At 44.1% G+C, this 70461-nt stretch overlaps 2 protein-coding genes across 5 annotated transcripts in view; both read right to left on the bottom strand.

The window, feature by feature from the left end:
* The window catches only part of GPRC5D (G protein-coupled receptor class C group 5 member D), an 11311-nt gene extending 10402 nt beyond the window's left edge, over nucleotides 1-909 (bottom strand). For both annotated transcript variants that reach the window (XM_060658332.3, XM_060658331.3), the window contains exon 1: nucleotides 1-909. This exon is cut by the window's left edge and continues 3401 nt beyond it. The gene's annotated coding sequence lies outside the window, so the exon portion shown is untranslated.
* A 16242-nt stretch (nucleotides 910-17151) lies between these two features.
* HEBP1 (heme binding protein 1) lies at nucleotides 17152-42566 on the bottom strand. Of its 3 annotated transcripts, XM_060658330.3 has the most exons (6): nucleotides 42367-42554; nucleotides 41340-41588; nucleotides 33809-33947; nucleotides 31841-32021; nucleotides 31082-31189; nucleotides 17152-17743 (listed from the first exon to the last, which is right to left on the bottom strand). In XM_060658330.3, the coding sequence occupies exons 3-6, from the start codon at nucleotides 33849-33851 to the stop codon at nucleotides 17572-17574; spliced, it is 504 nt and encodes a 167-aa protein (XP_060514313.1). In that variant the 5' UTR covers nucleotides 33852-33947; nucleotides 41340-41588; nucleotides 42367-42554; the 3' UTR covers nucleotides 17152-17571. The 3 variants fall into 3 exon arrangements, with proteins under 3 accessions (XP_060514313.1, XP_060514309.1, XP_060514312.1); XM_060658326.3 differs by lacking the exon at nucleotides 41340-41588 and having other exon boundaries at nucleotides 42367-42566; XM_060658329.3 differs by lacking the exons at nucleotides 31082-31189; nucleotides 41340-41588 and having other exon boundaries at nucleotides 42367-42559.
* Nucleotides 42567-70461: the final 27895 nt, after the last annotated feature.

A 70461-nucleotide genomic window follows, 5' to 3' on the forward strand; every position in this document is an offset into this window, starting at 1 on the left:
ACCTGGCCATCCTAGGTGATGGGTGGATTGTTCAGCTGGGAGAGTCTAATGATAGAATTCCTGACCTTGTGAAGGCAGGTCTTAGCAGTGTGGTTTTCCAGCAGAAGCTTTTTAATGGAAACTACCAGCAAACAAGTCAGGACCTTAACAAACCCCAGACAAATTCATTCTGAAGTGGTGCTCTATCTTTAGAGACTCTTCAACTTTAACTAGCCATTTCCCCCCCCTTTGAGAGAAGAATATTCCAGGGAAGAGAGTCCTCTCCTTTACTTGCTTTAGGCATAATTGTGGTTTGTCAGAAACTGTAAAAGCTAATCTAAAGTTTACTTTAAGGGTAAAGAGATTTTTCCAGATGATGAAATGGGACATCCATGAGAATTCACTCAGAGGGCCTCGTGAGTAGTTACATTGCTGTCTGTAGGACAGCAGAGGATTTCCCATTTAATTCTTCCAAGAGAACTGTTCTGGTGACCCTTCCCCTCCCCCCCCCCCCCAGCTAGTTACTCATGGCCACTCCTCACTGTGGTGATGTTTCCATTTCCAGCATGCTTGTCTTCTAAGAAGATTCTTCCTGAGCTCCTGATGGCTTGAGGCAGGTGAATTAATGGGTTAATGACCTCAAAGCCCTTTGAGCATCTTAGATAAAAGAGCTTGTCTCAGGTACTAATTATTGCCATTCTAAAATCTGGGGTCATGGAATTAACCCATCTGCTGCCAGGCCTTAAGGAAACGAGGGCCTTCTGTGCCTACACACGTCCACATTACTCACATCTCCTTTCTTTTGGCTTTTATGCAGCAACGACATCTCACCAAACAGTTCAAATGTGGCTTTGATGAATCAGAGTATATTGATTATAACAAGTCCAATAAAAATGAAGACAAAACAGTCAAGAGGCCAAACGCCTTTTGCCAAACACCGATTTGTGTTGTCTCTTTCTTCCAGAAACAGACCTGGAGGGAATGTTAGAGGTCACCTAGTCTCACCCTCTCATTAATAATTAATAAGCAGGAAGCCAATAGTATAACATGAGAAATTGCATAGCAAGGAGGCAGAGGCCCAGAGAGATGAAGGGAGGTACCGAAGGTATGGAATGTTAGAGGGGATGGCCAGGGCCATCTGATTGCTGGCACATTCCTGCTGCCATATTGGCTATCTCCCTGACACTTCCACCTCGGGAGGACAGGCCTCGGAAGAGAGGAGCACTCAGACATGACACATGGGTCATGACCGGAAAGAAAGAAACATAAAAAAATAGATTACGAGAGTACGTCAGATGCTCGGCATCCTGCAGCACACCCCGCAGCCGGGCGAGGACTGGCCATGTGGCGCGGGGTGCTGGCCAGGACTGGGTTACCTGCTCATTTTGCTCACTGGCATCTCCAGGACCAGCTTCATGGTGGTGCCACCAGGGACTCCCATTCAGAAGGATCCCATGCTTCAAATTTAGCGCCTTGTGGTCACCATCTCGAAATTCTTAATTTTGTCTTTGAATCTGTGTGATGAACGTGAAGTCAGATGAGACAATGGAGCAGGCCCTGAGAGCTTGGAGCCTGGGGTCAGGCGTGATCCTGCCTCCCATTGTCTCTCTGCTTCCCTGAGACAGGCTCTTTGTCGCCTACTCCCTACCACCACTTGGCGCCCTGGGTCACTTGGCTTCCCCATTTCTGGTCCTGCCCCATGACTGCTGGCACACTCCATCAGGGGTCACCTCTCCCCTTGGATTGAGGTGGTGGGCTCTTGGAAAGGGGGGACTGACTTTCCACATTTTCATTTTGCAGTGCCACATTTTCATTTTGCACTGAGCCCTGCAAATTATGTAGCAGGCTTTGGGCATCTCATTAAACTTTCCCACATATGGTCAATTTAATGCATATAATATCGGGATGTTACCACTGTACAGTTTAATTGTATATTAATAGGATGTGCAGTTAGTTGCGAGGAACCTACAATGTTTTATCTGGGTCAGCAAAGTGTCAAGACTCAACTGAGTCTCATTTATGAATGAGCAGGGTAGTTTTTGGAAAGGAAATTATCCGACTTTTTTTTCTACTGTAACATTTTAGTTGAACTAGTATACATCGCTTTCATATTGGGTTGTTTTATCCTCATTAGAAGAAAAGAGATGATGTGCAAAATATAGAGGTATGTCAAGTTTAACTGCTGGATCTGGAAGCGTAAACACAACAACATTGAGAAAAATGTTGACTAAGCATTATAAAAAGGAAAAAGTAGAGGCAGGACCTTAAATATGAAAATCCCCTAAATGTGATTTAATTAAATAAGCAAAGCTTAGCAAAAACCACAGACTTGACACATAATTTTTAATGAAATTTACAGTCTGCTGACTTACCGGGGTTCAGCTTCCAATTTTTGGACTATGGTGGTGCCAAAGAGTAGAAACTGAGCTTCAAATTTGAATTTGATCTTTTTCCGGGCTAACTATGTGCTGAGCAATCTTCTCTCCTGATGTTGGGTGGTGGCAGCCGACAGCTCCCGGTCAGCCACAAGATCATGAGGCTAAACACCTCCCTACACTTATAATCACTCTGCACCCATACAAGCATTCTGTTTTTCAGCATAGTATTCAATAAATTCTATGAAATAGCCAACACTTTATTATAAAACAGGCTTTGTATTAGATGATTTTGCCCAACTTTATGCGAATGGAAATTTCTGAGCACATGAAAAGGTTTTTTTAAATGTTTATTTAGTTTTGAGAGGGAGACACACAGAATGTGAGCAGGGAAGGGGCGGCGGGGCGGGGTGGGGGGGCGGGTGCGGACATAGAATCCGAAGCAGGCTCCAGGCTCCGAGCTGATGCGGGGCTCGAACCCACAAACCGTGAGATCATGACCTGAGCTGAAGTTGGACGCTTAACTGACTGAGCCACCCAGGCGCCCCTGAGCACACTTAAGGCAAATTAAGCTAAGATATGATGCTTGGGAGGTTAGGTGTATTGAATGCATTTTAAACGTACTCTATGTTCAACTTAAGATGGATTTATCAGGATGTAACCCTGTTGTAAATTGAGGAAGATCTTTATACCATAATATCTCATCAAATCTGTCTTATTGCAGAGCACAGAGAAGCTATGTTTTAGCATAATTATAGTCTGCTATAAGTTTTGTGATTTAACTTGATAACATCACTGATCTAAGTTGCCAACACTTTTGGTTATATCAGATACGAGTGACAAGACAATTTTTATGGAAGATTTTTTAAGTTGTTTACATTTAATTTTACTTACAACTAGATTAAATATAATCTCTGAGTTGGAACAATATGTTGATTCAATGTTTATTTAATCTGGAAACATTGCAAAGAAATTACAAGCTTGGACAACAAATATGAGCAGAAACAATATCAGAGTTATTAAAAACTGATTAGCAATCATGGTTTATTCATCCTGAATCTTTGGCACCTAAATTTCTTGAACCTCATGGATTCATTGAAACCAAGTGAGATGCCAGTGAGCAAAGCCTGTAGAAATATTTTGTTCAGATGTTGGAGATGACCACATCTACTTACTATACATGATAGAATTTCTGGTCGCCATAAGATACAATATTAAGCAGAGCATGATACATAAACTCAGAAATAAGATTTAGATTTCTTGAACTGGGAAAATATCTCCTTTCGCAAGTCCTTTTGGACGTGATACTCGGATAGTAAAAGTGCATATTAGGCTGATTTGGGGGCATCCTTAATTAACAATTTTGGAAGAAAACTATAACATGTCAAACACATTCAAGGATTCCAAAAGACAGGGCAGTTTTAAAAGATGGCTGTCATTATTGGACATTCCTCCAGTCAAGAAACAGGGTCGAATTCCCCACCACTTGAGGGGAGATCTCACTTGGCTGACTCTCTTGTAACCAATAAAATATGGTGGAAGTGATGATGTGTGAATTCTGAGGCTGGGTCAAAATGAGACTTGTAGCTTCTGCTTTGGTCCCTTGGAATACTTGATCCCCAGATGATTTCTCCTGAGACACAGCTACACAGCTCTGATGCTCTGAGAATCCCGAGCCACTAAGAGACCACAGGTAGGTTCGCTGGTCAACAGCACCAGCTCCGTCTTCCAGCCATCCACACCAAAGCACCAGACATGGGAATGGAAAAGCCATCTGGGAAATGGATCCTGTTGTTCCAGGTGTTCCACTGACACTACACTGAACAGAACTTATGTACATGTCTATATGTAAGAATTGTTTGCATCGCTATGAGTTTTCTATAGCTTAATGTTTATTTCTACAGAGTTCTAAAAAAGCCAAGTCAGTACTGGGTGACGAAATCCACTTTGAAGGCAAAGGTGACATTGGCAATTACTACTGAGTGGATTTGCAGAATCAAGTCTGAGTTAGCAAGTTTAGAGAGATCAACGCTAAAAGAGCTGGGTTGGTCTTTTTTTTTTTCCCCCCTGACTTGCCAATGTGCTACTCTCCTGTTTTTCACTTCCAGAGGTGAATACCTACCTACTTACCCACTGAGTGGTCAAATGACCAAAAAAATGAGCATCTGCAAGACGGCACGGTACTCAGCAAGATAGCAAATGTTGGCTTAGCTGATATTGGAAATAATGAATCCCTATGGAAAATTTGTGGACAATACCAGTGCCTGCCCACATGAGAAATGTAACTTTCATAAACTGTTGGATCCTGAGAGAAGGCTCTGTATAACACATTGACAAAGATGTCCCAGTGACAAATACGCTTTTTGTGTAGAAGTGCATATAATATTTTTCAAGGTTGTAGTTGTCCTGGTCTGAAACACATACCAATTTCACATCTAACCTCTAAATCTTTGTTCCTGTCATCAAGCTTTGAAGTGCGTTGAAACTTCATTCAGTGCTCCAAATGAAAACTGACATGTTTTACTTGGGTGGGTAAGTGGGGGTGTAGTCTAGTTAATGCCTCAGGCCCACATCCCCATATGATCAGAGCGACCAGCACTCCATTGAAACGATGTTCATTCCAGTCTTTAAATTTTCCTTAAAAATGTAATAATTCCAGCTGCTGTATGTTCCCGACATTATTGCAACACATAGAAGGGAACATTATAAAAATTTTTTTTTAATGTTTATTTATTTTTGAGAGAGACAGAGATAGATTGCAAGTGGGTTAGGGCAGAGAGAGAGGGAGGCACAGAATCGGAAGCAGGCTCCAGGCTCCGAGCTGTCAGCACGGAGCCCAACGCGGGGCTCGAACTCACGATCTGTGAGATCATGACCTGAGCCGAAGTCGGCCACTCGACCGACTGAGCCACCCAGGCACCCCTAGAAGGGAACATTATAAAATCAGCTTGAATGAAATAAAATGAGAGATACTGTTACACTTCATTTTTCTCTCAAAGTCCCAATCATTCCTTTGTAGAGGAAAATCTGAAGCTTGCAGGGAAAACATTGAATAAAAGATACATTTGCTTTTCACTGAATCTGAGTCAGTAACTCTGAATCAATAATTGAATTAATCTTCGTGAACAGAAAAGAGAATAAGTAATTTCATTTCATTCTGATACTGAAGAATGATTAAGAGGTATTATGTTTGTTATTTAGATTGAGATTTTAATAAATTTCCAGTTCTACATAGAGAGTATTACTATATTACCAATCACAACAACACATTTGGGTGAATTTTTAGGGTTTTCAACTTTTACTGGATTGAAAAAGGCAAAGAACCAGGTTCAACGTATTAGATGTATATCCTCAGGTATACACTTTGTCCAGCAGCTGGAATTATTACATTTGTCTTCAGGTATTCCACTGGAATGAATTTACAAACAGGCAAGCACATCTGTTCACTAAAGAAAAATCATGTCTAAATTTTTGTTTATTTTCAATTTTGGATTTTTATCTTCTGTGTAAATATCAATAGAATCGTATGCAATGTTAACTCTGCTCTGTTTTTATTTACCATTGGTAGTAATGGGAAATATCATTTCATATTTTCATATCATTTGTTTCATCAGTGTGTGGGGGTGTGCATGTGCTGTTACTGGGTTGAAATGTAAGATGTATTTCTGACTGTGGGCTGGGGTTAACAAAAAGTTTGAAAAATCCTAGTTTCATCAAATGGGCACTGGCCTGGAATCCGACTTGGGTTTGGATACCAGCTATGAACTAGCTCTCTGATCCTAGACAATTTTCTTGATTTCTCTGAACTTACATAAATGTTTCCTCTTTCCTGTGGGTATATTTACTTAAAGAAGAAAACATCAGTGATTTCTGTGATAATTTGGTGTGGGCTGGGTTAAAGAGTCTTGAAAGCAAAATGATGATACAAACTCTATGAAAGTTTAAAGAAGACCGTTGAACCTAGGAATACTATTAATTTTAAAGGACTTTTGTAACTTAATTGTCAACATGCAAACTATGATGTTAAATTCAAATGTTAGGTCTACAGAGGAAGGTAGTCCATTTATTTACTTCTAGAGCCTGTCTCTAGAAGTGTATTATCGGCATTAATTCATTCATTTGCTCATTTGTTGTTCTTTTTTTAAAGTTTATTTATTTTATTTTTGAGAGAGAGAGAGGGAGAGAGAGAGAGAGAAAATCCCAAGCAGGCTCTGTGCTGTCAGTGCAGAGTTCCATGTGGGGAACCCAAGAACCGTGAGATCATGACCTGAGCTGAAACCAAGAGTCAGACACTTAACTGACTGAGACACCAGGTGCCCACTCATTCATTCTTCTAATGACTGTTTCTGAGCATCTGTTTTTGCTTGAGCTGTCACAGCTAATGAGACCTAGGGCCCATTGCTGTATTCAAGTTGCTTATAGACTGAGGTGGGTGGAGAGTGAGCGGATAATGGAAACATTAGGCATTCAGTAAATAATCTGTGGGTACACCCGATGGGGGAATCAGAGAAGACCTTTCAGAGGAAGACATGTGTAAGCCAAGCTAAGCTACGTGAAACGAGGAATCAGAGGGCTCCACATGGAGGAAACAGCCTGCATGCACAGTGGCTGAGGCCAGGAATGACAAGTAGGTGAGTGGGGGGTGGGGCATGAACAGGTGAGAGAGGAGGAGGGGCCCAGAGCCTCGTATTTTAAAGAATATAGATGCTATTCCGAGGGTAATTTTATTTATGGCATTTAAGCTTTCTATTGCATTACACTTAATAGGATTCATTTGTTCCCATACCCACACATGGCTATGGAACATCTGTAACTACTTGTGTCAAATGCCGTGGACATAGAGATGAAGAAGACAGACAAGTTTCTGGCCTCAATGAGCCTGCAGTTTGGTGGGAGAACAGGCAGTAAGACAGTAAATAAAATATATAAATATACATTATTTACTGGTTGTGGAAAGTACTATAAAAGAGACTGTACTAGCGAAAAATGGGAGTGGGGAGTGCCTCTGTTAGGGTGGCTTAGGAGGGTCTCTCAGCGAAGGGGACACTGAAGCAGAGATGGGATGGGACGGGACAGGAAAGAGCCAGCCAGGACCATGCAGAAAGAGGAAGAGCAATCCAGGCAGAGAGGTAAGATGAGCAGGAGCACGAGGCTGCCAAAGAGTGGAGTGTTTGGGAAATTGAAAGAAGGCCACTGTGTCTGCAGCAAGGGATGAGAGTGGGACAGGAGGTGAGCATCAGACGGTGCAGGCGCTTGGGACCCAGGGAACGGAGCCCGGTGCAACAGAAACCACTAAAGGGCGGTTAGCAGGTTAGTGATGCGATCCAGCTTGGGCATCAGACTGACCCGCTTAGGAACTGGGGGCAGGAGCGTGGATCGGAGAGGATCAGGACAGGAAGCAGGAGGCCACCTCCAGCCCAGGCGGGCCGTGATGGTGGCTGTCGGTTTCCTAGGGCTGGTGGGGGAGGTAGGTGGGAGCCAGTGGGATTCGAGGGACACTTTGGAAGAGGAATCTGACTTGCTGGTGGTTGAGAGACAGAGAATAAAGGAAAACTGGGCCCCTGAAACCCCCAACCTGCTTCACCGGTCCCCCTTCCACATCTCAGTTTATAGCAAATCCATCTTTCTAGTTCCTCAAATCAAAACCTTGGCATCATCTTGACTTTTCTCTTTCTTTCACGCCCCATATGCAATTTAATGGGAAATCCTATTGGTTCTGCCTTGAAAATACATACAGGCTCTGATCGCTTCTCACCACTTCGGTGTCACCCGTTGACCCAAGTCACCATCAACCCTTGTCTGCTTGGCTGAAGGAAAATGCCTAGCTGGCCATCTGCTTCTGCTCTTGTCCCCACCCTAAGCCTGACCCTGTGCCTCTTATAGTATGTAATCAGTACAGCAGCAGAGGGATTCTTTCAAAGGATGGCTTTATGTATCTGCTTAAAATACCGCAATGGTCTTCTCCCTTTTGTGCAGAGGGAAAGCCAATGCTTTAAAGTGGCCTCTGAGGGGCGTTTCTTCTTTTCGTTTTTCTTCTTTCCGACTTCGGCTCAGGTCATGATCTCACGGTCTGTGAGTTCGAGCCCCGCGTCGGGCTCTGTGCCGACAGCTCAGAGCCTGGAGCCTGTTTTGGATTCTGTATCTCCCTCTCTCTGACCCTCCCCCATTCATGCTCTGTTTCTGTTTCAAAAAAATAAAGTTTAAAAAAAATTACAAAAAATAAAATAAAATAAAGTGGCCTCTAAGGCCTGACAGGACCAGCTCTTTTCATTACCTCTCTGAACTCGCCTTCTGTGCTCTGGCCTTTGCTGTCGCAGCCCCATTGACCTGCCAGCTTGGCCTCAGTCACACAGGCTTACCTTGTCTTAGGGCTTCACATTGGTTTTTCCTCTGCCTAGAATGTGCTTCCACCCCCCCCCCCCCCCACCGTCCCTCCCGCCCCGCTCCCGATATCCACATGGCTAGCTCGCTCACTGCCTCAAGTCTTTGTTCTCTATGGGGCCTTTCCACACTAGTAAAAATTTCACACCATCCTCTAACACTGCCTATTTTCTTATCCAGCTCTACCTTCTAATTTTGCCATAGCATTTATTATTTTCTAAAATATAAGGTAGTAAATGATTTATTATGTCTACTGTTTACTACCTACATACCCAACTCCACAGGGCAAGGATCTTTGTTTCGTTCACTGATGAATCTTTAATTTTTTTTAATGTTTATTTATTTTTGAGAGAGAGAGAGTGAGCAGGGAGGGGCAGAGACAGAGGGAGACACAGAATCGGAAGCAGGCTCCAGGCTCTGAGCTGTCAGCAGAGAGCCCAATGCGGGGCTTGAACTCACGAATTGCGAGATCATGACCTGAGCCGAAGTCGGACGCTCAACCAACTGAGCCATGCTGGTGCCCCTTCACTGATAAATCTAATTGCCCACAACAGTGGGCATATAGCATACAGTGGGGGCTCCATAAATATTTGTGAAATGAATGAGCGATGAGAAGGAATCAGGAATGTGTTACGCCCAAGAGGAGAGCCTAACACCACAAGCTATAAACATAAGCTAAAGCATGGTTAATAGCGAGGACTCAGCAGCAGACAGTCAGCAACATGTATGTGGCCCCTGGACTGTCACTCTTGGCCAAGCTTGCCTGGAGGCACTGTGGGAATGGTGATCCAGGAGAGGGCCTCCACTCTTCCCTACCCACCCCTCCAGTCTCTGTAAGAGAAGTTGGGAGGAGACAAGAAACAATTGGCCAACTGGTCAAGTTAAAATGGGGGCTTTCCAAGGAGAATGGCCTTGTTGGCAAGAGGAATACTCTGGTATCAGACGATAGCCACACAGGAGAGGGAGAAGCTGCTTGAGGACCACCCACCGAGGGTTTGTCTCTTACCAGGAAGATTTCCAGGTTTTTGCCTCAACCTAGTAGGGGGATGGTGTGCTAGACAAGGAAGACTGAGACAGGAAAAGGTCTTGGTGGCTGGACCGAGAGTTCAGTTTCGGACACAAGTTCAAAGTACTTGTGAATTGTGTGTGTGAATATGTCAGGTAGTCTGTTGGATAAATGCAATCTGGAGCTTATAGATTTATTTTTGCTTTTTTGTCCTTTTCTTTATGTGCCAGGTTCCTGTTGGTACCAAGCTGGATGACAGGGAGACGGGACACCCCTTCACCCTCACTTTCCAGCTGTCTCTCAGCAGCTGCATAAATTGGGAAGCACATTCTTTCATTTATTCATCCCGCAATCAGACACTGAGCCTTTGCTAAGAACTGGTATTCTTCTGGGAGCTGAGAATACAAAAACAAATAAGACTAACTATCAGCATTCAAGAAATCACATCGAATTGGTGAGCTATGCTGACAAATGTGGAGATGGATGCACTCGAAGGTGTAACTTGAAGAATAAATGAATACACCCACCTCTCTTCCTACCAGAAAGAGACTCCAGAAAAGGGCAGGCCTTATCAATTACCTATTAACCCCCACAAGTGGTTATTTCAAAGGTCTTATGTTTTTGCATCACTGAGAGGGGGTCTGTTCAGTGTAGGTCTTAGCAATGGACCCATTTCTTAGTTCCACATGCCTGCAGGCCACCTTTTGAAAGGAGATGGGATGCATACAAAAGTTAAGTTTGGGCTGGAATCGAACACTTGAGAGTCACTGGCACATGGATGGTCACAGAACCCAGGCACGTGATCTGTGACATCATGGATGGGCTCCCTTGGGAGGGTGTGCAGAGCAACTGATGTGGCAGAAAGAGGGTAGAGTATTACTCGACTCTACCCCCCCCCCCCCCCCCCCCGAGAACCACAGCAACCTAAGGGCAGGGTGGGGAGTGAAGGCAGTAGGGAGTAGTCTGGGGTGGGTGCACCTCGAGAATGACAGATCACAGGTGTCAAAGGAGGAATGCAAGGGAGAAGGTGGTGTCTCTATCAAATGGTACAGAGGAGCCATTTACCCTGATAAAGACCAAAATGTGCTTGCTGGACTTTGTGAATGAGGATCACTTTCAGAGAACATAAATGTCTATCAACAGAGTGAACGAGAGGCAAGGAAATGAATACTCTGTGTGTAATCTGTTTTTATTTTAATTAAGTAATTAATTTTCATAGACAGAGAATGTGAATGGAGGAAAGACAGGGAGAGACACAGAATCCAAAGCAGGCTCCAGGCTCTGAGCCATCAGCACAGAGCCCAATGCGGGGCTCAAACCTATAAACTGCGAGATCGTGACTGGAGCCGAAGTTGGATGCTCCACCGACTGAGCCACCCAGGTGCCCCTGTGTGTAATTTGTAAGGCAATTTGTGGAGGAAATGAAATGGTACCTGGAAAACAAGACAGGACCAAGGGAAGTTTCTTTGTTTTTTTTTTTTTAATTTTTTTTTAACGTTTATTTATTTTTGAGACAGAGAGAGAGCATGAACAGGGGAGGGGCAGAGAGAGAGGGAGACACAGAATCTGAAACAGGCTCTAGGCTCTGAGCTGTCAGCACAGAGCCCGATGCGGGTCTCGAACTCACAGACCGTGAGATCACGACCTGAGCCAAAGTCGGACGCTTAACCGACTGAGCCACCCAGGCGCCCCAAGTTTCTCTGTTTTAACTGGAGGGTGTGAGATGATCATACATTGGAGAGGAGAGAGCCAGGGAAGAGGGAAAGATTGAAATCATAAGGGTGGAGTAAGATAGTCCAGAATTCTTATGGAAGTGAGACCTGGCCCCAGCAGAGGTGACAGGATAGGTCTCGATGGACAGTGGGACACCTCATTTTCTGTAAAAGGGAAGGAATCAAGGACGGTATTGTCCAACGACCACCAAGCCCTTCTAAGAATTACATAGACTCCAATAACTGTTTCCTCCATGGGGCCTTTGCAGACACAACCAAGTGCTGAACGTTTCTCTTGGTTTCTAGAATGGCTGAGGCTTGACAGGGATCTGCCTCTGGTTGAGGCCTCTCTGTTCATGAAACACACTCCGCTCATCCCGCAAACACCCTGTGTGAATGCCCCCATTTGGTGGCCCATAAGAAAGGACTCTAAAATCAGAGTGGAGACAACATGATTACAGACACACATGATATATTCAAAAGTATGTTGTGGACATTGTTTAAGGAGGGGCAATAGTCCTGTGTTTGCAATGGTGGCATATGAACTTCTTTTAGCTGAATTTTAATCTGTAGAGGGGGAGAGAGAGACGGGACAGACCAAGGCTGCTGGTTTGACAGGTAGCGAATAGGTTGCTGCTGGGTATCTGTGTTGTTTCTGGAGTTTTAAGTTCCTGGAGTTTGGTTCACCGAAATTTCAGGCCATGCCATGTACCCTAGGGATACAGGGATTATATCATTGTCACTTTGGCTCAGCCTCAGAATAAATTATACAGGGAGGGAGCGTCCACCCAGTATATTCCCTCTTGGCCTCCTTTCCTTCTTGCCAGATGTTGAACTGAATGTTTAGGAGTATTCGGTCCTGGAGTCAAACTTCCTGAGCTCCCATTCTAGCTCTGTCATGTACCATCTGTGCAGCCTGGCACATGTTAATGAACCTTCCTGAGCTGACCCAGTTCATCTGTAAATGGGGTAGAAATGGCGGCGCCTGTGACTACCTCACAGGGTTGTTGTATAGAATAAATAATTCACATAATGAGTTTGCCTAGGGACATGCCTGGGACATGACGAACGCTCCATAGATGTTAGTTACCAATAGCTCTCATTTAAAAATTCAAAACAATCTACATCAGCAAGACTGAGCATCCACTGTGCACATATCCTTATACTCTGGGGGTGACATGGGGAAGAGGGGTGTAACTGGGGGAATCAGAGAAGAACGTGAAGTCACTTCAGCCGGGATGTGAGGGATGGATAGGGAGGCAAGGGGAGGTTCTAGGTGTGGGAGCAGCATGAGCAAAGGCACGGAGTGGGGAAAGTGAGGGGTACTTTTGGAGAACCAGCATGTATTCTCATGCTATTGGAGGATAAGGAGCCCAGGAGAGGAGAAGAGGCAAGACATGAAAAGAAGCTGGGTTTGAGCCAGCTCATAACATGACTTTCTGATGAGGGTCTAATGAACTCATTGCCAAGGAAAACTTAACTCAAGTTTTATCTGAAGTTTGATTACGAGGTTGCTCTATGCAGCCCATACCGATTCCTGCCACACTTTCAGTCCACTTTGGCATTTCCACCTCACACAGATGGATTCTCCGTTCTGCATTTGTGCACATCGCTTGGGTCTCTCCCCAAACTTCTACAGGATGATGATTGCTAGAGAAACAAAACATCTCTAAAGAGAAAGCCTAGAGCTAGTCAAGAATATAAATTCAATCAAAGGCAAGATCCATGGCATTCAACCAAATGCTATGAAGCTTTAATTACTGTGCTCAAGATCAAAGTAATTTTACTCAAGAGTGAAGAAGCCAAATGTAAATGAAGGAGGTCTTCCTTAAACAAGTGATGACCAGTTCCCTGAACTCAGCCAAATGTTCCACTGTAGTCACAGCCACAATCACCTGACGGCCATTAAGCACTCGTGTAAGCAGGAGAGTGAGGTATCGTGCTGGGTTATGTACAGGACAAAGCTTACTGGGTGGTGCTCACAAAACATACAAGGGTATTAATGCCACAGGAAGATGGCTTCTGGCTGAAGGCAGAGACAGCATCCTTATATACGCAGTTCCAGGCTGTGGTCCTAAGCATCAGACCCTGAGCATAGTTGAGATAATTTGTTAATATCTGTACTCTACTGTTTCCTGGTTTCCAACTTCATTACACAATAATCTCAAATATTAACTATATGCTCTACTCCAGATCCCAGGGAGAGAAGGAGGGAGATGGGGCCAGAGGGCCTTTTCATAACGTTCTATTTTGGGAAAGATACAGACGAGAAGTACACGGGAGTCAGGAAAAGATGTTACCTTCACTAGTTCACAGATTGGCAATTGAAAACCCTGGTTTCTGTGGTTGTTTTTCATTGTTAAATCGAGATTGAAGATAAACATTTTATTTCCTTCGCTCCTGTCCCTCTTTTTTTCTTAATTCGCTGTATTACCATCCAGTCACCCCCTGTCCTCACTGTGGGGTAGGGGGACTGAAAATCAATCCCTTCTGCACTTTGATGGCACTCCACTCTTCTGGGCTTTCAAAGGGGGAGAGAGGAGAGATGGGGGAACAGGAACCACTGGCAGAGGAAGGCAGCCAAGTGCGAAGCCATTTGCACCAGCTCAGAAGTGAGAATGTAGAGGGGGTGCCTGGGTGGCTTGGCTGATTAAGTGCCCGACTTTGGCTCAGGTCATGATCTCACGGTTTGTGAGTTCGAGCCCCGCATGGGGCTCTGTGCCAGAGCCTGGAGCAGATTCTGTGTCTCCGTTTCTCTCTGCCCCTCCCTCTCTCCGCCCCTTCTCAAAAATAAACATTAAAAAAAAAAGTGAGAATGTAGAATTAAAACCTTTAAGATCCTCTGCAATCTGGCCTCCACCCATCTCTTCAGCTGTCTCTCATTTCTCTCTGTCCCAAATTCTTGATTCCAGGTAAACAGCCCTACTCACTGTCCTCTTGCAGAAACCCCTGTAGATTAGCTACTCCGAAGCCATTCTGAATGTCATTTTCCCTTGTTGCTCCCCACTCCAGAGGCTGGAAAGTTAAACACACACACACTTACCCCATCTCTGTTGCAGGTATGGGGGCTCTATGTCAGTCCTGGCCCATTAGATATAAGTGGAAATCTGCTGGGGGAGTGTCTGCTTGTTTACTCATAAAATTAGATGATACTACTGATACAGCCTTTCCTCCTCTCCCTTTTTTCCTACCTTGAACATGGACGAACGTGCAATGGCAGGAGCTGCGCCAGCCATTTGCAGCCATGAGGGAAACAGCAAGGCAAGTGCAGAGATGTAAGCATTGAGCTAATGAACCTACCACTAGATTTCTTGCTATGCGAGAAAAAAAACTGTATTAGTTTAAGCTACTGTTGGTTCAGTTGTCTGTTACTTAAAGGTTAAATTCATCCCTAAATGATGACCCTGAACTAAGTCAGGGGATATAATGGAGAACAAACCAGGTATGCGGTTCTTCCTTATTATCAAGAAAGAGGGAAGAAAAAAAGAGTAAGTCCCCAAATCACAAATACTGGCTTGCATTAAGAAGGAAAACATAAATACAATGCTATGATAGAAAACTGTGGGGGACCCTAGTTTAGACAGAGGGGCCATTATAGACTTTTTTGAGGATGAGGGGGTTAGGTTAGGGCCTATGGGAAGAGAAGAGGGCCCAGCCACTTGAAAAAGAAGGTAGAAAGGATTTCTGGCAGACACAACAGCTAGTGCAAAGGCTCTGGGGGTGATAAAGAGCTCGCTGTGTTCAAGGAAGCAGAAGTTCACCAAGGCTGGAGGATAGAAGGAAGAGATTATAAAGAAAGGAAGGGGAAAGAGTGCTCAGGGGCCAAATCACACAAGGCCTGGCAGGACATGAAATGGAACATACATGTCAGTCTAAGGGCAAAGTGAGAGTTTTAAAGCAAAGTCCCTCTGGATGTTGTATAGAAACGGACCAAAGGGAGGTGCGACCAGTCAGGAGGCCACTGTGGGAGTCCAGGGAAGAAAGATGGTGACGTGCCCTAGGATGGTCCCGGTGGAGACAGAGTTGCCTCAGTGGCACTTCCTGATGTAGTAATGCTTGCTGGCCATGTCCTCCTTGCTGATTTTCCCATTTTCTTCCTGCACCACTGACCATGTCTTTGTCAGTCTCTTTTCCTCCGCTCTTCTCCAAACATGGGGTTCCCCTGGATGCTTACCTAGGTTCTCGCTTCTCCTCCGCAGCCTTTCCCTGGGAGAGTCCGTAGTTCATCCACTCCATCTGTATACTGACGGCCTTTGCACATATGTCCTACGTGCAACTGGGAGGCAGCCTCCCTCAGGTGCTCCCGCATGACCATCGCGTGGACGCTGCTCTCGGTCACCTGCTTCTCGCCTGGGCTCCCTGCCACAGAGAGTGGCAGCTCCATCCACCCCGCTCCAGCCAACATCCTGGGCACTGCCCTGGACCCCTTCTCCCTCACCTCACTCACCCGGTCACCTCCAAGTCCTGTCGATCCTGCTTCTCTCGGACTGCCCGCTTCTCCCCACCCCCATGCCACCATCCCACCTTAGGCCCCCGTCCTCTGAGAGTTTCGTGACTGCTCTTCACACCTCCGCTTGCATTCCCTTCCGGTCTCCCTTCCACAGAATTTTCCCTTTAAACCACGGCGGTGTCGTGTTCCTGCTCACAGTCATTCACGTGCTTTTCCTTTCTCTCCGGGTAAAGTTCAAACGCCTTGCCGTGACCTAAGGCCCCTGTGGCCACGTTGGCATCTTGGCCCTGAGTTCAGTGTGTGAGCCTGTGGTGCTCAGCTGTGTGTGAGGGTCACCACAGTTCCTCCCTCCCAGAGCGTGTACGTGGGGTACGTGGGGTTGCACGTAAGGCACCCAGCACGGTGTTTCCAGGTGGCCAAGGCTCCAGGGTGCTCTCTCACTGGTCTTCAGAGAGGGGCCCGGCCCGGCCCTCAGAAGAGATGGCCGTTCTGAATGGTTGCCAAGAAAGGCGATGGCATAGCTCTTACCCCTTTCCTTAGCAAATCCCGTTTTATCCTGGTGAGGATCCAAGCTCATTTTGGTTTCTTTCCTCGCTGCTCACGTTGTAACTTTCTGATGGGTGCCGAGGTGGGTTTCTCCCAGAAAACCTTTCCAGCTGTCCCCGGGAGGGCTGTTGACAGGGCAGGGCCCTGGTACCTGCCCCATGACCCACAAGGCTCTTCTGTCCTCTTGCTTCACCCACACATTCTGTTTCGGCTCAGTCGCTTTCCCACCTGCCCCTCACAGCCCCCGGAAGCAGGGGGTCGAGGGGCCCTTTCCTTCTCCGCAGGCCAAACCGCACATTCTTCTTCAGCTCATGAAACCAGACCTGCGCTTTTTCTAACCTCATCTCGTCGCCATGAATACATCCTCCAAGCAAATTTCCTGCCTTCAGGGATGTGTAACAGAATGTGATGATTTTTCTCATTGGTCTACTTTGGTGACTCCCGGAACCCTTCGTGGACCACAGCTGCAAAAAGGATAGTCAACTCACGGTTGTAGAATCATCACAACACAGTCAAGGTGAACGTCTCTGATGTGGACACGTTCAAGCATATGGCACATGTCCTTCTACCCCGGGATTTTTGGCTTTATATTCTGGAACAAAACTTGGGATTCTTGTAACAGTAAACATCATCACTAGTACTCATAACGATGTTATTTATGAGACTCTGGAGTTGTGGAAATAACTATACTTAGGATCGGTATCAGCTGTTTGAATCGAAGATCTTTATTTCCAGACAAAGATCTCGTAAGGACCACAGATGAAAGATCACGCACAAATCACATTTTCCCCTCAATAGCAAAAATACAAGTTCAATAATTTTTAAAAAGCAGTTTTGAGTGCCCTAGATACCTGGAAAAACGTTGCTGATTCTTTTTCTGGTCTACCACAGAGCATTCTAAGTCAGTCAGAAGGATGCCGCCTACCTGGGCTGTATTATTTCCCACCACGAGAAAAAGAGCAGGGATGGAATATGCTGATTTCAGAAAACTGGCAGTGAAGGGCTCTGAAGGAAGGAAGATTGGTTAAGCTGGAGATACAGCCGGCAGCTTTGCTCCTCCCTCTCCCCTGAGGAAGCGGACACAGAAACACACGTCCAGGAAGGTCTAACTCAGAGAATTACTCATGCTTTCACCAGCCAGACCTCATTGCGGCGTCCGTAGGGCTTCATGGGAGGATCGTACCCAGTGCAGAAGTAGATGTCACTCCGGCAGGTGGCTGTGCCCTCCAAGGCGGTCCGCAGCTGAGCGGCGTGTGCTACATAGTCGGCCTCCTTGGCATAACCACCAAACTGCCTAGGGTAGAAGAACAAGGGGCTGGTTAAGAAAACACAGGGTCTCCAAGAGAGGGGGGAGTCTTTAAAAAAAAGAAGTCACTGGCCGCTCTTACTATGACAAGCACGTGAGAGCAGTAAGACGTTTGCCACTTCCTAGATGGGGAGATTTGACCCCTCTGAGCCTCAGATCCTCGTGTGTACAATGGGGATGTGCTGTCTTTTCCCCCCAAGGTTGTTATGAACATTAAATAGAGTAATGGATGTGAAAAACTAATGTAGAGCCTGAAACACAGGAGTCAAGTGCTAAGTGTGAGCTTCCCTTTCCTTTCTGGAATCTCCCCGAGCGAGGGTAGGCTGACCTTCCCATAGGCTGGGCCTTCGCCCTTCTCTCTAGATCTCTCTACCGCCCAGGCAGCCACTCCTCTGGGCCCCTCTGGCTCTAGCTGAGGAAGGAGGAGGAGACAGGGGCGTTAGCTAGGGTGGAGCTGAAGCTAATGTCTCTTCCCCAGCAGATCCTTTTTGAGGAGGGAGCACATCACAGCAGTGACAGGTAGCAGCTCTGTTAAAAACACAGAGCGACCAAAGGCAGAGACCCGAGGAAGGCTTGGGAGGCCCCTTGGCAAGCTGTAAGCATGCCCCAAATAAAGAAATCACTTCTAATAAATCCCTTCTCTGTTCAAATCATGAAAGCCTTCTTTTTCTAGCATGTAAAAAGACTTTCCTAAATCAGGCTTTTTCTTGATGGCAGAAGGTGGGGACAGAGAAGGAATAAAGCTTGCCTTTTCAAGATGATTATTCCCTCCTTACGTCATCTGCCTACGCTCCAAAATTCATCCTGTGGCCTACCCTAAATATACCACTCTAAATCTGGGTTGCACTAAAATCTTTATTAGAGTCAAATATGTCCCCAATTCTAATGAGCTTTATGACTCAAAAGTCTGAATCTGCACCAGGCCAAGATTAGGCCAAATGCATTATTTTTGGTGGGGTTCTCTGAGTCACGCTTTGCTCTTTTATAAGTGGTTAGTCATGCTGGGCAAGCATTCAGCACGTTGATTACAGGGTTACTGATGTAAAAACACCCAGGATTTCATCTTTAAGGGATTGATTCTTCCAGTGTCTAGACAATCACCATAGAACATGGACAAAGCTGAGACCAATCTGGAAGAGAAGAAAGTTGGTTCAAGTATATCAAAGAAAGACTACAAGGCAGTTGAAGAAAAGCTGAACTCTAACTCAATGAGAGGAAACTGGATTAGCAGACCAACGATGAACATTAAGGAAAGACTGTTCTGGCAATAAAAGCTTGCAAGACATTGGAATTATTTTCAGAGAATGTCTATAGGTTGAGAGCCACTTGCCTGAGACGAATCAGATGCTGAATGTAGGAGTGCCGAGTGCCCTCTGCATCCCCCTCTCATGCTGTGACACTACATTTTATCCTTGAAAATGAACAATGTTGGCTCTTTAGGCTACTGGGTTTTTGAAACGTCCAAAGAAGGTGTGGTCCTCAAATACCTTCATTCATTGGTTGGAGCCAAAATGGCTAGTTGTGTGCTCAATCATACTACCTCTGCCCTTTCCTAGCTCATGGTCTTGGGCAAATGCTTGAATTTCTCTAATCTTCAGATCCTTCAACTGTTAAATAGGGTCGACAGCAGAATCTCAGAAGGCTGTTGTAAAGACGATGGGAGAAAAGACTGTGAACTGCTCAGCACAGTGCCCGTCACAAAGTAAGCCCACAACAAACAGAAGCTGTTGCTGTTACTTTGCAATTCTGCTCAGAACAGCTATCTGGTTCCCTGCCTTTGGGGTGGGGGACATGACAGTAATCTACGGTAATATCAGGAACCCGGGAAGACAGCCTAGTAATGAAGACCCGACTCGATAAACAATCTCACCTTCTCAACTGGACCCTCTCTCCAAACCCTGTTTACTTTTTCACTCCACTTCCCCCGCCCCCATTTGTTTTCCCTTTTTCTTTTTGTTTTTTCTCTCACTCTCTTTTCTTTCTTTCCTTTCCTTCCCTTCCTTCCTCCCTCCCTTCCTCCCTCCCTCCCTCCCTTCCTTCCTTCCTTCCTTCCTCAGCACTTATGACCTTCTAACATACTATATAATTCATTTATTGTGTTCATTGTCTATGGTCTGAATTCCTGAAAGAATATAGGCCCCATGAAGGCAGGGATCTTTGTCACTTTCCCCCCTGGTATATTCTGAGCACCTAACACAGTGCCTGACACGTATTAGATCTATTGGCTAGATGAACAATTCTGGGATAAACAATAAGGATTAGGGTCTTCAGGTCGACAGACCTCAAGATGATAGCACTTAGGTCTATTGGCCTCCATATTCACTCACTCATGTAATAAAATCTGAAGCACATACTAAGGGGACAGTAGTGGTAATTTAAACAAGAAAACTGGATTGACTGGAGCCACACTGGGAAGGGCTTTGAATGCCATGCCGACTTTGAACCTGATCCTAGATGCAAAGGTGGACCTACAAGGGGGTTGAAAGTAAGAGGCTGACATGATCAGGTTGTGTTCTGGAGAAATTCCTCTGGTGGCAGTGGAGGGAGAGAATAGAGTCAGTGGAGGCCAGGAACAGCCAGGTGTGAGGTGGAAAAGGCTTCTGGACAAAGGCACGCATGGGGGGTGACTGGATATGAGGGGAGGGCAGGGAGAGGTGGAGGAGTTGAAGATTCTCCAGGGCTTCCAGTAAAGTCTCTAGATGGCAACTGGTGCCAATAACCAGAATAGGGATGCTAGGTTGAAGAAAAGAAGGAGCGGGGTGAGGACGGTCAATAATATGGCTTGGGGGCATGTTGATATGAAGGTGCATCTGTGAAATACATTCATGCAACTATTACTGTGTACCTAGGTGTGTGTCGGGCACTGTGAAAATCTCCTCAGACCTGGGAAAGAACTGGAGTCAGAGATCCTGATGTGGGAAGGTGGACCTAGTGACAGCTACTGGGAGTCCTCAGTGAGTAGCTACTGGCTGTCATCATGGTAAGGAGGGAGACGAGGCCTGGATGGTGAGCAGACAGAGGGTCAGCAGTTTGCTCTTGGGAGTCCTCCTCCCCAATCAGTGAGCGGAAAAAGTGGCCTTGGCAAGGGCCACTGGAGAAGGAACTTGTCTGAGACGTGAGATGGAGAATGTCATCATTTGGGGATTCTTAAGTTCATTAAAAAAAAAAAAAAACCAATTAAAAAATATTTATTCCCAGGCTGACTGAGATGCTGATAATGAGAATAAAAATTCCCTATTGCTTCATCATGGAGGTATTCTACTAGAAAACAAACCAAGCGAGTGGGCCATGAAACAGATACATGTGTTCTCCTCACCGGTAAATCAACCAACTCACCCATACCCAATCACAGAACGGCACAAACAGGCCAGAAAACCAAACCCCACAGGGCACGCGGTCCTAATAAATGATTCAGGCCCAGTGCTGGCTCCTCAGCCTGTTCACAGGTAAGCTGCCTCCTTCCTCCCTGCCTCAAGCTTCCAAGCTATCCGCGGAGGATAACACAGTGCCCATGGCTCTCCAAGTTCCCATGCACGTTTGAGTGTGATTTCAAGAATTCTCGTAATGCGCTTTGAGCTCCTCAAAGGAAGTAAACACGAAGTCTATACGTTATTTTTGTAAGCCTGTTAACAAGTCTCAGTCTCCATCTTCAAAGAAGCTCTCCTCCGGGGCACTGCATTTTATCTCCCCCCACGTCAGAGTTCAGCACTTGGAACAAAGAATTGGGTTACTATGGGAACCGAGGAAAGACACACACACCCTAGATTGCAGAAACATGAAAGGAGCTGACTAAAAAGGTCTGGAAGAGGTTAGGGAGGCGGGGGGGGGGGGGGGGGTGGTGGTGATGGATGATGCAGGCATCAATGAGGCAGGCCAACAGACAAGAGGCTTTGGTCCAAAGAGGCAAAAGATAATAATAGTTCAGGCATGCAAATAAAATAGGAAGAGAAATGCATGGTCTAGCCTGACCACCCAACTTGGTCTAAAACTTTACCAACAAGCCCACACAAATTTAGAGACAATCTGCTATGCATGTAGCCCTGTGCTAGGCAAAAGAGGTATTAAGACTAGGAGCTGATAATTTCACGTCAACAGGAAAGAAGTCACACTATAAGGCATTTCAGGCCATCAGACTGAACCGTGCTCACGGAGTCGAGCATCACGGGGCACAACACACAAGCTAGACACCACAAAGCTGTAAAGACGACGAAGACGTCTATCTACCCTCTCGAGGTCTAACTGTAGTGGTCAGGACAGAAACACACATAAAGATTATATAGGGCAGAAGGAAGCACTAGAATGAAGGTAGAAGGTACAAATGGAATGCTCTGGGGGCGGGGAATAGGGAATGATTGGTTCTGACTTACAACACGAAGGGAAGGCATCACGGAGGACCTGATATTAAGCAATTGTTTATTGAGCATCCCTTCCTGATGCCAACAATGAACAATACGACAAAAATGCCTGTCCTCACACAGCTTCCAAGAAGCAGAAGCTGGAGACAGTCTGTAGGAGGAGCTGGGTGAAAGTGAAAGCGTGGAAGTGGAGGGTGCCTGCGCGTGTGTTGGAGGGGGGGCCCTGGGAGCTGGGGGGCGGCGTGCGCTGAGATCAGGTGGACACGGAGTGGGGCGACGTCGCGGATGCGATGCCATGACAGAGCATTTTTACTAGGCTTCGCTGCCTGGCTACACATTCGGGGACCCAGCCCAAAGTTTCCCCATCCCCCTTCTCATTTTATTACTAGCTTGGGCTTAGATCCCAACCCTGATGCGTGCCTAGGTCAGAGGCAGGCGCGAGGCCCGTGACCGGAGTTGAGCAGCAGGGGGGAGGGAGTGCGATCGGTCCCACGCTCTATGGAAGGTGGTGATAAAAGGACAACTTAGAAGGGGCAGAGGTGGAAGAACTAGAAATTATCAGGAGGACACGGCAACAGTTCAGGCAAGAGGTGCCGAAGACCAAGGCGGTGCGGATGCAAGGGGAGGCACGGCTGGGGGGTGACCAGGACTTGGCCGACAGTTGATGTGCCAGGTGAAGGAGTCAGGATGACATTTGAACGGGACGAGTAGGAGGACAGAAGGGACCTTTAGTAAGAACACAGGGCATCAGATCTGGGGAGGACATCTGAATTCCATGTTTGATGTATTGATTTGGGAGACCCTGGGGAGGTGTTTGGAAAGATGCCTCCTGGGGAGCTGGGAACGAGAGGCTGGTGCTTGGGAGACAAGGCAGCGCGTGCCGTGTTGACTCAGGCTCACCCGCCCAGAAATGGTGACTGAAGTCCCTTCCAAGTACCCGTTCGCGAAAGACTGGCAGGACACCTGACCGGTTGTGGGGGGAAATATTTTTAGATTCGGAATCTCATCACTGGCAGGCTCTTAGAAGGGAGGTGGCTTAAATATCAGAGGTACTCGATAGACATTTGCCCAGTGGAACCAAACTTCCCAGTTAGTACGAACATTACATAGCACACGGGCTGCACGTCTCTCCAGACGATGCTTAGACTCCTTCAGGGCAAGGGCTTCCTCGCCTTGTCACCTGTCCCTCTTACTGTTAGATACTTCATGCCAGAGTAAGAAATATGCTCCCGGGGCGCCTGGGTGGCGTAGTCGGTTAAGCGTCCGACTTCAGCCAGGTCACCATCTCGCGGTCCGTGAGTTCGAGCCCCGCGTCAGGCTCTGGGCTGATGGCTCAGATCCTGGAGCCTGTTTCCGATTCTGTGTCTCCCTCTCTCTCTGCCCCTCCCCCGTTCATGCTCTGTCTCTCTCTGTCCCAAAAATAAATAAAAAACGTTGAAAAAAAAATTAAAAAAAAAAATATGCTCCCCTATAATCTCAACCCACAAACACGACTTCTTATCTCGGAAATAACACAGTCCTTAAATACTTGAGACATCATCTGTCTCTCATCTCTCTTCCCCACTAGAATGTTTTTCGGGCTTCAAAGGGCGGCCACGTCACTTGTTCCCCTGCACTATTTTGAGGACCTATAGCAATTCCTGGCACAGAGTAAGTGAATAATGAATATATGGTGTTTTTGAATGAATTCATGGGTGTGTAAATGGCCTCACCTTAGTCATGTTGAGTCTGATGATTGCTAAGACATTCAAGGGAGGTGGAGAGATGGTCAGGCTGGAGATTTACCAATGGAAGGGTGACAGTTGAAGCTATGGGAGGGGACCAAGATTTTTAGGGAGGACAGCAAAAAAAGAGAAGTGCAGGGAAGGCAAGGACCAAGACTTTCACTCACTTATTTATTCAACTTTTAACTGAGCACTTACTAGAGACTAGCCCAAGGTCCTGCCCTCAAGAATATCCTGGTGAGGGAGTAGACAATAAACAAATGAACAAATGGGTATATAATGCAGGTGAGAATAAGTGAGGTGAGGAAAATAAAGGGTGAGGGGACAGAAAAGGAAGGGGTAAGGTTTTTGAAAGAAGGTGAGGCTCCTTGCAATCAAAAGGACAGAGCTTGAGTATTGAGCTGACCGAGGAGGCAAAACCGTATTATGTCACCCTCAGCCTGAGCCTCCTGTTATTACAGATGGGTGCTGGAATTATCTACGAACTTGGCTAACACTGGTCTATAGCTCTGGAAACACCCTAGAAGCTTAGCAGTTGTACTCTTTTTACCAAAGTTCATGTTCTCTAGGCTGAACTTCCCAAGCTGCCAGTGTCCTCAGTTAGGGGCTGGTTATTTATTTATTTATTTATTTATTTATGTTTATTTATTTATTTTGAGAGAGAGAGAGTAGGGGAGGGGCAGAGAGAGAGAGAGGGAGAGAGAGAATCCCAAGCAGGCTCTGTGCTGTCAGCACAAGGCTGATGTGAGGCTCGATCCCACAAACCGTGAGATCGTGACCTGAGCTGAAATCGTCTGACACTTAACCGACTGAGCCACCCAGATGCCCCAAGGGCCTGGTCATTTAGAGAGAAAAACAACATCAGCATCCGTTGGTGCCTCATGGCTGACAAAGTTGTGTCATATGCACATTTCACTGGACCCTAACAACAGTGCATCATAAGCTTTATTTTATTTTATTTTATTTTAACGTAATTTTTTGAGATAGCAAGAGTGTGAGTGGATGAGGGACAGAGACACACACAGAGAGAGAGAGAGAGAGAGAGAGAGAGAGAGACGAAATCTTAAGCAGACCCCATGCCCAGCATGGAGCCCGACACAGGACTCGATCTCATGATCCCGGGAAGGGTTAAGAGCCAAAATTAAGAGTTGGACACTTGGGGCACCTGGGTGGCTCAGTCAGTTACACGTCTGACTTTGGCTCAGGTCATGAGCCCTGCATTGGGCTCTGGGCTGACAGCTCAGAGCCTGGGGCCTGCTTCGGATTCTGTGTCTCCCTCCCTCTCTTCCCCTCCCCCGCTCACACTCTGTCTCTCTCAAAAATAAACATTAAAAAAAAAAAAAAAAGTTGGATGCTTAACTGACTGGGCCACCCTGGTGTCCATAAGTTCTATTTTATAGATGAGAAAACTAAAGCTCAGAAAGCCCAACTGTAAAACTCATAATTATTAGAGTTGAGGTTTGAACTGAAGTGTATCTGTAGGAGCTTGACTTTTTTGTCAATTCTAGTAAAACTTGACCTGATTCTCAGAGGGAAGTGAAGTCAAGAAGAGAAGAGGCTAACTCTCACCAAGGGTCTACCTAATGTCTCGCGATGTGTAGGCATTTGTGGATACACAATATTGCATCCCCACAACAACCTTGTGGGTTAGGTACTCTTGCTCCATCTTATACTTGGGGAAACTGAGGCACAGAGAAGCTCGGCAACACGCCAAAGGTCCCGTGGCCATTGAGCTAGCATTGGATCTCAGGTCACCCTGACAATGAACTCCTAGTTTCCAACACTTTATACCCAGACATTTCACCAAAACTGTCAACCTCCTCCTGCCATCGGTCTCTGTTGAACTCAGTGCTGAATTACGCTGAGGAGGCTGAGCTGTAACCTAAGTGGCCTTTGTGGAACACAGAGGGAGGACAGTGGTCTGGAATGGGGCCACTCATATAAATGTGAGGGTATTTCTATTGCCTCTTGTGAATACTAAAAGGATTCTGATAGTATTATTCTTTCTTAGCCTTCTATTCATTGACTGCTAACACATACTACTAATAAATGTATATTCCCTTCTGAACATCCCTTCACAAGCTCATACAAAAGGAAGGCTGAATGAAGGATGCAAAGCTTTCATTTTGGAATTAATTTTTTGGTCATCTAATGCACATACTGTGTACTTGACTTTCTACTACCGCATTCACACTGCCTTCCACATAAAGGTACTTTTAAATGCACACTTGACTTGCAGTGTCACCCAGTGGCTGGTTGAGGAATAACATGTTAATTTAGGACCATGTGTTCGGTTAAAAAAAAAATTCACTAAGCCATGCAAGATACCATTATTTATCATTTTCATCGGTTTAGATTTCAGAGAATTAAAAGGAAACTTCCACAGACCTGATGTTAATAGTACTTTTAAAGAGATACCCTCTCACACTATAAGGAACCAGGGTCCTTGGAGAAATGGCTAATTCCAGCTCTAGAGCAAGAAATGCCCAGATGTGCTTGAAACATTTCTGTGACACCAGAAAGCAAGGAAGCTACCATAGAGCACTAGAGTCATGTCCAAAGGACTCAGAAACCAATTGGAAGAGGCTCCCCCTGGCCAAAGATGGACAATTTGAACATCAGTAAGAACAGCTACAAAGAACTGAAACACATCCATTATGTCTAAATTCGTATGTTAATACCGACACTCAAAAAACAGATCGACACCACCTTGCGTGTGGCAGATGTTCAGGAACAAAGTCATTATTCTGAAAACAGATAAGGAAAAGGCAACAAGCTACAGAGAAGGTATCTTGCATTTTCTCTACGACTCCATCTCAGGGAAGTCAAATGGCAGACGAGGAGAGGTTTCTCTTTGTATCAAAGTATTCCAGCTAATAACTGAAGGACAAATAGAACACATTATCACTTCACCAGCTCTAAGAAAGGCCTCTAGGCAAGGGTGATCTACAGTCGCTGACCTCACAAAAACAGAGGCAAGCAAACCGTATGGGCCCCCGATAGAGGGATACAGCATCGCCTATGAAACATCCTTGCCAAAAGCAGCAGCTGGAATCTGACTATGCCTCTGGTTCTAACGACTAATTTACAGGCAGTGCCGGAGGCAGAGGAACACGTTAAAAGGTCACTGAAAGGCAATCTGCAACATTCAGACTACAGGAAATAGGACAAATGACCCCTAAGCAGTAATGAAAAATGAAAAGGTGTAGTGGCGAGGAAGGCCGCAGATTAGTAAAAGCTTAAAAGGCATACCAACCAATTGCAATGGATGGATTTTATTTGGATCCCGGCTCAAAACAAACTTTTAAGAACAAATTTTCAGGTAGTGGGAGAAATCTGAACACTGGACATATTTTATATTATTATCACATTAATGAAATGTTAAAATTTTAGGAGTAATAAGACATTATGAGTGTGTTTTTAAAAGGTCTTTGGTAGTCACACTGAAGTATTTGTGGATGAAATAATAAAATGTCTGGAATTTGCCTAAAAATAACCCAGTGGAGGGGCTGGGTGGTAGTTGTGAGGGTACCCATGACACAGATTTGACCTTGAGTTAATTATCTTGAAGGTGAGTGATAGGTTACATAGAACGTCATTAAGTTTATTGTATCTTTTTATTACACAGGTTTGGCCTTGAGTTAATTATCATTGAAGGTAAGTGATGGGTTACGTAGGATTTCATGATCTTCTATTTTTTTATAAGTTTGAAAATTTCCATACTAAAATGTTAAAAGAAAAAAAATCATACCAACTCATCACCCTGGGTCTGGTAAAACAGACGATTCAAAGCCAGCCTCGTCCGCTTGAAGTCTTATGCGAACTGATTTAACCATGTCAACCTCATTCCTCATGAAATCAAAAGGAGCGAAGGGAAAAAAAATTACTGAACCTTACCACAGGTCATGAAGTGATTTGTAAAGACAGAAGCATCTTAGTAGCTACTGAAAGGTACTCTTTAGTAATAATCCTATGAGGGACATTGTTATGGCACTCGACAGATGGAGAAACTGTCTTAAAGAGGGTGAGGGACTTCCCAAGCTTCTGGGATTCAAACGAAAACATACTTATTCATTGGAGTATACCAGACTGCCTCCCAAGACACAGGGAAGAGAATGGAACAGAGGGATCAGGCATGAAGGTCAGATAGGTGAGACAGAGGGCATAAGATTTAAGGAGGCGCTTATTCTCTCAGTGCTAACCCTATATTTGGACAACTGTGAAAGTGGGTGTCTCTTTAAATTCTGGGCCACAGGCACCTCAGCTCGCTTCCCCACTCTAGTCCCTGCCCTTGGGAAAGACATTCTTTTTTTTTTTTTTTTTTTTTTTAATGTTTATTTATGAGAGAGAGACAGAGAGACACAGAATCCGAAGCAAGCTCCAGGCTCTGAGCTGTCAGCACAGAGCCTGACTCGGGGCCAGAACCCATGGACCTTGAGATGTTGACCTGCGCTGGAGTCGGACGCTTAACTGACTGAGCCACCCAGGTGACCTGGGAAAGACATTCTTTACTTAGAGATTGCTTTCTCTGCAGACTCTGTAGTGAAGGCTGGAAAGTCTGATGACTGGAGAAAAGCGGAGTTTCCAGTGCTAGCGGTCCAACTGCAGTACACGCACTGTCCTCTGGGGGGCCCTGCGTCGCTTGGCCTAGGACTGCCCAGAGCAGCCAAACTCACATTCCAAGCCTTAGTGTTGGCAACAGAGAAAGTTGCACCCTCAGGTGCAGAAGTGGGGCGGGGCAGTCAAATAAGTATGTTTGGAGGCCCCTGGGCGTGGACAAAAACTCTCCAGTGCAAGATTATTTGTATATTTATTTTTCTTTAAGTTGTTCCAGAGTAAGAGCAGATCCATACCTATAGTTGATACTGGTGACGTTCCTGGTCTCTGACTATACATGGTTCAGTGCCTGCCACGAAGTAGGATTTTGAAAACAGGGAGTCATTGATTATCTACAAGAGACTTGGTTTCTGAAGGGAGGTTGGGGCCCAAAGAATAAAAACCTGCAACCATCTGTACCTGTTGTGCTCTACAGTCAAAAGAACATGACCCCATTCGAGGCCCTGGCAACAGGACTAGAATGATAATAGTGCTCTGCTCAAAGGACCATGGACAATGAACAGCTAAGGGGGTGGCAGTCCAGCTCTGGCAAATACTCCCTGCCCTTCTGGCATTCAAAGGGAGCGTGGGCTAGAAAAGGAGATTCCCCCAAGTCCTTTATGTATTTATGTACTCATTTACATATTCGTGACCCCAAACTACCGCTTGACTTAGATATTCCCAGAGTCTCCCAGAACCCTGCTGTGGCTAATGTGGATGTTCAGCTTAAGCTGTGGGGATACTCTATCCAGGTGAATTTGGCAACTGGCAAACGCATTTATTCAGCTACAGTACAAATGTTTGTGTGTTGGAAGCTGAAGAAACTGAAGTGAGAAATTGTCAGGACTCGGTATTTCTTAACTTAATTCATCGACAATACAGAGAAATTAAGGAAACAATCCTATTGACATCAAATAGGAAAGAATACCTAGGAATAAATTTAACGAAGGAGGTAAGAGATCTGTACCTGAAAACTGTAAGACATTAATGAAGAAAACTGGACAAGACACAAATAAATGAATAGATATTCCATGCTCATGGATTGGAAGAATTAATATTGTTAGGATGTTCATACTACCAAAAGCAATCTACAGATTCAATGCAATCTCTATAAAAATTCCAATGGAATTTTTCACAGAACTAGAAAACCAACCCTGAAATTTGTATGGAACCGCAAAAGACCCCAAATAGCCAAAGCAATCTTGAGAAAAAAAGAATAAAGCTGAAGCATATGTCCTGATTTCAAACTGTATTACAAAGTTATTATAATAAAAACTACGGCATTGGCATAAAAACATATACAGATCAACGAAACAGAATACAGAGCTCAGAAACAAACCCATGCATATATGGTCAACCAATTCACAACAAAGAAGCCAAGTGTCTTCAATAAATGGTGTCTGGAAAACAGGGCAGCAACAGGCAAAAGACTGACATTGGACCTCTATCTTACGCCACACACAAAAATCAACACAAAATAGATTAAATACTTGAACATAAGACCTGGAACCGTAAGATTCCTAGAAGAAAACATAAGGTGTAAGCTCCTTGGCATCAGTCTTGGCAACAATTTTTTGTATTTGGCAACAAAAGCAAAAATAAACAAATGGGACTACATTGAACAAAAAAGTTTCTGCACAGCAAAGGAAACCAACATAATGAAAAAGCAACCTACTAAATGGGAGAAAATATTTGCAAATGATATATCTGATCAGGAATTAAAAGCTGAAATATATAAAGAACTCCTATAAATCAATAGCAAAAAAGCCAAACAATCTGATAAAAAAATGGGCAGTTGGTTAAGCATCTGACTTTGGCTCAGGTCACGATCTCATGGTTCATGGGTTCAAGCCCCATATTGGGTTCCACGCTGACAGCGCAAAGCCTGCTTCAGATCCTCTGTCTCCCTCTCTCTTTGTCCCTCCCCTGCTGACACACACACACACACACACACACACACACACACACTCTCTCTCTCTCTCTCTCTCTCTCCCCCCAAAGTAAATAAACATTTTTAAAAAGTGGGCAGAGGATCTGAATAGACATTTTTCCAAAGAAGACATACAAGTGGCCAATACGTACATGAAAAGGCGCTCAACATCACTAATCATCATTGAAATACAAATCAGAGCCACAATGAGATATCCCTTCACATCCATTAGAATAGCTATTATCAAAAAGACAAGAAATAACAAGAGTTAGCAAGGCTATGGAAAAAAGAGAACTGCGCACTGTTGGTGGGAATGTAAATTGGTGCAGCCACTAGGGAAAACAGTATGGAGGGTCCTCAAAAAATTAAAAGTAGAAACTACCATACGATCCAGCAATTCCACTTCTGGGTACATATCCAAAGGAAATAAAATCACTATCTTGAAGAGATATCTGCACTACCATGTTCACTGTAACATTATTTATAATAGCCAAGATATGGAAACAACCTGAGGGGCCATCAACAGATGAATGGACAAAGATGTGGTACATATATACAATGCAGTATTATTCAGCCATAAAAAAAGGACAATCTGCCATTTGTAACAATGTGGATGACTTTGAGGGCATTATGCTAAGTGAAATAAGTCAGACAGAGAAAGGAAAACACTGTATGATCTCACTTATATGTAGAAGTGAAAAAAAACAAACCCTGACCTCACAGAGAAGAGCTTGGTGGTTGCCAACGACAGGGGATGTAGGCGGAGAGTTGGAGAAATGGGTGAAGGTGGTCAAAAGGTACAGATTTCCAGCTATAAGATAAATTTGTCCTGGGGATATAATAGAAAGCAAGGCGACTATAGTTAACAATATACGGTAATAAATATTTGAAAGTTATTAAGAAAGCAGATCTGAAAAGTTCTCATCTCAGGAAAAAGCAATTGTAACTATGTCAAGCGATGGATGTTAAGTAAACATTATGGTGATCATTTCATAATATTTACCTATATCAAAGCATTACATCTTGTATACCTTAAGTCACTATAATGTTATATTTTAATTATATCTCAATAAAACTGGAATAAAATATAAATGTAATGTAAATGCTTCCTCCAGATGATTAAGGAGTGGTGATGGAAGTCACGTGCTTCCCTGGATGCCTAAAGATTCCTCTCCTTACAACAATAGAATAAAAACAGAGAGAGAGGCAAACATAAGAGACTCTTAAACATAGAGAACAAACCAAAGGTTGTCGGTGGGGAGGTGGGGGGATGGGCTAAATGGGTGATAAGCATTAAGGAGGACACCTGTTGGGATGAACACTGGGTGTTACACGTAAGTGATGAATCACTGGGTTCTACTCCTGAAACCAATACCACACTGTATGTTAACTAACTTGAATTTAAATAAATAAATTAAACACACACACACACACACACACACACACACACACACACACACACACAGAATCCTCTCCTTACAGGGAATAGACAGTGATGCTTTCCCTCTCCTCGATCTTAACACTGTCATCGGTGGGAACTGGCGGGTTGCTCTGAAACTGGTTTGGAATCCGGAACCAGACTTTCAATTTCTTCTGCAGGGAGCCATCATCACTTGGAAACACAGCAAAGGAAATAGGCACGGTCATGCCCATCCCGATTCCTGAAAACATAAAAACCCACAGAGTGAGGGTATTGTAGACAGAACTTTGGCTCAGAACTGTGAAAGACCTGCTGGTCTCATTCTTCTTCCAAATCAGGATTCTTTTTGTTCTTGAAATTAATAATAAATCTTTCAGGTATGAAAACTATACAGTCAGATACATACAAAAGACCTCTTATTTGTATATTTTGGAAATAGGAGTGTAGTGATTCAACTCATTTGGAAAACATTATTTGCTAATATATATCAAGACTGTAAATAGATCAGTATCTAATTACTCTCTATTTAAATATAAATTTCAAGGAAATAATCCAAAATGTGGAAAAGGCTACAGGTGATAGGATATTCATTGCAGCAGAATTTATAATTGTGAGAGATTGGGAGCCATATAAGTGTTCAAAACAGCAATATGTCTAAGTGAATTATAGGCGCATGATACAATATAACATAGCTATCAATAATTACGCTTAAGAAGACAATTTCTCAAAGGTGGAAAATAGTTATGAAATAAGTAACAGAAGGGTATACAATTGCACAAACACTATGATTACATTTTAAAAGCCTATTAAAGGATGCCTGGGTGGCTCACTCGGTTGAGCGTCCTACTTTGGCTGAGGTCATGATCTCACGGCTTGTGAGTTCAAGGCCCGTGTTGGGCTCTGTGCTGACAGCTCGGAGCCTGGAGCCTGCTTCGGATTCTGTGTCTCCCTCTCTCTCTGCCCCTCCCCCGTTCACGCTCTTTCTCTCTCTCAAAAATAAACATTAAAAAAAAAAGCCTTAAAAAAAAAAGCCTAGCAAAAAGCCCTAAAGAAATACATTCAGAAGACAACAATGATTGTATTATTTGGGGTGCTGTTGTGTTATGTTCAAAATTTTCTTTAACGAGTTTTATAATTTTTATACATATTTTCTTCTAAAAAAAAGTTATGACAGTATTAAGAAGGAAAAGATTTCTGACTTCCTACTGGTGGACTTATACAAAGCCTGATTACTTTAGTCCTAGTAAATGTTACTGAGGTTAATACCAGTTTCTAACTTTCTGAATTATCAGCTTGAGAAATACCCTAAAAATAAAACATCACATCTCTTTTTTCACCTTGCTTTCTGATCCACTTTGGGTTTGCACTGATCATAAAGGGTAGTTTAAATTAGAGAGCTTTAGTGTTACATTCATATTAAATATGGTTTTCATGCTGACAGGCACACTGAAACTTCACGCCCATCATTTTAAAAATAGGGGCACAGCCATCACAGACTGCCAAGACTGTAAGGAGTGGGACAGCTTAAAAATTCTCAGACCCTTCATTTGCTAGAACAGAGCCGGGGACCTGCTGTACTCAACACTCACTGAGCCTCAGTACCCTGCAGATTCTGAGCAACCAGACCAGGGAACTGAGCAGAGATGTTCAGCCTGGAGGCAGAGGTCTCGGGTCAGAGGTTGGCCTGGCTCTATGACTCGGCTTCCTTCACTCAGTCATGATAAGCACCATATGGTTAAAAACCCCAGAGTGTATGTTCACGCCTGGGAGAGAAGCAGGAAGGCAGTGATATTGAGCAGGGATACCACCCAACAAGGGGGAGGCTGGGATGAAGTCAGTGTGGTTCCTGCCCGCCCCCCACCCCCCCGCCTGCCGAGTGCCCCCGTGCACACAGTACAACAAGTTCACAGGCCACGGAAACACACGGTGACATGTGCCTTGTGGCCTCTCCCTGTGTTTTCCACTGATGACGGGAGCCGTAGCAAGCTTGCCTCTGAGACTAGAGCCACATCCCTCAGGGATACTCACCCTTGTCATTAGTGCCCCCCACATACTTCATGACCTTGGGCATGGCTTCACGCAGACCCTCATCCACAGGCTTATCTGTCACTTCCACTGTGGCAAACTGTCCGCCTTCACAGGTCCTCTCCTCATAGGAGACTTCTTCCTAGGGGCAGAATACACATGCTTAAGAGATGTAAAGTGGTAACCTGTGGTGACTCCAGAAGCAGTAACGGTCCAGCTCCAAGAGACCCTGACTGCTAAAGAACTTTCCATGACGAACCCGGGCATGGTGGCAGGATAGAAGAGAGGACAGTAGAGGTATGAAGGGCCATGAGAAAAAGGTTCTGGGATTTCTTACAAATGTAGAGTCAGCAGAAAAAAAAACTTGGTGTAATCAATATTCTCAGAGAGATAAGAGAAGATACTGCATTCCCAAGCCACTCAGAACGTCCCCCAGAATGCGATAAAAATAGAATGTCCAGGGATCAAAGGGCTCTTCGAAATTAAAAATACAACAGAAATGAAAAATTCAGTGGAGAGGTCAGAAGATAGAGCGGAAGGAAATCTTCCAGAAAGTCAAGTGAAAAGGCAAAGAAAATAGAGGAGGAAATGAAATCAGGGGATCAGGCCAGGAGATCCAACATCTGAATGACAGGAGAGCCAGGAAAAAGAGAAGAGAATTGCAAAGGAGGAAACAAAGAGATACAACAACAACGCCACAGACTCCAAGGCTCCAGGATGGGCTTCATTCTAGAAGCAGGGACTCCGGGCAAGAAGAAACAGAGTAGTTCTCTTCACTCAGTACTTCCAGACACTACTCCTGTCTTGCTAAACGGTACCCCTCCCCCACTCCCCTGGATGCTCAGCTCCACTACTTCTCCAGAGCCTTCCTGGCGGGACCCCCACCCCCGCCACCCCCAGCATGACCACTCTCTGTGTGGGTCTCTGCCCGAAGGTCCTTTGCCATAGAGACCCACGCAGCTCTCCTTCACTCCCTCCTCCTCTTCCTTGCCCTGTGATATCTCCGATAATTTCATATTCCTCAACATACACTGTAAGACCGTGTCTTTCAAACGTTAAAGAGAACCACGACACATAACAAGAAATGTGTATTTTTTTACAAGGAGAAACAAAGCTTCACAAAAATAATACTTTACCCTTAGGGAGGGGATACATTCTGAATCTAGCCTTTTCTTTCTTCCCCGTTGACTTCCACTCTACTCAAGTAAATTTCATGCTATTCCACGAAAAGAAGAAACACGTGCCCTATATTGAGCTATCGGGTAAGGAAACACTGGTGCAGTTTGAAAAATCTGCCATGAAGTCTTTGTGGACAAGAGCTATGCCACGGAGCATCATAAATTAGATGCTCAACAGACGTTTATTTATTGATTAAGGAACTGCCTCGCTTACTAATGATGATGAAAAACAGACACATGGGAGAGAGAACTTGGCTGCCCCTGGCTGGGGAAACAGGACTTCCTATGACATCCTAGACTGAAAGGTCTCAACTCCCAAGGGGACCGAATGACTCTCTGGAGGTGGGGCTAAGTGGCCTGGATAGTCTGAAAAAGTACACTTACATTATAATTTTGTGTTTAGAATGAGAAAAATACCTATTGTGTTTGTAATGCAAAATTAAAGGAGAATAGCAAGAAGCTGGGGGGGGGGGGGGGCGGGAATTGCACCAGACCAGGAATCAAGAGGCTGAAAATCTACCGCGGCTACTAATTCCAAGGATTGCTGTGAGGCCCTCCCCTCGGAGAGCGTCACACTACCAAAGAGTCTCCAGTAGCAAACCCTGCTGTGTAAACGGGGCGGTTTTGCTCGTTCTGGCTCTGTCGCAGCACAGACGACACACACCTTCCACTGGAGGTCCCACTGAGTCCTGCCATTTATGTTTTAAATTCCAGAAATGCTACTCCGTGAATCACAGAATTTCAGCCTGAAATTTCCCAAAGAGGAAATGAAGAACCAGAGGGATTGAACTGCCCAAGAACACACAGCTACTAAGCGGTGAAATTGGAACCAGACTTCACACCTCCAAACCCTAGTCTAATGCTTACTGCCGGACTCTATACTGTATGGGGGATGATGTTAGTGCTTTGAAGCATCTTTCTTTAGCTACTGAGTAAGTTATTTCTTTTTTTTTTTTAAAGTTATTTATTTATTTTGAGAGAGAGAGAGAGAGAAGCAAAGAGAGAGGGAGGGAGAGAATCCCAGGCCGGATTCTGCATCGTCAGCATAGAACCAGACGCAGGGTTTGATCTCATAAACTGTGAGATCATGACCTGAGCTGAAATCAAGAGTTGGATGCTTGGGCACCTGGGTGGCTCAGTTGGTTGAGTGTCCGACTTTGGCTCATGTCATGATCTCACGGTTTGTGAGTTTGAGCCCTACATCGGGCTCATTGCTGTAAGCACAGAGCCTGCTTTAGATCCTCTGCCCCCCACTCCCTGCCCCTCCTCTGCTCACGCTCTCTCTCTCAAAAATAAATAAAATATTAAAAAAAAAAAGTTGGATGCTTAACTAACTGAGCCACCCAGGCGCCCTGAGTTAGTTACTTCTGATAGACATTTGTGTGCCTGCGTCAAACTCAGAATAGGGGCATCCAAATTCATTTCATGGACCCTCATCTCTCACAACTGGAGAAACCAGTGATAAACTCTCAATGGAGAAAAGAGCTGGTTGGCTCTCTCCTTTGTTCTTTCGTTCCTTCTTTTTATTCACTCAACCTACAACTATGGGGCATCTACCATGTGCTGAGCACTGTGGCATGGGCTACGATACAGAGAAGAGAGACAGAGTCTCTGACACCAGGAGGGGCACAGGCTAACAGGTAATAATCTGATATGTTTAAGAGGAGAGGCAGGGCAGGGTGGGAACACAGAAGAAGACTAGTCAGGTTGTTTTGCAGGGCACGGGTGCATGTTGACGTGTTTGGCTAGGTCAGGCTGACTTTGAGGTGCTGATAGATCATCCAGCTGGACATTCAGTCACTGATGCATTGATTCATTGAATAAATATTGAAAACCTCTGCTGGGTGCTATAGATTTAGAGATTAATATGATATGGGCAGTCTGGTTGGGTGGTGAGAAGATTATAAAATTATCGTATGATGTAGTAAATGTTCTGATAGTTCGGGGAGGGCGATTCCAGGTCGTGGACACCACGAGAAGAAGAACAGAAGAACAAACTGCTGAGGGTGATGCAGTTCACTGGGGCTGGAGCAAAGGCGGTCAAGCAGGGCACAGCAAGAGAGGGGCCAGACGCACAAAGACCTCATAGGCTGTCACAGGGAGAAGGATTTTGTGACAACTGTCCTAGTGACGGTGAGCCGAGTGTGCAAGTCAGTTTCATCCACCCCACATTAATTCAACTGACTTTGTGATCCAGATATGGAATTTCGAGTAGGAGGGGTCCCGGAGCAGAAAGGAGAGTTCTGGGGATGGTCTAGGCGGTATGTGCTCTCAGCCTGTCCCCCTGGCAGAAAGTCCAGGGACAGGGAGGAAGGGCTTCAAAGAAAGGAATCCAGTGTGATTCAGAGAGATAAGGCTTCCATGATAAGTCTACCCACCCTTAAGGCTCAACTCAACCTCCTCCTCCAGAGTGATTCCTCCTTCTGAGGAGCTCGGAAGGCAGACAAGACTAAGGTTAGAAGGGCCCTTTCATATCTATCTGTTCATCTGCGTCCTGTTATAGATGAGCAAACTGTCCATTGTGCAAGCTGGACACGTGGGTCTAGAGCTCAGCAAGACACTGATACAGGGATATAAGTTTGGGAGTCATCAGCAGAAGGGGTAACTAAAGCTGTGAATGGAGCGAAGATTGCCTGGGGAACAAATGAGTGTTCCGTATCACTTAATCATGTTAATTAATCCCCTACCTACAAGCCGTCATTCACCAGTTTCTTAACCTATCCAGGTGGTCTAGGCCCCGCCTAACTTCTGTCTGCCTTGCCAGCCACACTCAGAGCACTTCCTCACTGGCCTTCTATTACCTTCAGTGCCATGGTCATTCCTGACTCAGGGCCTCTGAACCTGCCTCTTTTCTCTCCCCGGAATATCTTTTTCCTGTCTCTGCCTGACGAACCCCTACTTATCCAAAAAGCCCCAACCGAAAAGTCGCTTCCCAAAGAGGATCCCAATTTAAAACAAGTTCCCCTGGTATTTTGTACAGGCCCTTGTCCTTTCGAGACACAATACGTATTGTAATTACAGCTGAAGAATAACGTGTTTAACCTCCACCTGCAATCCCAGGCCCCATGGGGGCAGGGGTTGTCTGCATACTTTAGCATGTACTACTGCGTCTTGCATATATTAGGTACTGTAAGGGTCTGTGGGGAAGGAGACTGCGGAGTAAAACCTGGTCTTACCCTAACGACAAGAAATACAACAGACAGAGCTGGATAGAGAGATAAGAAACTAGTCTAGTTATATTTATGCTGGAGAAAAGCGGGGTCACAATGTCTAAAGGTGGTACCATGGCAGGTCCCACCTTGTTTTTACAGCATCTAAGTCCATAAACTCTCATTGTTTACTGGATCGCTCAAACCTAAGTGACGGGTATTACAAAACTACTCTAGTTCTCGAGGGGGAATTGAAATAGAATTCCATTTCTGCAGAAAATAAAGCACCTAGGTTAACCCAGTTAACACATTTGGTTCTTCAGATTTAATGTCTTTAGTGTGTTTCATTGTCACATGGAACAGAATAGTCCACCTCCGCCCCAGATCTGGCTAGCTTATGCTCCCAGTCATATAAGGATTTGGCCCATGACTACAAACACCAATATTCAGCATTCGATGGGAACCCTGGTCAAGTTCAAACTCCAGACAGGGATCTTGCAACAATGCCTCTTGCAAGGGTATTTGCAAGGTCCTCTGCAAGGTCAGTTTTTTTTTTTCCTTGCCACCTGATGTGGTGGGTGTACATGTTAATTCTGGAAGCCAGCTTTCTCATTGTAAGAAAATAATAATAACAATCAACCTAACTCAGGACTTTCTATGTGTCGGGTATTATTTTAAATATTTTGCATGGATTCGTTCACTCAGTCCCTCCAATGATCTTGTGAAGACGTTAGTGTTTTTATCTTCATTTTCAGATGAAACTGGAGCACAAGGGGTTAAATAACATGCCCAAGTTACAGCGGGCAGGTGATTGAGCCAGGATTCCAACCTAGGATGTCGGGTCCCAACCAATGTGCACAGGCTGGAAAAAAATCCCATAAAGATGTCAATTGTTGATGTCAGTCCTGCTTTGAGCATCCACAAGACCCACCCAATCCAACACAGAGAGCAGTGTGTCCTCCTCTCTCCAGAAGCAATGTGGAAGGCACCTGATAAGGTCTGCAGCAGACTGGACCTCCCCCATCACAATCAGTTCTGAACATCTGGTGAGCCTGAACCTGAGCTACACAGGACACGCTTCCTGCCATCAATTTGCCCAGCGAAGTAGGCAACAGTTCCTGACCCAGACTCTTTCCAGGGTAAGATGCTCAATTTCAGGGAGAGTCTGTTTTCAAAATAATAACACCCTGAATTTGTGTGTGTGTGTGTGTATATATATATATATATATATATATATATATATATATATATATGTTTAAAAAGGCTTGTAAGTACCTTTGAATATTTAAGTAATTGTCACATAGGCATGGTGATTCTTGTATTACAGTTGAGGAATTTCAGGGTTCAGAGTGGTTAGGAGGTCAAGTAGTTTACCCAAAATTACCTGTGAAACTAAAGGGATACTAACACCATACCAACCAAGTGTTAGGTATTTTGTTGAACAACTTTGAATTGGTTATCTCATTTAAGCTTCCAAACAATCTTATAAGATACAAATTATTTCCTCTCATGCTTACTTCAGAGAAGTTAAGTAAGTTGCCTGTGACCACACAGCCAGTAAGAACAGAGCTGAGTTGTGACATGATATTACCATATTTGAAGGGGGTAAACATTTTAAATGTTTATTTATTTTGAGGGAAAGAGAGCACAAAGTGGAGAAAGGGCAGAGAGACGTAGAGAGAGAATCCCAAGGAAGCTCCTTACTCAGTGCAGAGGCCTATGCAGAACTCAATCTCACCACCCCAAGATCGTGACCTGAGCTGAAATGAAGAGTCAGAACGCTTACCCGACTGAGCCGTCCAGGCACCCCGCATGCCTTTTAAAAAATTAATATGTATAGTAACACTGGGAGCAGTTGGGAAAGATATTTTTATATCCATTCTACAGCTGCAGAAACTGAGGTCGGTCAGGTTAAATGATTTGCATCAGCCTGATAGCAACATCCCAGATAGCACCATACTCCCATCAAACGTTGAGGGAAGATGCTTATCAGGGAGTTGTATTTGTCCTTAGAGGCACCAAATCAGTGGTAGGTGACACTGTATCCATAAGGGAAACAGAAGCTACCAGAGTATTTTGAACAGAGGCATCTTGATTCAAGGAACTAATTTCATAAATAATAGAAGAGCGGAGATGCCCCACAGGGAACAGTGAGGCAACCCAGAGGTGAGTGAACACCTTAGGAGGGGTAGAGGGAGGATTATGCTACCTGAGCTCAGACACCTGGATCACTTGGTGGAAGCTAGAACCATGGTGGTCTGTCTAGAAAGAGCTGGATCCACAGAGACACTCTTCGTGCCAGAGCCCTGATAGTTTGGAGAAACACCTTCCTCCCTTCCTCCCACCCTCTTATCTCCCAGTAGTGCCTCCCACTGGGTGAACCTCACTGCCAGGTGCCTGACATCGGAGCCTGGGAAACAGGCAACTGGGATCAGCCCCCACTCCACACAGAGACCCAGAGAGCAAAGCAGGGAGTGGGTGAGGAAGGGATCTGAGGGCAAACAGGCAGCAGACCAACTCAGACCTGAATGTGCAATTGTCTCTTAACCTAAAGAGACCAAGTAAGCTGGATTCCACTATAGAAAGGAAAGCTCTCTGGAACTTGTTGGTAACATGTGGATTCTATAAGTGTTAGGGCCAAAAAGCACCGTAGACATCCCTGGGCTGAGTCCACAGACTGGCAGGCACACAGGCCTGGTCTAGGCACAGACAGATCCTATGGCCCGCAGTTTACAAACATTCGTAGGCAGCTATCCACAGTTAAAACCGACATATTTGCACAGCCTCACTCCTAAAATTCCCTGTTCCTTCCTCTCTCCCCTGCTTGTTTTTCTTCACAGCCTTGATCACCATCTGATAATGATGTTTGACCTGTTTTTTTGTTAACTAACCACTAAGATGTAAGCCCCATGAGGACATGGAATTTTTTTGGTTTTGTTCACTGCTCTATCTCCACAGCCTGTAAGACGGACTGGCACACAGATGGCACTCGACAAGTAGTTCCTTGTCGAATAAATTAATTTTAACTTGGGAGAGTTCACACCAAGAATCTGGATTTCTGGTCTTCCTTAAAAATCTGGCAACTCTGGTTTACGTCTCTGTGAAGCCACATCACTGCCTTTGTAGAGGGGGCCGTGAGTTCTCTCTGATTTGCCTCAGACCCCACCTTGCCCTAGCACCTAACACGGCTAGCGTCATTCCCCTTACCTGCTTGGATGCTTGTGGGCATCTGACTATGTCACCCTTGATCTGGGCTAACCTTGATCATTCTATGTGCTGCCGAGGAAACGGAGAGACAGACAGATGAAGGGACAGGCCTCTGGTTATAGTTGCTTGAAGAGTGCAGACTAGAGTCTAGTTGAGGGCTTTTGTGACCATCACTGTAGCAGGTACCAGAACTTGGCCGCCAGACAACATAGTCCTTTAACATATGAGATGCGAAGCTGGGAGCTGAGTCTACAAAGTGCACAAAGTAGTTGTCTGCAAGGAGACTATGCTCTAGTGGGGGACTCTGTCTTCAGGGGGCAGTCCCATTTGCTTGTGCTAGCACTGATGTAAATTTGGGGGGAGACAGCAGTCACGCCCTCTTCACCCAACCTGTATTCTAGGACCCAGCTCTGGGAGTCCCACTGGCCAACATACCATTTCACAGCTCTGGGCCTTTGCACTTGCTCTCTCCTTTTCTGTGCACTTCTAACCTCCCTGAGGCCCAGCTGAAGACACCTCCTCAGGGCAGGCCCCCTCATCAGCCCCTGGCAGAATGGTTTGTTCCTGCCCCTGTGCCTCTGTGGAGCACAGATCTTGTTCCTTTATACTCAGTCCTCCAGGAGTTGGGAGTTTCTTAAGGACAAGCATGTTTCTGGTCTTTCTGCAACCGAAGGTCTCCCAGGAAGCAAAAGAGCAGAATGCTTGGGATGTTTAAACTAAGGAATGCATTCAACAGGCGCAGTTCTATCGCCACGGGGTACCCCTCCCCCAAAGCAACCTCTCCTTTTTGTCACCCCTCCTCCCAGCAGAGCCCTAGGCCTGCTGTGCTGGACTTCCCTTACTTCCTCCTTCCCAATTCACGTGCTGGGCACTGGGGGGCCGCGCCCCCGGTAGGCGCCAAAACGCACATTCCGGAGCACAGCGCTGTCCCACCTGCCCGTCAGAACCCGCCCCCGCCCCCCCTCCGATCAGGGTGCGGTGGGAGGCGCCGCCCCGCTTCAGGTCCTCGGCAGCCCTGCGGGCCTACCTTGCCCCCTTTGCTCAGGACCTGCCAAGGCCACGTCTCTACGCTCCCGAACAGCGAGTTCTTGATCATGCCCAACATGGTGCGGCTGCGGCGCTCCGGACGCACCTGCGGACTCGAGGTTGCAAAGGTGGATAGGGCGAGCGGGGCCGCAGGCCGCGGGCTGGGCTGCTGGGGCTCCGCCCCGCGGAGCGGCTCTCGAAGGCGGGCTGGGCGGGGCACGGCGGGAGCGGCGGAGGAGGGGCCGCGCTCCGCCTCCGCCGGCCCCGCCTCCTCCACTGAGTCCGACCGTTCTGGGGGGCCTGGAAAGAGATTCTCCCGCGTTAGGGATTTAGGCAACGGTAACGGAGAACTTCCTACATCCCGCCGCCCTCCACTCTGTCCACGGCTGCTTCTGCTCTCAGGTACCTGGACACCAAACTTCCAAGCCTCTGATTCCTCTCGGGCTTTTTTGGTGCTCCACTCTTAAGGCTCTGCCCCTCGCAGGGACTGAGTAGACGAGGTTCAAAGTCTCTGTAGCTCCTGACCCCTGGAGACCTCTGATGGCGGCATCTCCACCTACAGATATCCTAGTGTATCTCCCCCGCTCCACCCCGTTACCTCTCATCTGGACGATTGAAAAAGCATCTTAACTAGTTTTCTCCTTACTACTTTCTTTCCTGCAACCAGTTTTAATCACAAATTCCACGTTAATTTCTCAAATCGTGGCTTTGCTCATTCATCCCTTCTATTCAGAACCTTCTAACCAATGTTATTACCATTTGTTGAGTGCCTGTTCCCCCTGACAAGCATTTTACAAATATCACCTCCTCTCACCACTAAACATGCATATTTTATAGCCATTTTACAAAGGAGGAACTCGATACTCAGAATAATTGACTTTCCTAAGGTGAAAGACCAGTGTGCAGCTTAGCCAGGATTTGAATCCCTGAGCATGCTGTCCATATGCATGGTGTCAATATTCTCTGACAGTACAACGTTCATTGTGTCCCTGGAAACACCCTGCGGTCCTTCTGTCTGAACTCACCCACCATTTTGTTTATTCAAAGTGTTCTGCCCATATGAGGAATTTAAATGCACCTTTAACTCACTGGTAATCATTGTCATCTGGAGTTGTTAACCTAATTGTTAGCCTCATTTGTGCAGGCCGCTCTGCCCCAATCTTGAAGGACTTCCTGCTGTGCCTGCATCTTGACAGAGAGGACCTTGAACTTCAGCCAGATAGTGGTGATCAATAATGGTGATGCTGATGGCGTCCAGTTTTGTGGTAACATATGTTAACTTTATTGTGTATAAACAAGATTTACTTTTGACTAATATTTGTTGATTACTATAAAATAAATGACTGTTTAATTATTTTAATTACTTGATGACACTGATTATGAGGCACTGTTATTTTATGTGCCACCAAGAAAGAAAACAAATGTTACCTGGTAAACTATGATATTTAATTGATTTGAAATCATCCAGGGACATTAAAATGTGAAATAGCATGCAGTTTACGATTCGGAAGAGATTGTATGTTGCTTTGTAAGAGTTCCTGGGTCTTTCCTTCTCATAGCCATGTCCCCTTTATTACAAACTAATCTATTAAAGGGCAAAGATCTATTTTTCTTTAGCGTTACCCTCATCCAAGGGTTGCTCAATGGCTTTCCAATGATTAACAGAATTCTTCTTCTTTTTTTTTAATATTTATTTATTTTTGACAGAGAGAGAGAGAGAGAGAGAGCGAGCATGAGCGGGGGAGGAGCAGAGAGAAAGGGAGACACAGAATCCGAAGCAGGCTCCAGGTTCCAAGCTGTCAGCACAGAGCTGGACGCTGGGGCTCGAACTCACAGACTGCGAGATCGTGACCTGAGCCGCAGTCAGACGCTCAACCGACTGAGCCACCCAGGCGCCCCAACAGAATTATTCTTGACATTAGATCTAATCATCTGTTTTAGTTACAGTGAAATGGGGCCTATTTCTCAGCATGGTCAAGTAGCAAGAACATTTGGGAATCAGAAGAACATAGGGTCAGAAGATCTGGATTCCAATTTAGCTCTGTCCTGCTAGTGTGATTAGTCTCCTCTGCAAATTCCCGAGCCTCTGCAGGCCTCCGTTCCTACATCTGCAATGTTGGGGTAATAATGTCCCTTTACAGTGCTGTCAGCAGGATAGAAATTGCTCAGGCACTTAAAAGCACTGTGTGGACTGTTAAGGGCTAGACTCTCCCTACTCCTAGGATTAAGTTGGTTGTACTACCTACAACTGACCCCATCTGCTTCAAGAGCATTGTATGGATGCATCATTTTAAAGCACAGATTATTAGGAGTTTTCCTTTCTCTGAAGACTTTGATATGTTGTGAGATACTTCCCTTTGCAATTTATTAGCTATTAAAATTGAAAATGTTGACCGTGTGTGTACTATAGACAAAAGATACCGTATGGATTGTTTAGGCAGTGGGGTTTTAAGGATGCAATGTTATGATGAAGCAGAATTTGGTAGGAGAGGGATAATAATAACACTCCTTAAGGGCTGTATATGAACCAGTAAGCATCAGACGTGCTCTATTTGGTTTATCTCCTTTAACCTTGACCCTGGGAGGAAGGTACTAGTACTTCCCCAGTGTTGTAGATTAGGAAATTGGGGCATAGAAAGGCTAGGTAATCTACCTAAGAGCAGGCAGCTAGTAACGGTGAAGGTAGGGTTCAAAGGCAGGTACTGTAGGGCCAGAGTCATGCTGCTCTGAATGCTTCTGTAAATATCTAGGGCATTAGAGCAGGAAGTGTGACCCCCCCCCCCCCCCCCCCCAATTTCCAAGTCACCAAGTGCTGAAGAGGTTGGGGAAGAGGGCAGTCGGAGACTTCACAATGAATCACAGCAATGGCTACAGCTGCTTTTGTTTCCTTGGAAATGATACCCAGGAAGAGAGACAAGTTCATGAGATCGGGGGTGGATGCGGGGGTTGATATCTACAGCAGAAGAACCCACTCAAAATTTGGAGCTTGATGGGAGGAACACTCAGAAGCAGGGTTTACCTAGGCCGAGAGGGAAATCATGCAGGTAGTAATATTTATGTGTAAGGCAAAACAAAGCAGAGCTCTAGCAACCAAAGTTGTATGCATGTTGAATTGCCTACTAACCATTTACAGGGAAGAGAGAGCGAGACCAGGAGCTGTGGGAAGGGAGTCTGGTGAAGTGAGCATGGTAAGAAGGGAGAATTCAGCTACTGAGGAGAGAGGAAGATTTTGAGGAAAGACACTTTAAATGGAAGTGGCTTTTTTTTTTCTTTTTCCCTGAAACATACGATAATTGCCTCTTCCTTCTTTGCAGGAAACGTTTATTAAGCCAACATACTTTCCCAAGTCAGGGGGTCGCATGGGAAGTCAGAGTTGAGCCTGGCCTTAGTTAAAAGGAGACAAGGTTCAGTTACTTTGGATAACATTTGATTGGCCTTGATTTTTAGTTTTATTCTTCCTGTGAATTGAAGTCCAGAAACACACTCTACACCGAGGTTGTACAATATGACATCTTTCCCTTCAAATAGGACAGAATAATGGAGACGTGTTCCCTTGTTTGTAGGTTATTGCAGTCAAGCATGACGAGCCATTTTGTTTTTGGTCCCTCTGCCCCTTTCAGAATGGGCTTGATTTATTGTTTAAAAATCACTTGCACGCTAAAAATATTTGTGATGAATATGCTAACGATACCACTGATAATATCAGTGCAATGACAATAGCTCCTAACATTTTTGGCATCTTTACTATGTGACGATTATAACTTAATTTCCTCTGAGAAAAAGCCACTTTAAAAAGCAGGTAGACCAAGTCTCTGAGCCTTAAAAGCTGAGGCTGACAATTAGGGCAGAACTGTGTTGCCTCAGGGAGGAGAGGTAGGTTGGAGAAACAGATATGAAAAGTCATTAGCGTCTTCAGGTACTCATGGGCACCTTGGAAGTGATGAAATTCCCCAAGTAGAGAAGGTAGAATAAGAAAAGAGAGCCTAGGGGCGCCTGGGTGGCTCGGTCAGTTAAGCGTCCGACTTCGGCTCAGGTCATGATCTCACGATCCGTGAGTTCGAGCCCCGCGTCGGGCTCTGTGCTGACAGCTCAGAGCCTGGAGCCTGGGGCTCTGTGCTGACAGCTCAGAGCCTGGAGCCTGTTTCAGATTCTATGTCTCCCTCTCTCTCTGCCCCTCCCCTGTTCATGCTCTGTCTCTCTCTGTCTCAAAAATAAATAAACGTTAAAAAAAATAATAATTAGAAAAAAAATAAAAAAAAAAAAAAAAGAAAAGAGAGTCTAGACACGACACTGAGGAATGCCAGCATTCAAGGGGGCAGAAGTGGGGGACAGTTGTACTAAGGAGAATGAGAAAAAGTTGTGACATAAGGAGCCACTAAGCCAAGAAGCCAGAGGAGAGAATGTGTGTCCCAAGAAGGACTGATGGACAGTGTCGAATGCTGCTAAGAAGCCAAGTAGGAAAGAGACTGGGAAGCATTGGCTGGATGTAGCAACAAGAAAGCCTCTGATCTTGGCAAGAACAGTTACACCGCAGGCTGAGAGGTGCAGAAATCAGTGATCCTTGAGTGATCCAAGGAGGTTGTGGATGGTACAGAAGCAGATAGCACAGTCTAGTTGTTACAATGAGGGTAACACACAGCAGCTGAATGAGGAGAGGTCAAGATACATTTTTTTTTTTTTTAAACCATGGAGAGACTGAAGCAAGTTACTTTAATTTTGAAAAAAAGGAGCTAGGAAGGAGAAGATGTCAAGATTCAGGAGTGAGGTGGTTGGCTGAGTGATATTTCTGAGAAGTTAAGAAAGACGTACATCAGGACGTATCTTCCATTATGCAAAGAGAAAAGGAGGAGATGAGTATAGGTGTCTATGCTTTTGGAGGTTGCATGTGGGAAGGTATAGGAGCCCATGTCAGAAAGATTTTCTTTTCTCCGTGAGTAGATTATGAGAATAATAGAACAGGTACAGGGCAGAATAGGCACCATTTTTTTCCCTAGAGGCAAAGCATCGGCAAACCAAATCGTAATTGGTGACAAGGCATGAGAACACGGTTGTATGCAATACTAGGAAGCCTAGAGTGTATGGTCCAGGTAGTGGGGATCTATCCCACTAAGATTTTTACATAGGGGGGCTAAATAATTGGTGTTCCTGACTCACGTTAGCAGAGAGGGTCATCTGGTGTAACCAAGAGGCTTCTGAGTGCGGGTCCGAGAGACTGAGGCTCAGAGAGGAAGGCGTTCCCCCCTCTAATGAGTTCCCCTGTTTGCACAAAGATTGCCTCCCCGGTCAGCCTTTCTCATCAACAATATCCTACCCTGTCCTTTTTGACTGTGCACATGTTCTAACCTCAGGGAAGACCCACTCTCTGCCCATGGTAGTGATGCCTTTGCTTCCAAATTACAAAAACAAGAGGTCATTTCCTTTAATTTTCAGCACTTCTTCCTGAAGTGCTCTGTTTCAGGAAGGCTCTGTACTGGAGCAGTGAGCAGAACAGACAAAAGCCCTTGCTTTTTTGGATTTAACATTTTTAATGTGGGAGACAGGTAGTAAATAAATGCACCAATAAATATATGATAGGGCAGGTGGTGTGTGTTGAGCCAGAGGTGTGTCAGTGTGTGCCGCTTTATTTATTTAAAATTTGTTTAATTTTATTATTTTTCAGAGAGACAGAGAGAGAGAGAGAAAGAAAGAGAGAGAGACAGAGTGCGAGTGAGGGAGGGGCAGAGAGAGAGAGGGAGACACAGAATCCAAAGCAGGCTCCAGGCTCCGAGCTATTGGCACAAAGCCTGACGTGGGGCTTGAAACCACAAACTGCAAGATCACGACCGGAGCCGAAGTTGGATGGTCAGCCGACTGAGCCATCCAGGCGCCCCATTGTGTATGCCACTTTAGACAGGGCGGTGACATAGCAACCGAATGCATTGTATGGTCCTTTTTTGGACCCTGACTGACATAACTAAAGGTTAAATTTTTTTTTCTAACTACTCCATAAAACCGAACCCAGGAGTGACAGTCAATTTTTTGTTGGATATAAATTAATGTGTATCTCCCCACCAAGTAACAGCACAGCGGAGAACCTGGATGATCCCTTCCACAAATGATCAACATTAACGTCACCAACGAGGCACGACGTGCCTCTGGACTAATGCTCTGAGGATGGAAAATTGCCCATGTGACATATGTGGCATACCTGAATCGAATGGTAAAGATATCAGAAAAACCAAATAAGAGAAAATCCTCTAAATTACTGGCCTGGGGGGCACGTGGGTGGCTCAGTCTGTCGAGTGACTGACTCGTGATCTTGGCTCAGGTCACGATCTCACAGTTCGTGAGGTCGAGCCTCACGTCAGGCTCTACCCTGACAGCACAGAGCCTGATTGAGATTCTCTTGTCTCCCTCTCTCTGCCCCTTCCCTACTCACATGTGCTCGTACTCTCTCTCTGTCTGAAAACAAACAAACAAAAAACAACTTAATAAAGAAAAATTACTGGCCAGTATGTTAAAAGACAAGGAAAGGCTGAGAAGTTGATCCAGTTTAAAGGGAACGAGGAGACATGACAGGTAAATGCTGTTTGTGACTGTGGACCAGAGTCTGTACTAAGAAATACTATGAAGAACTCTGTACTAAGAAATGTTATAAAGAACATTAGTGGAATAATTGTTTAAATTGGAATAAGACTGTAGATTAGATAAACGTACCAACGTTAAAGTTTCTGAAACTAATAACTGTATTGTGATTGTGCAGGAGAATATCCTTGTTCTTAGGAAACATACACTGAAGTATTAAGGTGACAAATGGCATGATATATGCAGCCTACTATCAAAAGATGTGGAGATAAATTATAGTAGCTATGCACACGCATCCACATAGCCTTCGTCTTTCGCCTAATACGTTTGTGCCCTTGTCCTAGTTTACTCTGCCCCAGCCAGACTGGTCTTCTTTGTATTCCTCAAGAGTCAGGGCCTTTGCACTGACTATTCCTTTGCTTGGAATGTTCTTGCCCCAGAAATTCACTTGACTGGCTCCTTCTCATCATTCAGGTCTCAGATAACCTCTTCAGAGAAACTTCCCTTGACTACCCAACCTAAAGTGTTCCCTCTCCCCCAGAACACTTACCGTGATCTGAAAATATTTAATTAATTAATTTCTATACTTTTCGTTCTTTTTTCTAGCTCTTTCCACTAGTATGTACATATCATGAGAGAAGGAACCTTAATTAGGACTCTGTCTCCAGTACCCAGTGTCAGAAACAGAAGTTCTCAATATATATTTGTTGAATGAATGAAGATGGGAGGAGGTGTGAGAGGATGGGAGGGGGAGAGTGGGAGGGGCAGGACTCTAGGAGGAAAGTGGGCAACATGAGCACAGTTATTGGAGAGACTGTGGGTGTGTGTGTGTGTGTGTGTGTGTGTGTGTGTGTCTCATGTTCCATCCTATACCAACCAAGTACACTGTTTTAGGAGGGAGAAGGAAAAAGCTGTAAAAATGTGCTTGTTTGAAACAGAGTTGATCATAGTCAGCAGTTTTGGGGAAAAAGAGGAATCAAAAGAGAGGAACTTTTTTGACATACCCATAACTCCATTGTAATGTCAGCGATTTCTTTTTGATGACAGAATCTCTATGAAAATTGCAGCTACAATGGCAAAAAGGATCTAGTTCCCAATTACATCTAAGTGGACTGGCTTGTCCTTTATTTTGGGAAATTCCCCTTCCATCTTATCCTGTTCAGAACAGTGTTCTAATTTCCCCATTTATGGTACCAACACCTGGACGTCATCTTTGTCTCTCTTCACTGTCCCTTCCTGGTGATACCTCACATAGAATACTTTGATATGTGGACCTGTGATGTCAGTCTGAGTTTCTCACAGTGTGCTCTTTGCATCTCCTGTATCTTCTGTATCAATGCAGATTCCTTGGCCCAAAATCAAAATCTCTGGGAGAGGACAACAGGAAAACAGTTAACTTTTAAAAAATTTCATGCCATTTTTTTTTTTGAGTCACGTATACATTTCAAAAACCCAAAAGGTACCGAAGGATATGTAGTAAAGAGTTTCCTTGTAGCCCCTGTTTCTCAGCTACCTACTTCCCTTTCTCGGAAGCATATATTGTTACATTGTTTTCAGATATATTTTTTCCAGATTTCTTTTTCTACATAGACAAATACGTGCATCTATTGTTCTCCCCACTCCTGCTGCACAAATGGTAGCTTGCTATACTCATGGTTTCTATAAACTGTTTTATGTGCCAATACAGAATGAATTCGTTCCGTGTTGGTATATCAGGAACATCCTCATATTCCCCACAGCTGTGGAGATTCCCGTGCATGGAGGTGCCACACTTAAAAAGTAGCCAGTCAATAGCCGTTTATACTTTTGATAATGAGAACAATGCTGGAATGAATAACTCCCTACACATATCCTTTCCCACACGTGCAAAGACATCTAAAAAATTCCTGCTGATACCTGTTGGCCAGGTATTTTCATTCGCTGCATGTTTCCAAGAGCAAACAACATGTTTCCAGAGGAGGCGTTACCCATTGGGGCTGAGCTGTGACTTTTCCCTAGTCATTGGTTTGGAGGAAGTTAGAAAAGGTGGAGGCAGGTCTTGAGAAGGACAGGCACCATGTCGTGAAGTGCCTGCCTCAGCTGAGGTCTTTTGGAGCCTCCGATGGAATGGAGGCTATTCTCCTTTAGCCACGGGGAGGGGGCTGCTTTTGCATACTGGGAGGGTTAAGAGGTATAAGGGTTCAAGGTTGTTAGGCTCATGCACCCAGATATCCCCATCTTAGGTCTCTGATTCTCACTATCATCATACAAGGTCCTTGACCTTGACAGGAGACCTGTTTAGGCTGCTGTTCAGTATTCTTTGAGCCCTGCTAGCCTAGTAATGAAATTCTGGACTTGATTTTCAGCATGGTCTGCCCCCTGGGCTACAAAGGATAAGCACTTCTTTAAACACTGCCATGGAGGTTTTCTCACTTTCCCAGGGTGTCTTGAGTTGTCTGGTTAACCTGAGCCCATCTTTTTTTTTTTTAATTTAAATTTAAATTTAATTTTTTTTCTTCAAGGCTTCTAAGGCTATGAACAAAAGCCAGCCAACTCCACAGTCTTTATAATTATTTCCTTCTTACTTATCACCACTAATGGAATCCCTACCCATGGCTGACCTATAGGTGACCCAGTTCCAGAATCTCATTCTGAGGGTCTGCTTTCCAGACCTACTTCTACTGCCTGTTGTTTTAGCCGATGGTCTTCAAGAAATGCAGGGCCTGAGACAAGGACTTGCTTGATGGTCATTATTTTGGGAAATGATCCTTCCAGGAGCAGAAGAAGGAAGAATGAAGCAGGAAAAGAAGAACAGATAACCTAAGAGCACCTCACTGAGTTGATCCACTGCGAGGAATTCAAGGTGAACCCTGCTAGGGAAGAATGTGTGTGAGAACTGTCTGCTTGAAAGGGAAGGGAAGGGAATATTTATCATCGCCTCCTGTTCTTGTATGAGGGTTGTCCCATGGGGCACTAAGTCTCTTGCATTTCCAGTTTTTAGAAAAATTATTTCATCCTTTTGTATCCTCCAAAAGTGACCAGTAAGGGTTTTTTTTTTTTAATGTGTCATTACAAACTTATGGATTTTAACATATTTTGTATGTTTCACTCTCTTGCAGTCATGATTCTTAATGATAACATTCCACCTTTGGCTATTGGGAGCCCCTTCAAATTGTTGCAGTTAAAAAAATGTTTTAATATTTATTTATTCTTAGAGACAGTGTGAATTCTCTCTCTCTCTCTCTCTCTCTCTGCACCTCCCCTGTTCGCATTCTCTCTCTCTCTCTATATATAGAGAGGGGGTTGGGGGGTGGGGGTCAGAGAGAGAGGAAGACACAGAATCTGAAGCAGGCTCTAGGCTCCAAGCTGTCAGCACAGAGCCTGACGTGGAGCTTGAACCTACAAGCCTTACGATCATGACTTGAGCCAAAGTTGGACGTTCAACCAACTGAGCCACCCAGGTGCCCCCAAATTGTTGCAGTTTTGACCATTGGGAGCTCCTTCAGATTGGTTCTTGTGACCTTTCAACATGACCCCAGTGGACTTTAATAGCTTCCTTGTTTCTAGCATGACTAGATATTACAGGCTCATTCCTGCTCCCAATTGAAACTCCTCTATTGTTCCAAGGAGTACTGGTTGCTTTTCAAAAGCAGTAGTATTTAGAGATTCAATCTGGGCACTAGGGGTCCTCATTGGGTTGGCCATCGCGTTTTCCTTGGACAGAACTAGAAGTATGTATTCTTGTATGAAAAAGAAAAATACCTCATGAGAGTTAATTCTCATACTTCCAACTCAAAACATTACACTTTTTCTTTACCTAATTCATTTATTTTATATTTGTATCTCTTTACTCTTACTCATTAACATAACTCATTACTTAACTTGCTTTAGCTTACTCTGTGTGTATATATAATAGTTTCAAACATCATTTGCAAATTACATATTGGCTTTATCCTGTTATATACATGTGTATAATAGTCTCATACTATTGTTATTAGCAATATGAGCCCTGAATACAACTTAAGATTTCTTTGAAATTTTATTTTCCCTTTAGAATACATCCCACTGGGAAAATATAGTCAAATTGCTATATTTAGAAGTTACTAAATTAAATCTTCTCTATATAGTTATGACATAAACTTGATATATTTGATATCTTGTTTTCAATTTCTGGGACTGATATTTTCCCATCTTGATTTAATTTTGTTTTATAATTATGTAAACCATTGACATGGTTTCTAAGTTAAAAGCTATACCCAAAGTAAGTTCAGAGAAGTTTGGCTTCTAGCCCTGTTTCCTTTAACCTGCTTCCTCTTTCCTCCTAACAGTAACCATTTTCCATTACATTTTAATTTGTTCTTCCATCTTTGAAAATATATGCATTTTTTCATATTTCCTCACTTTTTAAAAAAGTTTATTTATTTTGAGAGATATAGAGAGAATGCGAACAGGGGAGGTGCAGAGAGAGAGAGAGAGAGAGAGAGAGAATATTCCAAGAAGGTTCTGCACTGTTAGTGCAGAGCCTGACTTGGGGCTTGAACTCACAACTGATGAGATCATGACCTGAGCTGAAATCAAGAGTTGGACGCTTAACCGACTGAACCACCCAGAAGCCCCAATATATTTCCTCACTTTTAATGTAAAATTTAGAATAGTAGAATTTTATGTTTCACCTTGCTTTTCTCACTGAACTAAAATAAACATATGGAATTCACTCCATAGTGGTACATAGAAATCTTATTCCTTTCTACAGCTGCATAGTTCTCCACAGTGTGAATTTATCCAGATAAAACAGATTTGGAAAAAGTAACTTGAAGGGTAGAGTTATCACTTGCTGCAAGGGGGAAGACTGCAAAAAGAACAGGTTTTAAGGGGACTATCAGGCGTGCGATTGAAGACACGTTTTGTTGGAGATGCCTATTCATATCCAGGGAGAGTTAGAATAGACACTTGTCTATCTGAGCCTGGAGTTCAGGGGCAAGGTCCAGCCTGGACATGTAACTTGTAAGTGAATAGCCAGAGAGGATGGTGAAGGATTGGAGGAGTAAATGCTTCAGGCTGGTCAGTCCTCCCCTGTCTTCATTAACTCGTAACTCCTGCTGAGATTGCAGTTGCCTGATTTTATCCGCTGGGTCCCTATTTCACTGATTTCCCTGGCAAATGGGAAGACAGTCATGGCCTCAAAGCAGAATAAGGAAGAGGCAAGAGGAAATGTAAACTTGTTTCCACTAACCTGTTTCTCGCTGCCAGTCATCTGCCCCAGGCTGTGGCCAACATGTGCCCCAACCCGCTTCAGGTGCACAACTCCTACCTCCCCAGAACTTCTGACTATCCATGTCATTAGTTCCTGGAATTCACATCCCCTTCAACTGTTTCCTCATTTGAATCACCTGGGGAAGGGAGCCAGCAATCTGTGCCAGGTTTCCATCTTTGCAGGAAGTAAACATTCTATTTGATTTCTAAAATTAAACAAGGGAAAGGGACATTTATTTTTTTTAAGAGAGAAAATATGGGGAAACGCTGGTTTATCATCTCTTCCAAATTTTCTATGGCAACATCCCAGAGAAATTGAACCTGATTAGAGTCAAGCTGAGGAAAACAGGCATTCAGCAAAGCTGGGAACTGCATGCTGGGTGAGAAAATAAAATATTGACTACCGCTAGGAAAAAGAAAGCATTTTTTTGTGAAGAATTCTTATGATATAAAAACTCTGAAATTCCACGGTGGGAAAACATGTATAATGCTTCCTTAAGAGATATAGCCCTAGTCTTCAATATACAGGAGGAGAGATACCAAAGTTCATCACAGACTATTTCACAGGAAAACTGGAATCAATGTTAAATACAATCACCATTAGACTATAAAATTAAACTACGTGACATAATTTGAGGTTAATAAAATTTAAATATTAGATATCTAATATCTAATATTAGGTATTAGAAAAGCATTTTGATAGAAATTAATATCCACATTAACTTCTCTTGATTGACTCAATGTTTTTAGTATATTTAATTTTTCTTTTCTATTTCTCTTCTGGTGGCAACTTTAAAATATTTTATAGGGAATATGTGTTTATTACCCACGAACACAACTGAATACAGAGTCAAAAGTGAAAGTTCTGTAACGGTACTCTCCCTTCGTGATGTAACGCAACATTCCTCCCAGAGATAACCACTTTTGACAGTTTTAGATTTATCTTTCCTATCTTAGTCCGTTTGGGCCGCTATAACCAAAATACCACAGATTGGGTGGCTTCTAAAGAGCAAAAATTTATTTCCCACAGTTCTGGAGGCTGAGAAGTCTACGGTCAAGGTGCCATCATATTTGGTGTTTGGTGAGAACCTGCTTCCTGGCTCATGATGGCTGTCTGCTTGCTGTGTCTTAAGGTGGCAAAGGGTGAAGGAGCTTCATGGGGTCTCTTTTAGCACGAATTCCATTCATAGGGTTCTGCCCTCTTTATATAATCACCTCCCAAAGGTCTCATTTCCAAATACCATCACACTGGGGATTAGGTTTCAATACATGAATTGTAGGAGGATACGAACATTCAGTCCATTGCATCTTTTTATGTACATTAACTCACACACACACACACACAGGATCATTGTCTATATGTTTCTGAAACTTATGATGGATATGTTCCCATCTTACTACATTTAGATCTACGTCATTATTTTTTTCATTCTGCACACATACTAACAAATTATGTTTTTTAGAAATCTATTTTTTTTACTTCAAACAACTCAGTAGAATAATGGGCAAAAGATAGAACTAACAATTCTCAGAAAAAGAAGCACATAAGAGAAGAAACATAGGACAATATTCTCAACCTCAGTAGTAATCAGGGAATTACATGCTGCATATACCCTTTATTATTTTTTTTTTTTAACATTTATTTATTTTTGAGACAGAGAGAGACAGAGCATGAACAGGGGAGGAGCAGAGAGAGAGGGAGACACAGAATGTGAAACAGGCTCCAGGCTCTGAGCTGTCAGCACAGAGCTGGACGCGGGGCTCGAACTCACGGACCGTGAGATCATGACCTGAGCCGAAGTCGGACGCTTAACCGACCAAGCCACCCAGGCGCCCCTGCATATACCCTTTAGATTAGCAGAAACTTTAAGAAGTTTTGGCAATTCCGTGTGTTGACAATGATGTATGTACATCAACAGACTCTCTAATACACTGCTAGTGGGAATGATAGTATTACAACTTTTAAATTAAAAATTTTTATTTTTGATACAGTTGTACTTTGCATACACTTCCCAACACAACAATTCCACCCCTAGGTGTCCATTGCAGGAGAACTTTCCCTCAAATAGCAAGAATCTCGCAACAGCACTCTTATATATGGGAAAATACAGAAACAACCAACATTAACAGGAGAATAGCAAAATAAATAGCAAAATAGCAAAACAGGAGAATAGCAAAATCACGATATATTCACCCAATGGACAATAGAAAAGGCGGTGAAATATAGCTACTTACAATAATATGGATGAATCCTTGAAATATTTGTTTAAGGGAAAAACAAGTCCAGAAGATGATAATATGTGATACCATTTTCATAAAGTCAGAAACAAGCAAAATTAAACAGCTACTGTTCAGGTATATATCCACATGTATTAAAACATTTTCATGTTTTAAAGGAAATTGAAAGGCAATCTTCAGTATCTTGGTTATCACTTGTGGGAAGCAGAGAAATAGAATAGAGAAAAAACACATGGCTACAAACTATTGGGAATGTTTTAGTTGTTGGATTGGGTATCAAGTTCATGAATGACCGCTAAATAATTACAATTGTAACATATTTTATATCATGTATTCCTTTGTATCAAAGGAAGTTGACATACTGTATTATAACTTAGTTGCAGGTGGACAACATGATGATTCCACATTTATTCATATTAGGAAGTGCTCACCATGATAAATGTAGCTACCATCTGTCACCACAAAATTATTACATACTATAAACTATATTTCCGATGTGTACATTGTATCACTGTGTCTTACTATTTTATAACTGGAAGGCTGTACCTTTCAAAAAAAATTTTTTTTAACATTTATTTTTGAGAGACAGAGAGAGACAGAGCATGAGCAGGGGAGGGGCAGAGAGAGAGGGAGACACAGAATCTGAAGCAGGCTCCAGGCTCTGAGCTGTCAGCACAGAGCCTGATGTGGGGCTCAAACCCAGGAACCATGAGATTGTGACCTGAGCTGAAGTCAGACGCTTAACTGACTAAGCCACCCAGGCGCCCTATGGAAGTCTGTACCTTTTAATCCCTTTCCCCTATTTCACCCACCCTTCTCCCAAATGTAATGTATTACATTTTTATTTCATTGAAATGATATACAAAAAGATAAAATTAAATGAACCATACCCTTATTTTATTCTTCTAAAATGAAAATATTATATATATAATCTGAATAAGTAGTATCTGGTTATTGGTCCCAGATGTATCTATTCTCTAAATTGCCAGCTTGTATTTTTTGCTCATTCACTAAAAGAACAAATCCGCGGATCTATAAGGCAAATGTGTAGAAAGCAATACATTTGTAAAAGAAGCAAATGGACTCTTGCATCCTTGATCTTGAAGACAGGGGATGGGGCACCTGGGTGGCTTGGTCGGTTCAGCGTCCGACTTTGGCTCAGGTCATGATCTCACAGTCCGTGAGTTCGAGCCCCGCGTCGGCCTGTTTCAGATTCTGTGACTCCCTCTCTCTCTGCCCCTCCCCTGTTCATGCTCTGTCTCTCTCTGTCTCAAAAATAAATAAACGTTAAAAAATTAAAAAAAAAAAAAGGGGAGTGGAGGAAAATATATTCAACAATTTCTCAGATGAGGGAACAGCACTGCAGGACTAAAATTAAGGCGAAAGAAATAATTTGTAAGGGATTATATGGGATAGGCAGAAAAACATGCAAAAATCCTTTCTCTAAGGTGCTTTCTCTTATTTAAGGTTGGCCTAATGAAGAACAGAGCTTCATTCTTAGAAGTGAGGACAAAAACTTGGTTCTTTAAGGTTAGCATAGAAAGGGAAACAGAGAGAGTTCTGTGATGGAATGGGATAGGTCCAAGTCGCTCTAGGTACATTCCTTTCTCTGAAAAAAGCCTTTCTTGAACGTTAAGCTTTGACCAGTGGAAATGGACGTTTTCAGCTTTTAGAAAACACATTTAAGGTCTTTAAGGATTTAAAGCCCATGCATTGAGAGAAAAGTTTTGAGAGGAAGGGGGGATTAACTCCATAAAAAAAACCTTCTCTCTAAGGAATGTGAGGCTTGATTGCTGAAAGGAGAAATTAACGTCAAAGTGAACCTCTTGTATTGGGAGACAAGACTTCATATACCTAAGGCAAAGGGGAGGGGGAGAAAGAAAAATATTTTTGATAGAAAAGGGGAAATAACTTCAAGCGAAATTTCTTGAGAACACTGCCTCGTATGTCAGGCATTTTAAGGGTTGCCATATGGCATGGGGATTAGGCCTCTTCTATGGCTTTGGAAGGAAGCGTTACTATTGCTGGATGGGGGTCACGGGGGGGAGTCGCAAAGTTATCCAACAGCGGGTATCTGCTGCACGCCACGGGCTCTCAGAGGCTGATAATACCTGAGCAGAAATGAAATGACTGGGGAGTACAGAAGTAATTCTTAGTTGGTGAGGGTTAGATTTGCAGACATCTGGAATCCCTTCCAACACTGAGATCCAATGTTACTAAAAGGAACAACCCCAAACCCTCAAATCCCCTTCAGCAAGACTGGCCCTGGACCTGGCGGGGAGCGAAGTAGGGTATCTCTCTGTGGTGGGGAGGCTATTGGTGGGTGGGGGATGACCTGGGGAAATATTTCTAGCAGGGCCTCATCAATATAAACAGTTTGATTGAAAAAGTATTGGAAAATTCATGGGCATGTGGGTGGGGGCAGGGTCGCAGAGCTCCCCTAATGAGAGTGACAACAATGCATTGCACCCACTTGGTCCCAGGCGCTGGAGGGAACTTAGGACATATCAAGGAAGGCTCTTCAAACTGGGTGTTCTCTGAGCTGTAAGGCCCAGAACAGGAACCCTGTTTGCCCTGGTGTGAAGGCTGTACTTACTGCCCTTTCGTCTGAAATTCTCATTCTGGATTTACTTAGAAGGCATGACATTAAATTTGGTAGATGAAGATTAATGAAGTGTTTTTGTTTATTCCATTTTTAACTAGATTTTTGCCAAGTTTTATCCTCCACTTCTTCATTTAAATCTTTTAATTTTTTAATTATTTTTTAATGTTTTATTTATTTTTGAGAGAGAGAGAGAGAGAGAGAGAGAGAGTGAGCAGGGGAGGGGCAGAGAGAGAGAGGGAGACACAGAATCTGGAGCAGGCTTCAGGCTCCAAGCTGTCAGCATAGAACCCGCAAACCATGAGATCATGATCTGAGCTGAAGTCAGACACTTTACCAATTGAGCCACCCAGGCACCCCTCCATTTCTTCATTTAAATGAAAACTGAAGAACATGTAGTTTACCATATACCAGGATCTGGAGGAGATGATATATCATCGATGAGATTAATATTTTAAAACCTGCATAATGATGTAATGGAAGATAGATCGAAAATTAAATTGTTATTTCACTTGGAAAGAATTATATCATGTAAAGCCAAAGGATAATAAATTCTCCAGTGTTTAATATTTCTAACCCAGTTTCAAGGTGAAAGAGAGATGTGCACAGATTTTCTCAGTAAAAGAACTCAATCATAAATGTTTAAGGCTGAGAAGAAAAGGAAATTTGTGCTTTTAAGAGTGGGTTGGCATTATGTGAAATGCCCATTGTCAGAAATCTACCTGACTTTAAGACTCTATTACTGAAGGAGAATGTTTTGTGTAAATACATAAAAATAAGGGCTTTTCACAGGCATGAGAATGTAGCTTCGGGTACTGTCTCCTGAATAAAAGGATAAAATCTTAGCCCCCAGGGGAGAGGTTAGAATGAAAATATTGTTGATGATAATAAGAAAATAGCTTCATGTAAATCTAAGAATCCTACTTAATCGTTTGTAAAGCAATGACAAGGCAAACAACAACAACAAAAAATCCAAGCTCTTTAACGCCAACATAAAAGATAGAATGAAGAATAAATAAGTTTAATTTCATGCAAGAGTAGTCCCACGCACTATTATGTCTCTAATAAATCCTAATGGGTTTTATTTTTAGGCTCTTCCAAAATTGGGGCAAGTGCCATATCTCAGCTAGACTGCGTTCTGATGCTTTTGATCTTGAGAGGGAAATTCCAGACACCAAGGGCCAGAGGCTACCAGAGGATTGCCCAACACCTTTATGACCTTCCTTGCTGTTGTCGTCTGCCTCAGGGGGTCTTCCTTAAAGCTCCCAGGGGTCCTTGGCCCAGATTTGGTGCGTCTTTGTCTATCTGAATGTCCTGCAGGCATGACCTCGTGACTTTTTCAACCAGTAGGATTGTTTTTCACTCTCTATATTACTTTGCTCAGAGAAGATACTGTGGGATCATGGAGATAACCCATCATCTCCTCCACTTCCTTTGGGTCACCAAGGGGCATGTTTATTCCTGTCCTCTTAGAAATATGAAAAGATACAAGCCTGGTTTCTCCATAAGGAGGGGCTTTTAATGGTGACGGTGTAAAAAAAAGAAATGTGCCTTCTTTTCCTTTGTGTCTGATGTACAGTCTGGCTTCTGGGAAGAGGTTTACAGATCTTGTAGTACCTTGTTTGAGAACAATAATTAGGAATGGTGTGTTAATTCCATTGGCTCCCCATTAGAAGGAGGAATCGCTCCGTGGCTAGATCAGGGTCTGGCTCCACGTGAAGGTATCTGTAGCTCCTGTAATAGGTGTTAAAAGCTGGGGGCTAGAGAAGAAAGTAGCCTGGGAGAGAACCTAAGACAGGGCAAGAAGAGGAAATAACATCATTTGGAAACGTAGTATGAGAGAACAGACACCCATCAGGCAGAGGGATACAAAAAGAATATTTTTGATTGTTGAAGGTTTAGGGGGACAATAAATTGATACCCATCTTCCCTGCATAGCTCTGACTGAACTGAGGATAGAGCAAAGGGATGGGAAGGTGGAGACAAAAATACCGGCTTCACTATTAAAAGAAAGCTATACTGAATAACATGGCTTAGATCTGGGGCCGAAAAGGGCTTGCAGATTCTTTCTTTGAATTAGAAAGACCTACCCAGCAGGACAACTGCAGAGAACAGACCAAAATAAACGCTCTGAAAGCAGACAGATCACTCCTAGGCTACTCTTCCTTGGTCTCTCTGCTGCATTTCAAACGATTGATGCACTCCCACTGCCAAATACTTTTTCTCTTGGCTTCTGGGACACCAAATTCTCCTGGTTAGTCTCTGATCTCACTGGCGACTCCTGCTGGCTTCCTCTGCTGGTTCTCCCCATTCTCCAAGAACCAGGAATGTTGAAATGCCACTCTACTACCCCTCCCCTTCCCTGCTCTCCTCAGCCACACTCACTCCTTATGCTGACCTGCTTCGAATATGGGCTCCGTGCTAACAACCCCCAATTTACATCTCCACCTAGTACTTCTCCCTGTCTCCATGTTCTGATATCCAACTGCCCAACTGCCATTTCTACTTGCACATCCAATTGGATGTCCAACTTGGCAACCCCAAGCCAAACCTTGATCTCCTCTTTCCATCCTGGTCCTCTCCGTCTCCCTGTCATTGTTTTTTTCCAGTCGCTTACGCCAAAAGCCTCAAGGTCTCCTTAATTCTTTCTTCCACAGCTCACATTCGATTCATCAGAGAATCCTTTGGGCTCTGTCTTCAAAATAAATTAAGAGTCTGACCACTTCTCCCTCCCTCCTCTGCCACCATTCTTGTCTAAGCCATCATCAGTTCTCACTGGGATTATTGCACTAGCCAAAAGCAGTCATCAACCCTAAGCATCCCCATCGTCTTTTCTCAGAACAGGAAAGTGATCCACAGGAATCCTTTTGAAATCTAAGTCAAATCAACACTTCCGTGCCCCCAAACGTTCGAAGTCCTACCTAACATAGACTAAATGCCAAAAAATCTTTCCTTGGGTCTCCCACAGACTCTGCATAACTTGTTTCTGCTCTGGCCATGTCTGATCTCATCTCTTACTAATCTTTCTTTAGAACCATCCCTTCAAGCCACATTTCTGCTCATCCTCAAATAGGCCAGGCTTCTGCCTCCAAGACTTTTCATTTCCTATTCATGCTGCCTCCATAAATCTTTGTTCCAATGTCACCTTCTCACTGAGATCTTCTCTAACCATCCCACTTAAAATTGGGCACTCTGCCCCCCTCACCACCTACAGCTTCCATCCTTCATTTCCCCTTCCCTATTCTCTCTTGTCTACATAACATATATCACCATCTGACACAGCATATATTTTATTTATCTACCTTTTTCCCTCCCTGGCTCCTCTGCTCCCACAAACACATATGCCAGAGAGTAAGGAGTGTTGTCTGTATTGTTTGATCTTCTATCCCCAGCATCTAGAATAGGGCCTGGAAAGTAGTGATCACTCAAATATTGGTTGAATGAATAATTTTTAAAATGAGTGAATGTATGAGTCCCAAGGAGAAACAGCTATGCTAAGCATGCCCTCCTTCTTCTGATCTCACCGGATCAGAAAACTCACTTCTTCCATGATGTTCTAGTGGAAATCCCTCTGTAAGGAAATCTGAGCATTGGGGAATAAGTGTCCCCCCAAAAAGTGATGGAAAAAATATAACAACCTATTATAAAACATCTCCTCAAATAAGACCAGCACTAGTATTTAAGACTAGGGAAGTGGCAAAAAGATTGGTTTCATGCAAAACCTTCCAGGTGAAGAACAAAACTCAAATTCTTAAGGTTAACCCAGAGAAAGAAATAAAATGAGACAATCTGTGTTGGGAAGGAGGACATAACCGTATGCAAAATGTCATCTCTAAGCAATCCACTTTTGGTCTTTAAGGCCGGGGTAAGGAAATAAAAAGTTGTTACTCAGGTGAAAAAATAAAATTCCCAGGTGTGGAAGATTAAGATAGAATGATATTTGTGATAGGAAAGAAGAAAAATAAATGAATGTGATTTTATGAATTGCGTAAGTAAAAAATCAGCTTTATATAGAGTTTCTGAAAAATTTTCTCAGAGCCTTTAGTTCTTTAAGGACACACTTTTTTTTAAGTATCTTTTTCAAGTTTATTTATTTCTTTATTTATTGAGAGAGAAAGAGAGAGAGAGAGAGAGAGAGAATCCCCTCTGTGCTGTCAGTGCGGAGCCCAACATGGGGCTCAATCTCACGAACCGTGAGATCATGACCTGAGCTGAAACCAAGAGCCGGACGCTTAACTGACTGAGCCACTCAGGCACCCCAAGGACCAACTCTTGAAAAGAAAAGAAAAGAAAAGAAAAAAAAAGAATGAATGAAAATATTTGTGGTGGCAAAGGTAGGGTGGATGTATTTGTCTCCCAACCTTTGGAGGGTTTCTAGTTACATACGTGCTGTCAACTCTGCCATTGTGATCAGTCCTCTCAAAACCTCAAAGAACATTCTAGAGAGAAATGAAGCATCACAATAAGTCCTGTGTTATAGTAAACTCCAGGCTGACCAGACAAGCTCACTGCCAAACCCAGAAAGCCAGCCGGAAGTAAACAGTAATTGGGTTTTATTAGATTATCTTAGAGGCAAGATCCTAATGAAAACTATTTAAGAAATAAGTTTTGGTCATAAGATTATAATTAAAAATATTTAAGACATAATTTTAGGACAAAGATTTCAGAAATGATTTTTAGGTTTAACGTAATTCATTAAATTACAACAATGTGCTTCAAATAAGGAAAGCTGAAAGTGTTAATTGTATAGGAATGAAAATAATGGATAGTATTTTTAAAAATTTTCTTAAATGTTTATTTATTTTTGAGAAAGAGAGGGAGACAGAGAATCTGAAGCAGGCTCCAGGCTCTGAGCTGTCAGCACAGAGCCTGATGCAGGGCTTGAACCCATGAACCATGAGATCATGACCTGAGCTGAAGTCGGATGCTTAACGGACTGAGCCACCCAGGTGCCTCTATCTTTTTTTTTTTTTTTTTTTTTTTCTTTTAGAGAGAGTGGGCATGTGCTTGCAAGTGGGGGAGGGGCCAAGAGAGAGAATCTTAAGTAGGCTTTACGCTCAGCTTGGAGCCCAATGCAGGGCTTGATCCTACAACCCTGGGATCATGACCTGAGCCAAAATCAAGAGTCGGACACTCAACTGACTGAGCCACCCAGACGCCCCTGGATAGTATTTAACATAATTGTGTGTTAGAGAAAACATAGTTTTATATGGTATATTTCATATGGCAGCCGTTTATATTCCCCTCATGGCAGATCAATATAGAGGGAAAGAGTTTTATTTCCATACATTGCATGTTGGGCTGTCACCTACGGCAATGGTTCCACACAGCCCAGTGGCATCACTCAGGGTGTGAGAGAGCCAGGGAGCCTATGTCTGTGTGTGATTTGGTCCAGGACTCCTATGGATGCAAGCTGCCTGTGTCTGCAGAGAGGCTGGCTGCTGATGTCAGGCTGGGTGTGGTTAACTGTGCCATCTACAGTCAGGCTCCCAGGAGAAAACGCTTGAGTTCTGTGAGGTTTAATAGTTTGCATGATACGAGGAGAATAGATAATCCCCATATTTTCTTTCTTTCCAGAACAGGAAAGCAGGTGAAAAATCAGAATCCGTGCATATATTGTCTGAAAGACAAAGCATGAGAAACCTCATGCACCATGATATCTTTCTTATAACTGCTCCCTCTGTGTCCATTCTTATTTTCCTCCAATTTATTCTTCACATAGCAGCCAACTAGATCAGATCGCTTTTTGATTGAAGTCCTTCATGTCACAGTTTTTAAGGCGTCTGCATGATTGGTCTGACTCCCATCACCTCTTGCTCTCACCACCAGCTCTTTGCAACTGTCCTCCAGGCACACTGGTTTCCTCCATACAACCAAGCTCCTGTCTGACTCGTGACTTCACATGCACTGTTCTTCAGCCTTTCCTCAGCCAACCTTTACCTGTTCTTCAGGTCTCAGTTTCCCAGGGAGCCATTTCCTGTGCCCATGCCCCCCCCCCCCCCCCCAGTCCCTACCTATTCGATGTTCTCCCTGTAATTCTCTCTCATGGCACTAGGTTCTTTTCTTTCATGGTGCTTATCACCATTTGTAATGATACATGTTTTATTACTTGCTTGATGTCCATCTCTCCGCGTAGATTGCAAGGCCTTGCTGCTTCTGTTCGCTATTTTATTTTATTTATTTATATTTAAAAATTTATTTATTTTGAGATGGGGGAGAGAGAGAGAGCAGAGAGAGAGGGAGAGAGAGAGAGAATCCCAAGCAGGCTCCATGCTGTCAGCTGCAGAGCCTAATTTGGGGCTCAGTCTCACAAACCATGAGATCATGACCTGAGCTGAGATCAAGAGTTGGAGGCTTAACCAACTGAGCCACTCAGGTGCCCCGTGAATGTATTTTACATTCAGCTCTGCTGAAAGAATTGGCCAGGAGTGGCCCCTTGAGAAGGACATAGCCTGTGGACTCCAGGAGCAAGGCACTTGATATAAGTGTCAATGCTTCTTGTTCTGTAGTATGATGCCTTATGGAAATGCAGAGATGAGAATACCGGAGGTAATTATCAGATAAGCTGACTCCACCTAACCAGAGTGATGGGGGAGAAGTAACAGCACGAGGCATATGTGGTGTGTGTAAGCACTACTAAGGGGCAGATCTGCAAAGGGACTGGGTTTCCTGAAGTCAGGCAGGCTGGCTGCTTGGACCATGGCCCTGGCAGCATGAGCAGTGGTGAAAGAACATTTGGGTTACATGAATCGAGGAATGTGAACTTAGGGGGGAAAAAGGTTTCCTTCATTATAAAAAGGATCTCAGTTTTAAAGACCTTGTTGCTAAATTGATTTCACCCTATTCACACATGAGTCATTTATTCATGAATTCACATTTATCCAATAAACATCTGAAAGCAATGTCCTCTGCATTGTATAGGGCTAAAAAAAGATACAAGAATCTCACTTCTATTTCTTAAGAAGTCAACATTTTGTATGGGAGTTTTAATGTGGTAGACATATATTCAAATGATTACAATACGCAGTTGTCTGTGATACTCTAAGAAGGGCAGAAAAAAGGAGTTAGTTACACAAAAAACCTAGTTTACTGACTTTTAGAGCATTACTTAGGACTTAACCAGTGAGCTAGAAGTGCAGAACTGAAAAGACTCAACCAGGGGTATAGTCTAGATACCACATAGGTCCTGACCAATCAGAACCTGTCTGACTAATCATCTAGGACTCCTGATCAATTAGAGCAGTTGTTGGCCGGTTATCAGCTATATTCAACACTGAACACCTGTCGAGAATCAGGTACCATCTTTAAAGGTGTGTGTAGTGTGGTTACCATGCCATAAGTGAGGCAAGGGTTACAAATAGTTTTCAGTTTTTAGGCCAGTTTTTAGAAATTGATAGGTTGTGACTCCCCAGATAGCTGAGTTAAGGATTTGGAAGCTGTGTGTAGGCTCACCGTGAAAGAATGTGGTGGTGACTGATGTGTGCCAGGGATGAAGGAAGACAAACTGTAGTCCACGTGTCATGTATTTGATGTCCTTGCTTGTGATTAAAAAACACAAACCTGGGGGCACCTGGGTGGCTCAGTCAGTTGAGCGTCCGACCTCAGCTCAGGTCACGATCTCCCAGTTTGTGAGTTCAAGTCCCACATCGGGCTTCATGCTGACAGCTCAGAGCTTGGAGCCTGCTTCAGACTCTGTGCCTCCCTCTCTCTCTCTCTCTCTGTCTCTGCCCCTCCCTTCTTCACGCTCTGTCTCTCTCTCTCTCTCTCAAAAAGTAAATAAACATTAAAATAATTAAAAAAATAAAAACCACAAACCTGCATTCAAATCCTTCTTCCAGTGTGAAGGAGCTGTAAGACTTTGGGCCAGTGGCTTTATCCATCTAGCTTATACATCCTCGTCGTAAGATTGGGGTAAGACCTAAGGAACAGGACCCTTGTGAGAATTAAGGAGGCACAACATGGCACACATCGTGTCACAATTCCACTGTGTGAAGTGATGGCTTCCAGGCAAAGATCATGCCTACTGTAGGATGGAGGTAAGATTCCAGCCTATGTCAAGGCTAAGGGCAGCAGGAGGCATACAAGGGAGGAGAAGAAAGAGCTTAGCTTAAATGTGGGACAGACACAAGGGGGTCCTGGTGGAGGAAGACACAGTAATGGATCCAGGAACAAGGGCCCGGGAGAATATTTTTTGGTGAAATGCTATGTGTACCCTGTGACTCCACCCTCTGGCCCCCTTAAATCTTCAGGAAAACTACACAATTCACAATATACTTGGTCCACTGAATTTTTTTTTTTTATTTTTGAAAGCTGGTGAAGGGCTGAGTTTTGGATCAAGGTTGGCAAGGGTCCGAAACAATGTCTTCTCCTGTAGGAGATCAGTACTCAGTATATGGTAACTATCGGCATGCCCATTACTACCACAAGTGCTTTGGTAGACATAGGAACAAGCTGTGATGAAGGCCCAGATGAAGGAGAGCCAAGTTGCCCTGGGCAGGTCTGTCCTTAATTATATTGTCATTCTTAAACATATGTTCCAGCCAGAGACTTAAGAAGAAGCATTTGTTTAAATCTCAGGGCCCAGAAAACACTTTATAGTCTAGACTCTAGAAAGTTCTATGTGTATGAATCTAAGCTGGATGAGCCCTTGTGTTTTACTAAAGGACGCTCTGAGAACATAAACCTGCAATAAGCCATACCACTTCTGGTCATAGAATCAAGTCGTCTGTGGCGAGAAGCGAATATGCCACTTGCGCGGGCCCTTTTAGAACTTCCTGATCCAGATGCAAGGCTGATTTCGTAGGATTCTTGACATTGGCAAGAATCTTCGCTGTGCACCTCTTTTGCTCTTCTCAGTTCCCCTGCTGTCATTGCGATTTGCTTCTCTTTTGCTTCCTGATCTATGTCTTTGGCACCAGTGAAGCAGAGGGTAGAGATGGGCCTGAGATGGGTCTACCAATGGGTTCAGACTTGTCTCTGTCCTGCTGACAGATGTAGAAATGCCTCCTGGACATCTGTCTGTGGAGGGATTGAGGAACCTCCTGGGAAAGACTTCCTTAACTGACACACATTGGGAAGTCTTAGCTCGGGACAACAAGCTCAGCTCAGGAGCAAAGCTTTAGCCTCTAGAGGAGAAGGGTAATTCTGAGTAGAGCAGTGCTGAACCCCCTCCCCACTACCAAGAACTCAGGTCTATATGCTATAAAGAGGTAGGGTGTCTACTATAGCCCAGACTGAAAAGACCCTCACTGAACTGTTTCCTTTCCTTCTTGGGCTCATACCTTCCTGGCATACATACTCTCTGTCTGATTTCTGGCCAAATAAATGTGGGCAGAAGTCACATATACCACCTCCAGGCCTGGCACATGAAACTTCCTGCATGATTGGGGATGCAGATAATCCAGTGGAGGAATCCAAGGCCCTAAGGATGAAGAATGAAGCCCCAGATGGAAGCCCTGAATAAATGGGAGGAATAGAACCCCATTGCTGCCTATCCCCATTCTCACCTTGATGGTGACATGAGCCCGAATGAACTCTTATCCTCTAAAATCATACAAATTGTGAGGTTGTTTGTTAACAGCAATAACCTTGCCCTGATTGACTTGCTAAGTAAAAATGGAAATCTCTGTTTAATGAAAATACTGCATCTGACCTTGAAGAATGGGCAGCATAGCGTTAGTATTTTTCTAATAAAGAGTAACATAAAAAAAGAAGAGAGCCAGTCTTCCCTAGTCGCCACTGCATCAAACAGCTTTGCCAAGTTAACAGCATTAAAATATGAAGTGGCGTTAACTGATGGGAGACAGAGGAAGAAGGAGCAGTTTTAAAAGGAAGTAGAAATGGCCAGGAGGCCTGGAGGTCTCAGTAGTACCAAGAGAGAGGGGTTGTAGCTGCTGGTGGACACAGCAGTACCGGTTCCCAGGGGAAGCGGTGAATGCTAATGCAAGGGTCACAGCCAGCAGAAGTGGTGACAGCATCCAGGGAATGTTAAGGATTAGATGACCAGATAGGATCATGAACCCATGTAGGACGCTTCGAGATTTTGAGCAAAACTTGGGAAAGCATGATGGTAATAAGAAGCAGCAAGTATGGGTCCCCTTTACCAAGTATTGGAACCTTGGAAGGTTGGGAAGGATCTCTCCCAATGCAGATCATGTAGAAAGAAGAGAAGGGGCCCTTCTGGCTTCAGTTAATGAGTTCCAGAAATAGAATTTCTTCTTCACGTAGCAGGCACAACACTCAGGCAGGTTAGGCTGTCCGCAGGCATCCCTCCCCAGCCACCCCTTATTTCACTTCTCCAGGAGGCAAGCCAAGTTGGGCAGTCAGAAAACCCAGGATGTTTGCGTTTTCCACAGTGACCTCAATGGGTGTTTGGGCACTGAAGGCACATTCCTGCAGGTAACGAGAGAGGAACTTGCAGGTTTCCTCTTTGTAAAAGGCCAGGATCTTGATGCATTTGGTGGTTGCTCTGAGGTTTTTTTCCTTCATTTGGAAGCAAAGCACATTGAAATTGAGAAACAATGTTCTAAGCTGGAGGTCCTGTGTTAAGATGAAAAAAAAAAAAAATTGGAGGATGGAAGAGATTTCTGGAAGGGCCAAGGAAAACAAAGAGGGGGGACCGCTCAGGGAGCTGAGAAGAAGTCTTCAGCGATCTGCTTCCCCCTGAAAATCATTTGGGCAAAGCTGGGGTGATTATAGGGAGATTGTAAATGCCACAAAGATTAGGCATGGAAAGCTGAGGGGCCAGAGAGGACACAGCTCTGGGATATGTGTACACTCACACGTGTTTATGTGCTCACAGGTAATTATGTACACACGTTGGTGCTTTTGGTGACTATGCCCTTTGAAGCAGAATTTTAATCAAACTTTAAGCTGTACACTTTTACTTCCGTCACATAAGAAGCATATACCCTTTTACTATGAAAAGTGGATAGATTATCTCTTTCCTTTCTGTGTACCCTGGCTGTTCCAACCCACCTGCTTTCTCCTAGAAACTCAAGTTCCTGTTCTTCTGCAGCTAACACTGACATATCCTGCATCCTGCTCACTTTATTTATTTATTTATTTATTTATTTATTTATATATTTTTTACATTTATTTATTTTTGAGACAGAGCGTGAACAGGGGAGAGAGGGAGACACAGAATCTGAAACAGGCTCCAGGCTCTGAGCTGTCAGCACAGAGCCCGACGCGGGGCTCAAACTCACGGACCGTGAGATCATGACCTGAGCCGAAGTCGGACGCCCAACCGACTGAGCCACCCAGGCGCCCCGCATCCTGCTCACTTTAAAGTTATTTTCCTCAGTCTCCATATCTCAAGAATGTGTTCTAATTAGCTAATCTGGTATCAGGCAAGCCACTCCTGGCTTACTGTGATCTGTAGTGCTGTTGGTCCAGGATGACCTACATAGATGTAAAATATGATTTTTAATCATACCTCCAGAGATATGGCAAAGAGTA

Source organism: Panthera onca, chromosome B4 (genome assembly GCF_046562875.1).
Source record: "Panthera onca isolate mPanOnc1 chromosome B4, mPanOnc1 haplotype 2, whole genome shotgun sequence".
Taxonomy (NCBI): Eukaryota; Metazoa; Chordata; class Mammalia; order Carnivora; family Felidae; genus Panthera; species Panthera onca.

Coding starts and splice junctions, on each gene's coding strand:
- HEBP1 (XM_060658326.3), bottom strand. CDS start 42,444: ATGTTGGGCATGATCAAGAACTCGCTGTTCGGGAGCGTAGAGACGTGG. Junction 32,022..33,808: donor GGGGGGCACTAATGACAAGG/GTGAGTATCCCT, acceptor TTATGTTTTCAG/GAATCGGGATGGGCATGACC. Junction 17,744..31,081: donor CAACCACCAAGCTCTTCTCT/GTGAGGTCAGGG, acceptor CTTCTACCCTAG/GCAGTTTGGTGGTTATGCCA.